The following is a 72,089-nucleotide window of genomic DNA, read 5'->3' as shown; positions in this document are numbered from 1 at the left end:
TGCTGGTTGGCTAGGATTGAATGTACGATGGAACACATCCTATTTCAAATGATGGGATCCGTGTTCATCTTTGCAGGCAACGGGGAGCTTAAATGTGAAACCAAAAAGTCGGAAGGAGCTCCTTACAGATGAACCATTCACAAGAGACGACCTGATAACAATCCAAGTACGACAGAATGTGATTTTCATGTATTATATACTATGCTTTATAACTTCACTGCTTACCATATTTTCCTTATAGAATCCAAATACTCTTGATGCCAAGGTTCTTTAGGGTTTTGATCATGTTAAAATAGTCTTACAAAGGTGAGTTTATCTGATATTGTGTTTTTTACCATGACACTGTTGGCTCACTGTCTGTGGCAGAGTTCTAGGTGGATTAACCGTACATTTGTTCTGTGATATATATATTCTAGTTCATGATAATTAGTTTTCTTGGTGCTTCATGTTGTGTTCATGCTTGTACTGCATGGCACTGGAGTCCTTGGATCATGCTTAGTAGTCAAAAGTGCGATCTAGTACTTGGGTGCCTAGGTATGTGTAGTGGTAGATTTTTCTTTTCAGTTATGATTTTAATATTTTTATTTTAAATTAATGTTTTATTGGTTTCTAGGTGACACCTAAGTGCTTGCCTAGGGGGTTCAATGCCTTAGAGGTAGCTAGGGGACATTTGATTGCATAGACAACAGCATCCGTGGCCATTTCTGTCCATGCTTCATGGGTTCAATGCAAACGGCAGACTGGCGGGATGCCTAGAACACAGAGACCTGCGTTCCACCCTTCCCCCTAAAACAATGGTGTCTGGAATATCTGGAACAAAAAAAAAGAGTGAAGCACCTGGGACAAAAACTCCTTGTCCAGGACACCTCTAAGCACATCCAGAAGTGTCCAGACAGGACTTTTCTACACAATCTTGTCCGTACCATCAAACGGGCTCTAAGGCACCATGTCAATAAAGAATGGACTCCAAGATGCCAACAATGTGAAGTATTGATGATAAGTTATTATTTTACAATGGTGAAACATGCTACTATTGGGTACATCTATTAGTTAACAGGGGATCTTTGAGGGACTGTGGACAATGCAAGTTTTGTTGTAAATAGTTGTATAGTTTATCATCCTGATGGAATGCAATTCTGATGTGCACCACCACTATTTCATTTGTATTTTGACTTTTATTTGTTGATTTTATGAACTGTATCCTGAATAGTTGGACACACGTATATGTGCCATCTCTCTCTCTCACACACACACACATACATACAGACCAACTTTTATGTTTTATATCTTCATGTCTCTGCTTATGTATTGAGTTTGTAAGATTTCTCTTGGTGTGAGGTTTCTTTTGGTTTGCTTAAAGAGTTCTTTAGTCTTGTACCTGCCAAGTTCCTAATGTTATCATATCATATTCTTTAGAAATGTTTTTGTTTACTGATAATATTGACCTGGCATGTTTCATGTGTTTCTAGGGTAAGGTCGGTTCATGGTATAGCAATCCTGATCTGGAATGGTAGAACCTGCTGTTTCAGGTGATGGAGTAGGAAAGTATTTGAAGCTCCCACTATGGGGGAAATGTGATGCTTATTTTCATATGAAATATGTAAATATAGTCATTTCTGTGGGAGAAATAAAATACTAACGAAGTTATTTGCAACTCCTATTTTGGGTTAAATGTGATGCTAATTTTCATGTGAAATATATGTAAGTCATTATTGTGGGAGATATGAAATGCAAATAAATTTATTTATCTCCAGTTTACTCAATATATTTTTTGTCTTGTGCAAGGTGTTAAACCAGGTTGCCAGAAAGGGAAACGGAAACGGAAATGTCTTGGGAAATAGAAACCGAAAACAAAGTTCTTCAAGTGCATGAAAAATGGGAAATGGAAAACATGAAACTATTTGGGAAACGAACCGGGAAACGACTGGGAAACACATGCGAATCGTTTAAATTAATAAAACAGAAAATAATAAAATATATATCCCATGAAAGGAACACATGGGAAACGTGAAGGGAAATGTGTTTCCATGATTTTTTTTGGCATGTTTCGGAAATGCAGTGTTTCCTGTTTATGAAACGGTTTCCCAGGAAACGCGTTTTCTACTTTCTTATGGTGTTTCCTGTAACCCTAGTGTTAACAATTTTTTCATCCATGGAGTTTAAAATTTGAGGTCTCAGTTATGGATTCTAAGGAACTAGGAGTTGGGATGATATACTGATAGGGTGAGAGAATTTGTTCCAACATAGTAGCCGGTTTGGCCAAATCAGAGAAATCTATTTCTATGTGAATAGTCTCCAGTCCCAGTGGAGCATTCCTATGATCATCTCATGACGAAATCTGTGAAACCTTCTAGTGTTGAAAGAGTGATTTTAGGGTCTTGCAGATCCCAGTTGCTGTCTTTAGTAGCATCATTTTCAGCCAGGCCAAAAGGAACTTTCAGTTTCCCTCTTCACGAACTTTTGTCCTACAGTTCCTCTCCTACAATCGGAATGGACTATATTAAATTATCGGCTTTAATTAATCAGGTGTGCCAATGTAGGTTGGATAATAGATGCTTAGTGCTCAGACATGTTCGGAAGTGATTGTATCAAAGTATTTTGGCCTTGAATTCAGACGTGCCAAAAGCATCTGAAGTATAAGAGGACTCCTATTACGGGTTATTTATTTGGCTCTAGTTCTTTCATGTTCCATCAGTAGCTATGTCACAGAGAAACATTTTCACTTCCATTCTGTATCCCCTTCTATATTAATCGTACTGTGAAACTTCGTAAAAAGAGCCGCATCCTCATATCCACTGCCATATCCATGTGAGACGGATCGATAGAGCTGCCTCATTCATGTGTCCACGCTCCCCATGATCTGTATCCAGTCAAAATTATTTCCATGAAACTACTTATGCAAAATTTGCATGACAATTAAATGAATTTCAAAGCTAACGATAAAATGAAGCACGATATGATAGAATGAGAAGAGAGAGAAACAAATACATCAGATGTACGTGGTTCGGCAATTGTGCTTACGTCCACGGCTGACAATGATTCTTTTACCACTTTTTCTCAACGATTTTTACAGTGTTTTATATCTGTTACATTTTGATCCTGATAAGGCTCTTAATATGATAATAAGGTATGCTTACTTTTTCTTTTTTTTCCTTGGCAAATGTTGTTATCGTGTTTATCTTTATCCTTTAGAGATCGATCAGGTTGTCGTTGCATTTGGTTCACATGGCAAATGTTGTTAACGTGTTTATCTTTGTCTTTGGTAAATCGACCAGGTTGTTGCCGCATTTGGTGCAGATGCTTGATAACGGACGGACCTGGATCCCATAATAACAATAACGTATGAATGGTTCTTGGTGAATATGAACATATTCATTTACTTAAAAAGATGAAATACGTAGTTCCTGAAGATGGCACCGCTTGAAGCTGGCAAGCATTGTTTACCCAGATATTGCATCTCTGTGCCAAGTGATGGTATGTTATTTGCATCGTATACATGTCACTTGTGTCATGTTTTTCTACTGAGTATGTTGGTATATGGTCATGATCCATATACTTCTTGTATCTCATAATCGTGGGTGGGCCCGCTCACGGTTATAAGTTTTGCGGATCTTTTCAAAAAGATAATTCAAAAACAAATTTCTGTTTTATAAAACTGTTTTAATAAAGATCATGTGTTGCTTTTCTCTCAATGGCTTAACTACCAAGACTGGGCAGGAGGGAATTCAAGAGTGTATACATATATGCCCAGCACGTATACAAAAATATACGAGATAATACACAACACTCTTGAAGCAAACCTATAGAAGGCATATACCTTCATATTCCTCTTCTACTCTCCATTTTCTATCATTGTAGTTGCTAAGGTGAATCCCGGTTACTGCTCCTGCTGCACCATCAGTGGTATTAGGGCAAGGTTGGTGCAGGGGACTTTTTCAATCGGTGGTACTCTTCCCGACGGGTGGTGATCGGGCTCCGAACGCTTGTCTCGATTGTGAATCATGGTTATCCATTTCAACAAGTCATCAGCAACCGGATTAAGCATATACAAAAAATGACAAGAAGGGTGTGTGCGTCAGAGCTTGCTAAGATCGATAAGCTAAATGGGACCAACTTTTTCATTTGGAAGCGTAGGATTCTCTTGGCCTTGACTCTAGAATGTCTGGAGTATGTTCTCCAAAAAACTATGATTCAACTTGGGGAGACTGCCACTAAAGAAGAGAAAGACAAATATGACAAATTTAAAAAACATGACCTTATGACTAGTACCATTATGTTAACATATATGGATGATGATTTAATTGGAGTCTTTGAGGATTACAAAACTGCAAAAGAAATGATGGATGCCATAGCTGCCAAATATGATACAACATCTGAAGTCCATATCCAATTGCTCCTTGAATAATACAACTCATATAGAATGAATGAGTCCGATAATATAGTTGATCATGTCAACCGGATGTTGGTAATGGCTAAAGACCTAGCCATAGTAGGTAATGTTATACCAGATAGGATGCAAGTATTCACTATTTTGAATAGTTTGCCAGCTTCCTGAAAGATGGTAACCACTGCTCTTAGGCTAAACTCCAAAAGCCTTAACCTGACCGAACTGCCCCTTCAGTTGGCCATTAAACAAGAACATATGACTAAAGATAAGAAATATGAGCTAATGATAGCTCAGGACAAGCCCTCCAATAACCGAGTACCCTTTAAAACCAACCAATTTAAAACAAAGGGTAATAAAAATAGTAAGTTCAACAGAGGTCAAAATGCACGTTTTTGAAGGCCTCAAGGGAACAACGGATCTCAAGTGAAGTGTCACAAATACAGAAAGCTGAGACATATCCAGAAAAATTATAGGACAAAGTTCTTCCACAATGAGAACCATGAAAACTATGGGTAAAATGAAAGAAACAACAACAACAACAAGAGAAGAAATGACAATAAAGAAGTCATTTGTGTAGTGTCTGAATGCTTATTTGCAAATGAAGAACTGTCTGGATGGTGGGTAGATTTTGGAGCTACCCGACATATATCCAAGACCACAGAAGGGACAGTGGATATGAATGAGCTTGGTCCTGGTGAACATAAAGTGTATATGAGAAATCATTCCTAGTGTGATGTAATGGGTATTGGGTGTTATAGACTCAATGTAGGAGGCACTAGCGTTTTATTAAATGAGGTTTTGTATGTACCCTCCATGAGGAGGAACCTAGTGTCTGTATCAACTTTGGCTGGTAAAGGTTTTGAAGTCAGGTTTGTTCCTGCTAAGGTCACAGTAGAAAAGTATGGCAGGGTCCTTTTCGAAGAGAACTTTATAAAATAACATAGTATGTTCAAGTTATGTGACAATAAAGGATTTGTTTATGCTTATATTGACTGTGCATTTAATGTTGAGGTTTGGCATAAAAGGCTAGGACATATAAGTATAAAGAAAATGAAGAAATTAGCACAGTAAGGAATAATACCTGCCTTTAATGAACCTCACTTTGAAAAATATGAGTTCTGTATTTATGGTAAGATGACAAGAAAACATTTTCCATCCAATGTGATACGTGCTACTGATTTATTAGAAATTATCCATACGGATATTTATGGACCGTTCAAGGTCCAAACCCATAGTGGCATGTTATATTTTATAACATTTATTGATGATTTTTCAATATATTGATATTTGTATCTAATCAGACAAAAGTCTGAGGCCGCTGCCGAGAGGGAGCCCCTTCTCCAGCGAGACTGAGATGTCGAGTCTGCCGACGGACCGAACACCGATGGCCCAGAGGGTTGCGATCACCGCGATCCCCGCGCAGTTGTGGAGTGGATCGAGGGTGAGCTTGGGGGCATCGTGGATGGTGACAATCGCGACGCGACCGGGATAGATGGAGGGATCGACGGCCATAGTGACGTGGTCACTGATCCCCGAGACGACGCAGCTGAGAAAGTCGAAACCCGAACTGAGGTTAGAGATGGTGGCAGGAGCGAAGGATCGAACAGTGGAGAAGAGGGGGGTTGGCTCGGCCTTGAGGGTCTTTGACTCGAGCCGCCACGACCTGCATAGGACGACAGTGGAGGGTCTACGATGGTTGGGGTTAGGGTTAGGGGTGCAACTGAGGAAGGGCAAGGGGGAGAGAGGGCATCTGGCGGAGGTGATCATTCTGTGAGAAAGAGTGAGAGAGAGCCGCAAAAGGGGGCAGTTAAATGCCTAGGGTTTAGGGTAGGATGACATTGAGGTGTTTTGTTTGGGTTTTGGATCAATGATATGACCCGCCCGCCTAATCCCTTTATTAAACGGGTTAGCATACCCCTAACACGAACCCGACCCGTTTACGACACGAACCCGTTTAAGCCAAACCCGAACCTGCCTAAGAAGTGGGTTGGCGGGTCGTATGAGAAATTGCCACCCCTAACCAATAATAGCAGTAGCAGTAGCAGTAGTAATAGTAACACTTAAATAAATCAATAAATGCATACGCTATTGGATAAAACAAATTATTTTTTTTTATCTTCTGTCCTCATCTACAGAAGGTAAAAAGAAAAGCTTAGAAACACAGAGTATCAGGCTGTCTTGGTCTTTTTTTTTTGGTTGATGATGAGGAATCCTTGCCAATGAGAGGAAAACCCAGGCCCCACAACCACCCTGCCTTGGGTGACCTAACCCGTGCACCAGCGGGGATTGATCCGACACCTTCATCTCAACACCCTCACAACCACTCTGCTGGCCACACAGGTGATTAGGTATAGTAAACAAGCAGAACTAAACGAACAGGGCATTCAAAAAAGGGGCAGGACCATCACTGAAAAAAACATGTAAATCACATCTGTTTGTTTAGTTTCTTGGAAGAAAGATATTTGTACCTAAACAAAAAAAAAGTAGCCGATATGGTTCCCATATATATATATATATATATATATTAATTACGTTGGTGGTTTAAGAAAGGAAAATTTTCAAATACCCCCTAAACTTTTCGCACACCAAAAGCTTGAAAGTTTGCAATTCTCAGGTTAACATTAACTCATTACCTTTATATGAGAGATAGAATTACTAGTTTATCTTTATTTTAGAAGTTTGACGGTAGGACATACCATTTAAAATGATTTTAAAAAAATTTGCTAACCACTGCACCAAATACACAAATGTTGACAATTCAAAAAAAAAAGTATATAACTATATGTAAATTTTATCAAACCAATCAACCCACTAACAACTGGGTCCGTGTTAGTATGCATAAAGTTTCAAGCAAACATAGAATTGGTTGTTGCTATTAGTGGGTTCAGTCATTGTTATGTTGATAGGTTTTTTAGGACTGTCAACGGGTCTGATTCTTACCTATCAAAATCTACCCAAACCTGATAAAATAATAAATTATTGAATTCTGGTTTTGCCAAGTCATGATCATGCATGGCAATTATTATTGTTTGATTGGCTTAGTAGAATTTATTCATGGTTATATAATTTTTTTCTAAAAATTATTAAGTATTTAGTGCAGTAGATAACATCATGTTTTATGTTAGAGAGGTCATGAGTTCAAGCATCATCTGAGACTTTAAAAAAAAAAAGTTTACATTAAAGCTACTACTAAAATAAGGGGTAAAATGATAACTTCAAAACATGAGTTAATGTTAACCCAATAATAAATTATCGATTCGGGCAATTTGATTAACCCAAGTAAAAAATTTGGTGTGAATTTGACATTTTGATGTGAATAAGACTGAAAAGTTTGGACGTATTTAAAAATTTTCCTTTAAGAAATAAAGAAATCCAGCTGTGGGTCATATTGACTGTTTTGGAGATGACTGATCCAGGTCATCCTGTTTGTCCTAGAAGTTGTCATTTATCAAAGGGTCACCATCCTCGGAAAGCTTTTAGGAAGTAGTGGTTGGCAAAGGACTTGATTGATGTCAATCTATTGGCTACCCAGAAAGTTAACTTTGAGAAAATAAAAAGGAGAAAAAAAGAGCCATCTGTTAACTGACAGTACATTCTACGGATGAATGAGATGTTTCAAAAGAGCGAACTAAGCAAATCTGATTCAAAAGAGCAAAAGAAGTCTGCATTAGACCATAGACTCATGAACATGGGAGGTATTAAAAAACGTGAACCTTCATCAGGATACGTTCATTTTTGCTGAACACAGAAGTCTGCACCATGAAAGCTTTTGTAGTGAAAATGATAAATTGAGTATTTCAGGGCTTTGGTGCATGATATAAAAACAATATATAAAGAATATTTGACTAGTATGGTGTTCCAACTGAATCCAATTCAACTGGGTTTGCCTATTCACATCTGGACCCTGCTACACAAGAATGGATGGTCCCAGTTTCGATGGATTCTCAGTCGGATTCAATCACATCCACCTCATTTTGGCCCCGGTCTGGCTCTGATTTGTGCATTCTTGATCAGGTCTGAACTGGTGGAGCCAGGTCGGATTCTGTTTATCAGGTCTGGATCAGTATCGTTCTCTGTGGTGTGTACTGTGCACAAAACTTGATAGCTTAGAAAATGCTTAGAGAGAGAGAGAGAGGGGGGGGGGGAGAGTTCCCTTAAAAAAAAAAGAGAGACCCGAGTCAGATCAGATGATATGTCAAAATACAAAGCTTTTGTGTTTTGAAATCGCCACCGTCTATAGTCTTGATCTTTGTACAAGCATGACATCATCACTTTTGGTGGGTCCCACTATTTGTCCAATGAAGGCCATGGACGGTGCTGATTTGTGTTTTGACATCACCTGATCTGGTCCAATGAAGGTCAGGTTTTTTCAGTGATCCAAAATCAATGGCTATGAATGTACCATTTTTTTCTGGCTAATAAAAATATGTTTTTTCGTCAGAAAACATGATTCAAGAGTCCCACTAAATCGAGCATGCTAAACACATCCAATGGTTCAGATCTATCATAAAACACTTCAAACCCATGAGGCAGAACGAGAAATGGGGATTAATATGTTCAGTTCTAAACGAGCTAAGCCAAAACAAACAGCTATTGTTCATACTCGGCTCACTTATTCCACGCGAGCAGCTCGTCTAACCAAGTTCATTAAACAATCACAAACGAGTTGTTACAATAGAAGCCTCACTATGGCTAACAGGTTTGCTTGCATAGTGCTTTTCCTCTTCTGGGACGATTCCCTCGTAAACATAATCGTACTAAATTTAACTTACTGCTTAATCAAACTGTAATCTGGTGAGGGAAATCAGCCTACCTCTTTTCATCATCAAGTCGTGAAATGATCCTCTTGTGACATCTTATATAGTGTTACTATAATGTTCCTTGGCATTAGAGAAAGGTCGTATGATTGCAAAAAAATAAGCAACAGTGGAAAGAGTGATGCTGCTTCACCTTATTTTGGAAAGAGCAACATGGGTTGCAAAGAATAGGAAAAGTGGAACCTTCAGCTTGTTTACATGGGCTTTCTAGGCCCACCCATCTAAGACAATTCTTTTCTGATTGCATATTTTTCTCAAAATCGCCATGTTGCTGCTGCTGCTGCTGCGATGCAATTCATAACCACATCGGCATATCTAACGCTCTTTTATTCCATTATTCAAAGAATTCATTATAGAAAAACCACATTGACATAGACAAAAAAATATACTTGAAGCAAGTTGATCTAACTGTTCACTCCACCACCCTCAAAAAAATACTTTAAAGTTTTTTTTTTACCCAACTCCAGTAAAAAAAATTAATAAATCATGCCAATACTATAAGAAGAACTTCCAGTAACATAATTTTCCTTGTCAATATAGTTCCATAACAATAAAAAATTAGAAAGAATGAAATAAAGCACATTCAATAAAGTCATGACCCAACAATGGAGCAAAGCTTCTTATGCTACCATGTAAATAATTCAAACATGTCCTAATCAAGATTGAATTTGGCAATCCTGTTGGAAAAGTTTCAAAACATAGTATATTTATAAAGTTTTTAGTGATTTATTGTTTCCCACCAAAAGTGCTTTGAAAATGTTTAGTCCCATAAAAAATAGCTTAAATAGAGTGTTTGTTCTCTATTCTTTACTTTGGTAAACCGTGTATGTAAGGGTGACTTATGGACGTTGCTGCATTTTGCACAGAAACAGATGCACCGTTCATGCACACGCGCGTGTGTGTGCACTTGAGGTGCAATATGGTGTTTTGATGATGCACTTTGCACACACGTGCATGTGTATGCACGGACGCTTGAGACGCAATGTGGCATTTTGATGACACACTTTGCACTTCACACTCTCGCAGCAGCGTGAGGTGCATGTGAGGTGTTGAGGTCCGCTTTGACTAAGCCGTCTTTTGACTTTTCTTTTTTTAAATGGTTTGGCCGTTTGAAATACTTTAAAAATTCATTTATATAGTATTTATGGGGCATTGTGACTGTTGGACTGTTTTGGAGGTCCTTGATCGTTAGTCAAAGGTAGGTGACCGTTTATGGTCATTTTTGTCTAATTTTTAAACTGTTAAACTTATGGTGTATATCTTGGCCTTCCTAAAGTCTATAAATTACTTTATTTTCTATCTTTTGAATCATCAGATTTTCTAATTCTTAAGTTTTTTTTTCTATTCTTTTGTTCTCGATTTGACTTGCCAAGTTCAAGAGTGGGAGAGGTTACCTGATCTTGAGAAGCAATGACTCTTAAGTTTCAAGCCTAGTTATATCTTGAACTTAGTCGTGAACAAACCCTTTTTGCATCTTCAAAATTCTCGAAGTTGGGCAATTGAAGTTCTAAAGATAGCGATCTTAAGAACGTGCATGTAGGCTTGTGATCTCGATTTTCCTAAATCTTATTTTTGGTCACCACTTGTTCCAACAAATCCTTGGTATATATAAAGTGAATGTTATTATATGCATTAATCCATGCATGTCTAATGACAAGCTAGCATTAGTGTGTCTGACTGCTCTAATCACGATGAACACCAGCCCCACCAACCCCATGATAGGCATTCTTTTCATCTCTCTCTCTCTCTCTCAACATGTTGTCGGAATCATATTGTCTTACCCACCCTTCAAAGGATTAAATGTGCCATTGAAACATACTAATTTAGGTGGATGTTAATTCTAATGTAAATATCATGTGGATGGTGTCTAATTTGTCTCTTTTTGTATAGCACAATAAGAATTTGTTAGTGGATCATTCAAGTAAAGGATGGAAGTGATATGATGTGGCAGTGGCTGAGTGGGTTGGTGGTGGTCCTAGTGAGAAAGAAGATATTGGTGCTTGCCAAACAGATTAGAGAAAACCCTCCATATATCTGTTTGGCAGACTGCATGGGAACTAGGATTTCTCATGAAAATGAAACTGAATCCTGAAGGTTACTCAAGACACTTTTCTGTTGTTTGGCAATGCATATCCCTTGGAATTCTTCTTTGCGTTGGGCTGGCTTTCACCAGTGTGACAAATATATACCAATGATATTTTGAAAATATCACAAAAGAATTGATGTTTTAGTTGCCATTTTGAGCAAGCAAATGACCATGATTTTTATCATGGTATTTTTGTTTCTTAATTTTGGCACATATCTTTAAAATACTAGTTATTTTATCTTTCACATAGTATTTAATGTTTTTGTTTTTTTCTTATATTTTATATTTTTATTTTTTTTTCTGATAAAATTTCATGAAAAACAAATAATTTTAGAATATCATTATAGATATTTACGGCAAATAAGTGGCCGCATGTGTAAGGCGTTTGTCACTATGGCTTTGCACTTAAATAAAAGAAAATTCATCTCTATACAGAAGAGTTTTCAGGTTAGTGTTAAACAACGATTGATTTTTTAGGATGGAAAATAAATGAAATTTCAGTGAGAGTAATAATCACATATCTTACATCAACTATTACATTGCGTTTATATAAGAAGAAAGAAGAGAAAAAAAATATGAGCTTGAAAATCCCACGATTTTAGGATAGCTCTTATCCATCAGTTATTTACAATAAACAAATCTCGATCACTTCCAAATTTTGATTAGATAAGAATTTTAATCAAAACTGCAACCATGTTGTTAAGCATTTGGCTTATCCATAATTTTGTGCATAACCAATCGACGAGATAACAATAAGGTCGTCTAGCCGATTGGTTTATCTCTGACATGCTCCCCCATAAGTTGGAGCGTGGGGATTAATGACGCCCAACTCGCACTTAAGCTAAAGAAACATATCTCATCCTAAAGGCATGGTAAACATATTTGCACACTATAGATTTATGGGAACAAACTGAGTTTTGATTGAGCCATTCTGAATTTTTTCCCCTTATGATATGACAGTCAATCTCTATATACTTAGTACACTCGTGGAACACCGGATTTGCCGCAATATATAATGCTGCCTGATTATCACAGAACATTAACATGGGTTGAGGATGCTTGATTCCTAAGTCAGTCAATAAATATTTCAACCACGTTAACTCACAATTAGCAAGAGTCATCGATCTGTATTCTGCTTCGGCTGACGATCTTGATAAGGTTGTTTGCTTCTTTGTTTTTCAAGATATTGGACTCTTTTCCAACATAGTGCAATAACCTGAGGTAGATCTTCGAATTTTGAGCATAATGCCCAATCTGAATCACAATAAACGGATAATTGGAGTTTGTTGTTGGATGACAATAGTATGTCATCAAGCATGGATTTGAGATATCGCAAAAGCCTCTATGCTACGTCAAGATGTGGCCTCCTTGGTGTATGCATAAATTGGCTTAAGATATTGACACAATAGGCTATATCAGGTTGTTTTATAGTAAGATATATCAATCGACCCACTAGTCGACGATAATGGCTCTAGTCATTCAATGGTTCTCCTTCCTCTAAATTAAGTTTCATATATTGCTCCATGGAAAAATCTGATGGTTTGGTTCCCAAGTAGCCATGATCTCCAATTATGGCCAACGCGTATTTATGGTGTGATAAGAAAACACTCTTGCTGGATCTCGCCACTTAGATTCCCAAAAAATATTTAAGTGATTCTAGGTCCTTGATGCAAAATGCATTGTTTAAAAGAACCTTTAGTTGATCGATTTTTGCAGTGTCATCTCTAGCAATGATAATATCATCAACATATATGAGAGCAAATATATATTCATGCTTTATGAAGCAAGAAAACAATGAATAGTCAACTTTAGATTGGGTAAAACTAATCCTTTTAAGAAAACTCAAAAATTTTGCAAACTAATTTCGAGATGACTGTTTGATGCCATAGAGAGATTTGTTGAGCTGACAAACTCACTGCTCCCCCTGTCAGCTAAAACCAGGGGACAATCTCATGCAAATTTCTTCATCAAGGTCTTTGTTTAAAAATGCATTATTGATATCAATTTGATGAAAAACCCATTTTTTATGGCTGCTACTGCCAATAGGCACCGAACAATGACGAGATTAGACACGAGAGCAAATGTTGGTAGTCAAGGTTCTCTATCTGTGTATAGTCTTTTGCAACAAGACGTGCTTAATAATGCTCGATGGTCCTGTGAGATTTATACTTCACCTTGTAAACCCATTTACAATCGATGGGACATTTACCTGGTGGAAGATATGTAACCGTCCAAGTTTGGTTGTCATTGACGGCTCAAATTTCGACTATCATCGTTTCCCTCTAATGATTACACCCTATAGCTTGGGCAATGGTTTGGGGTTCGGGGTTTTTGTTATTGGCTACAAGAAAAGCATGGTGAGATGGAGAAAATTTTCCATATGTGAGGTAATGAACAAAAGGATACCTTGTACCTTTCTGGTTGACACTCTGAGTGTCCAATGTGGGCAAGAAAAATGCAGCATAGCATTTATAATTCATCAGATGAGTAGGTTGAGTTCTCTCCCTAGAGGATCGTCTGATTGGAATAGAGACAGATGGTTTTGACTGGGTCAAACTAGAAGGGTTTAGATTGACTGGAAAGGGAGGAATAGATGCAGATGGTTTGAGACAATCTTGTGAACTCGGTATGCTGTGATTTAGAGAATCTGGTTTAATGTCATCCTGAGTATCAGTTTCTTGGATTGAAAATGGACCATCTAGTGTAGAATCTAAAAAAAAAATATGTAGGACAACATCTCCATCATTAGATGGTGCACATGTATCAGATTGGAATGGAAAAATGTGTTAATAGAAGATCACATCTCTGCTGGTGAAGGTAACATGAGACTCAAGGTCATACAAACGATATGCAGCTTGGCCATATGGATATCTAATGAAAATGCATTTTCTCGCTCTACTACCAAATTTGTGTGAGTGATTTATATTATAGCATAGCGTAAACACCCAAAAATCTTGAGGTGTTTATAATTAGGACTTTTATGGAATAAGATATCATGAGAGATTCATCTATTAAGGGTTTTGCTAAGGACACAGTTTATGAGATATGTGATAGTCATGATACATTCCCCTCAAAATTTGATAGGAAGATTTGCTTTAAAACGCAAGGCCCGAGCCATATTGAGAAGGTCTCAATGCTTGCGTTCGACCACTCTATTTTTTTGAGGGGTATATACACAGTTTCGTTGATAAAAAATACCTTGGCTACGAAAAAATGTCTGCATTTTATTAAGAAAAAATTCACTCCTATTATCACTCCTAACCTTTTGGATTTGGATTTTAAATTGGGTTTTGATATCGCAAAAAAAATCTTGGATAAGGAAAAAGGTTTTGAATTTATAACGCATTAGGTAAATCCAAGTTGAGCAAAAGTAATAATCTATAATTGTTAGAAAGTAATGTGAAACAGATAATGATGGAGTTTGATATCGTCCCCACATATCAATGTGAATGTGTTCAAAAACTGATGTAGAGTTAATGGCACTATTTGAAAACGGAAGACATGATTGTTTAGCTAAATGATAAATTAAACATATTTCATCAAATTTGCAAGAATTTATTTTATTAGAATCAATAAGATACTAAAAATGAGAATGTGAAATATGCCCAAGACGATAATGTCAAAGATGAGCAGGGCTGAAATTAGAAAGTGTGATTCCACTCTTGATTTCAAACATATAAAGGCCATTTTGCATTTTACCTACTCTAATCGTCTGCTTCAAGCGACGGTCCTGAAAAATACAAGATCCATTGGTGAAAACAATATCACATTGTAAATCTTTTGTCAATTTGCTAATGGATATCAAATTGTATTTGAAGCTAGGGACACATAAGGCATCAGTTAGGCATATTTGTGAATTGATGCTTGCACTGCCAATGTGGGTGACTGGAGCAAACAATATGGTGGGTAATCCTATTGGTGGACAAACAATGGGTCATGGTTAATGTAACAAATCTAAACTAAAAACTATATGATCGGTGGCCCCAGTGTCTATTATCCAACAAAAAGAGCATGAAAGAAAGGCTAAAGTTTTACCAGTGGTTCTGGTTTACCTTGTGACATAAGGGTTATGAGATATTTATATTGTTTGAGTGTGATCTGAGATATGACAGTTCCTTCACTTGATGTAGCCGAATTCACCCTTGCACTTGTGTTGCCATTGTTGGTTAAATTTGGACAACCATGAAGTTGATAACATCGTGCTTTGATATGACCTAATTTACCGTAATTGTCACATTTGGGTCTTGGACGATTTGAACGTGGTTTTGGTTGGAAAAATATTAGATTAATGCATTTATCGTCCTTATGCTCAATTGTGTCAGCCAACATGCTGTGTTCATTAGATGACTGTTTGATGCCATAGAGAGATTTGTTGAGCTGACAAACTCACTGCTCCCCCTGTCAGCTAAAACCAGGAGGCAATTTCATGTAAATTTCTTCATCAAGGTCTTTGTTTAAAAATGCATTGTCGATATCACTTTGATGAAAAACCCATTTTTTTATGGCGGCTACTGCCAATAGGCACCGAACAGTGACAAGATTAGACACGAGAGCAAATGTTTCATGGTAGTCAAGGCTCTCTATCTGTGTATAGTCTTTTGCAACAAGACGTGCTTAATAACGCTCGATGGTCCCGTGAGATTTATACTTCACCTTGTAAACTCATTTATAATCGATGGGACATTTACCTTGTAACACCCCATTTATTTTTAATGAAAATTCTAACAAAAAAAAATTTTTTTTTTAAACATTTAACTAGATAAATGAGGAGCTACTAAGAACTTCAATCTTATTCCATCATAACAAAGTTTATTACATCAAGTTCAAATATCCAAAAACATTAAACAGAAAAGTAGTAGTGCCATGATCGCCTGACGATGCCGTCGCACTCACTCTGATTGTGCATTTATGTCTTCACCTGAAAGCAGTAAACCACAAAGGAATCAGACTACCACTGTCTGAGTAAGTGATACAGTCCAAAATACATATGTGCAGTGTCATGTGAACAAGTATGTATGAGTTATGATTTAACCGAAATTTAGTATTTATGTAACCATGCTTTTCTTTTTAAGTCCATCATGTCTAATGTGGTTGCTGAGTGAGAACTTCTATGATTTCAACTTCCCATGTATTGTTCTACTAGACCCCTATCGGTCTCATTTGTTATCACCACTTTGATTGGTTTGAATCTTCAGTTCATTCTTACCCTGTGGGTACACACAAGCATTCGACATCGTAGCGGACCGAGATTATACGGGGGTTCATATGACCCGTATAACTAGCCGTACGGATACCCAAAAGGGGCACGGTGCTCGACCGAGAGAGATCCCCAATTGGCAAGAACTAGCATTGGATGCACCCATAATCTCTTCTGCAGAAGACTTGGACCCACCACCTAGGACTCACTGGTGGTCCTGGTCCCCTAACTCCGAGGACTGGGGACCGGGGGAGACGCCTTGCTCTCACAACACAAAAAAAATGTCCCACGGAGTGTGTACCACCCACTCTCTTCAAAGTGGACCATGGATCCGGTAACATACACTGTGATCCAGTGTACCCAGAATCCGGGAATCCAGTAACATACACCGCCTTGGTGTACCCAGAAACCCAATAAGAACTAGTAACATATACCCATTTCGGTATACCCAGTTCTCATAAAACTTTTATTCTTTATTTTATCTTATTTATATGTATGGCTAACCTGACGAAGTTTTCTTATGCCAGTTAGCTTATCGGATTCACATGTCTCTCTATTGACATATAATTCTATCTCGAGTTATACTGTGTTCAAGTCATGCTCTACGTCCCCTTACCGGTGAACGAGCTTTCAAACTCTTCTGGTTCTTACAATCCTGTGCACTCCACCATGGTTTACCCACATGAATGGTTCTCATTAAGGAAGTGGATATTACTAGCTCCTTTCACGTAATACGGTAATGATTAATTCCTTATGCGACATACGGTGGAAAGGAAAAGACAATATATATATATATATATCAGCAGCTACGATTTGTGTAGCACCCCACCCATCCACTTCATCTAAGCCACCGTAACCGGTATGACGAGTCAAACCGATTGTTGGGGTAGTACCTACAACAATGAATTTAATCCGCTGACTCACCTCTGTGGGTTTGCCAACACAAGACGTTGATCACTGTTGGACTCGGTTCTACCAACCACCAACACCCGGGCAGCCACCGAACGTGTACAGTCACACACCGAGGTACAACAGCATCGCATCCATCACGCGACCCAAGTGGAACCTGTTCCAGGTTCGATTTCCAGTCTGCTGGACCGACTGACAACCATTTATTTATTTATTGCTTTGCCCTTTTTTTTTTCAAGTGACAAGGGTCACAACAATGGGACTGGTCTACTGAACCTGGCCCCAACATTAACACCATTCATCATTCAAGTGACAAGGGTCAAAAACTAAATGTAGGTTGGTTCACGTATTATACACCATTCATCAAACCGAATGTTAAGGTATTTGTAAGCTACACTAGAATTTCAACTTCATTAAACGTGAAAACTCTTCACACACATATGCACTACAATAAAATGATGTTATCCATAACCTACTAGATCCTAAGGCGCTGCACATAGGTAGAAAGAACTATGCCCCTTCCATGTATATGTTCAGGAATAAAATGAACTTATCTTAACGATTTGTCTAACAAAATGATTCACCTACGATATCAAATGACAAAACACACATATATGAAAGGACGGTAACACCTACTTCGTGAAGCTAAACGCCCCTGTTTGTTTAAATTCCAAAAAAAAAATACGTTAATCGAATTATTTTGCAAAATACACTTTATCATAGGTGCCTCGGGGATTTGAACTGAGGTCCTCATCCCAAGGGGTAACGAGCCCCTCCAGTGCACCAGCTTGCTTTTCGTTGCAATACCTTGCAATGCCAACGTATTTATCTTCGTAATGCCGAAATGACCCCATTAAATAATTTTCCTAAAATAAAACGTTATGTCACTCAGGGTGTTTGAACCTTTGACCCCAACTCTGTGAGTCGTCATCCTGCCCAATGCACCAACTTCTCTTTCTTGGCACCTTCTTGCAACTAAACTACTTCAATGATGAGTGACGTTTTAAATCGCGTAAGTATGACGTATAAAGTGGCGAGCATACTGTTCATGAAGAACCAAGTCTCGAGAATTATAAATCAAATTCAAAATACACTACAAGAAAAATGTTAATTAGCGACGGAAATTTGCGACGGATTTTTTTCGTCGCAAATTAGCGACGGATTAGCTAGAGAAAACTTTCTTCATGAATCCGTCGCTAAGTAGCGACGGATTAGCGATGAAAGTTTTCTCTAGCTAATCCGTCGCTAATTAGCGACGGATTAACGACAACAATTGTTTCGTCGCTAATTCTCAATACCAGAAAAACATTTTAGCGACGGAATTTTTCCGTCGCTAATCTGTCGCTAATTAGCGACGGAAAAATTCCGTCGCTAAATCCCTCACCAATTTTCGATTTAAACCGAGCGCGAAATTTTCCCTCTCTCCCTTTCGAAATTTAAATCAATCGCACTCGATTTAAACCGACTTCTTCGGAGGACGTCGACGTCGGAGAGTGCGTTGGAGAGCATGTACATGAGAGTGGAGGACGGCGACGCCGGAGGACGGTCGGCGATAGCTGGAGGACGTCGGCGTCGGTTCACGGAGGACGAAGACGTCGGTTCAAGGAGGACGGCGACGCTGGTTAATCACGGAGGATGATGGCAACGCCGGTTCACGGAAGATGACGGCGCCGGTTCACGGAAGATGACGGCGCCGGTTCATGGAGGACGGTGACGCCGGAGAGCACCGATTCACGGAGGACGGCGACGTCGGAGGACGGTCGGCGATCGCTGGAGGATGTCGGCACCGGTTCACGGAGGACGACAACGCCGGTTCACGGAGGGCGGCGACGCTGGTTCACGGAGGATGACGGTGACGCCGGTTCACAGAAGATGATGGCGCCGGTTCATGGAGGACGGCGACGCCGGAGAGCATCGGCTCACGGAGGACGACGGTGACGTCGGTTCACGGAGGACGACGACGCCGGTTCACGGAGGACGACGATGCATGTCGGGTGCGGTATAAGTCCGGTTTATTGCTGCCGGAATACCGCCCGACAGGGATCATTTTTTTTTATTTTTTTTTAAATTTAGCGATGGATTAGCGACGGATAATGTCCGTCGCTAAACTGTTTAGCGACGGATTAACGATGGATATAAGCCGTCGCTAATCCATGATTTTCTTGTAGTGATACCCATGACTAGTAAATCCCCAAATTTGGGACCCAAATGAGAAAAAAAGAAACCTCGTTATTTCATGTGAATTACTGGAAAGCGTGTATAAATCGGGTATGGTTCTGACGATGGCGATATTCGCAAGAGATGATATTTTCGAGATGCGCTTTGTGAATGTAGTTGAAATTGACAATTTGAAACTGGATTTTATTATTATCATTTTTTTTTTAAGTGGGTTACGACTCCATCCAAGATCTAAATCCCTATATAATGTTCGAATCCGATTGTTGGATTCGTTTGATCCATTTGGATCGACTTTTCATCCTTTTATCGTATCCATTCCAACAATTTTAACCTTTATTAAATTTGAAAATTGTCAGAAATTTTGCAGGTTTTATATCCTTTTATTAAGCCCTGTTTTGTTTTAACGGTAGCCAATATATATATATATATTTGAATCATTATTTTCATGGATTTTTTGTTCTTTTCACTTGAAACTAATGTGATTTTTTTAAGGTTTTAAAATCAATGGCTCATAATCTTTATAAATATTAAGCATTCAAAAATCACATTTTTTTCATCGAAATTACATGATCCAATGGTTGATTCCTCAAAAAAAGCGTTGAAAATGATTATATTTCTAGTTGGCATATTCTACTTGCTCTCTCTCTCTCTCTCTCTCTATATATATATATATATATATATATATATATATATTATATAGTAGGTGATAGTTGCGCAATCATTAGAAGTACAAAAAAAAAGGAGGACGTCATTTTTTTGCCAAAACACCTTTAGCGGCAAAAAAAGTCACCGTAAAGGTCTGGGCAACTCGCTGCTAAAAGTCTCGTTGAGACCTTTAGCGGCGACTTTTGTTGCTTCTAAAAAACCCGTTGAGACCTTTATCGTCGACTTATGTTTGGCAAAAAAACAATGTTGAGCGTCTATCACGCCGCATGATGGATGCTCAGCGTCGTCCACTTGGTAGTTGCGCATCCGAGCTGAACTGTATTGAGCTGAGTATTGAGTTCTGTTTTGTTCTAACAGTAGCCAATATTTTATATATATATATATATGTGCGTGTGTGTGTTTGTGTGTGAAGTATGGGTGCCAAAGAGTCTTCACTTCATTGCTTTCATTTGAAACTCAGATCCACCTTCACCTACCCCCATGCCCAACATCATTAATTTCCCCAGCCCCGCCACCATCATCACTATTATTACTACCGCTATTTTTTGTCAAAAACATCATTGCATTTCTTCTGTCATCAAATCTTATAATCTCTACTACCATGGCTTCCAGCACTTTCCACTGGCACGACTGAGTGCCATATTTGATGACTGTGCCTCTTCAGCATAGATCATGTCATATCGTATGTAACTGATTCATCAATTATATTCAATTCTCGCTGCACATCTCACTCGAGAACTATGAGAGTGGGGCTCAGATGTGCTGTAGGGATTGACTATAACTGATGAATCGGTTATATACAAGTTTCATTGTACCCTCTGCTACTACCATGCTAGACACCTTATTATGAGCATGACAAATATAAACAAAATTTAATCAGACAGATTCAACAGAAGATGTTTCTATAGAAATTAATTTATGTGGAAAACTTGTTCTTAGGAAAGGTGTTTTCCCCCTGAGATTCCTACGATACACCACCGAAGCAACAAATCCCAAGTCACAAGTGAAGAAAGATTTAGATTGGATTTGGTAGGTGCAACTTGTGAATGTCACCAAGTTGACGGGCTATCACAAGTTCGAAACCCAGCCATTTAATAAAGTAGGCCTCCCCCACCACTTATTTCCTGCCTGAGTTTTCATTTCACCCCTGGTGAAAAAAAAAACCTCTTTCATGGGGTGAAATTAAACAGCACCCCCCCCCCCCCCGAAAAAAAAAAAGAGAGACAAAATGTCAAATTCTTGCCTTGCCGAGATGTTTGCTAAGATCCATACTGGCTACTGTGATTGCCAATAACCCCAAAATAAATTTACCAACCACCACAGCATGAAGTTTTTTTCCGTTTTTTCTTATAACGTGAACTTCATTCTCCTTCAAAGCAACTGTGTGGACCCCATTTGAGGTGAAAGAATGGTCGTCATTACTTTTCATCCTTTACTTCATTTGCTCTCACTAGGGGTGGCAATCTGGTCGGGTTGGCGGGTCAGCATACCTCAACACGAACTCGACCCATTTATTAAACGGGTCGGCTGTGGCAAACACGAACCCCACCCATTTATTAAACAGGTAACCCGACACGACACAGTTAACCTGTTTAATAAATGGGTCGGGTAAGGTAAACGGGTGTGTTGGTGGGTCAGGTTCGTGTTAGCAGGCGGGTCGGGTAAATGGGTTGGTGGGCGGGTTGGCAGGTCAGGGTCGGGGTAAACGGGTTGACTCGCCCGCCTAACCCGTTTATTAAACGGGTCAACCGGGTTGGCGGGTTGGCATACCCCTAACACGAACCCGACCCGTTTAATAAATGGGTTAGGCGGATCGACCTATTTACGACACGAACCCATTTAAGCCAAACCCGAACCCGCCTAAGAAGCGGGTTGTGTCAGATTTTGCCACCCCTAGCTCTCACATTCTCTTTCCAAATAAGTCTTGGTTTCTACTCATCCAAACCAAATGTTGGTCCTCAACATAATGACCATCTCTCTCTCTCCTTTTATAATCCAAGCTATACTTTTCAGCTTTATGCGTTGCTTTTTATCATGCCGGTGACCTTTTTTTCACTCTCCTTGAATCTTGATCCACCACGCTGAAGCTTGTCTCGTAAAAGCACCCTTCTCTTCTGACTCACTTTCCTTCTTCCCTCATTCTCAGCATTATTTACTTTTAAGCTTGCATAATACTAGCTGGCATGGTCAATTATGAACAGTGCTTTTGATTTCTCCAACATGGCCAACGCCAGCTTGTGGTGAAAACTAAGCAGAACTGCAGTAAAAGTGAGGTAAACGAAGCAACAAAAGAATGTTACTGCGGAAGTTGGTGAAACCGAAAAAAGGAGAAGAAATGATGCAGAGGTGCAGATGATGTTTTAGTGTTGGTGCAGAGGTCCAGTGAGAGAAAAAGATGTTGATTTGGATGGAGAGAAGGAGATGGTCCAGACTTGACCAGCTTAGTTTACGGACAGATCTTCAACATAGCATGACATCCGTAGCCACAATCTTTCAAAGAATATGATGGTGGTGCGTGACATTTATGTTCAGACTAGTATTTCATGAGGTCATGCTCTTAATCCCACTTTTAATATGGCAAATTCATAACCGAGATTTCGTCATTTTGTAAACCCGGCCGTTGTATTCTTATATCAATTGACGAAGTGTAGAGAACAAGAATATTGAACGCAATCACATCAATGTTTGCACGTATGTTTCATGATTACAGAGGATTGCGTACTTCATTCTATTATATGTGTAGGACGTTCCTTCATATCTAAATAACCTCTTTTATTTGCTAGCTGAAATAACTCTCTTTATATATATATATATATATAGAGAGAGAGAGAGAGAGAACCTCCCCAATGGAAACCCTTCCAAACCTCCCTAATGAAAAATTTTTGGTATTTTTTTTTTAATTCTAACATTACAAATGTGTTTAGCATGATTGATTTACTATAAATCTGCATTCGGTTCATAAATTTTGGATAAAAAAATGGTATTTGGAGCCTAAAAATTTTATGAAAATTGCAGGCCATTGATTTTGAAACTTATAAAACCCTATTCATGCATCTGAATGAAATGAAATGTTCCAAAGAACTGATTCCTATAAAAAAAATATATAGATCACAACTGTACAGTCAAAATTTTGAAAAAAAAAATTAAAATCCAATAAAACGTTGATTGAGGAGGTTTGGGAGGCTTTTCCATTGATGAAGTATATATATATATATATACACACGATACAGCTTATCATCAGACTCCCCAAGGGTCGGACAATCTCGAACACGCGGCCATGCGCCGTGCATCCATTTTTTTTTCAAAAAATTTGCCTTTCCGGCAGTTTTGGGCCAACCCTAAAGACCTGTTATCCACCCAGGTCTTTAGTAGCAGTCATGAACGCTAAATAATGTTAAAGTGCAAAAAAAATTGTGACGCTGCAGCACAAATTAATATACTCTCTCTCTCTCTCTCTCTCTATATATATATATATATATATATATATATATATATATGTGTGTGTGTGTGGATATATTTGCTACCATGGACTGTAAATACGGTCAATTTGACAAAGTGGTGGAACCCTTTTTTGTTTTTTTTCTCACAGCTAACACCATAGATGTGTTTTACAGGTTTTATTTAGTGGAAGCCCACTTTTGGATCACCAGAATCCGACATGTACATAGGTTTTTTGGTGATCGAAAAATCAACAGCTATAAATGTATAAATATTTTTTTACTTATAAAAATATTTTTTTTATAAAAACAATGATCTAAGAGTAATTCCCACTCAATCAAGCATGGTGACTATATTTTTGTGGTCAAATTGGGTCAAAGCAACTTGCATCATGATATTCAATTGTGGCAAATGTGTGTGTGTGTATATAGAGAAGGGCGTATTGTTGAACACGGCGCAAAAAAAAATACAAAAAAGGGACTTTAGTGGCATTCTTTATCACCACTAAACCCCTTCAATTATAATGTGTTATAACTTAAAGGGTTTTATGAAAACCTCCAACTAGATTTTAATCCACCAAAACCATATTCAATTAAGGCATAAGAATTTTCAGCATGCTAAATACAAGATTAAATTTTGGGATAATTCGAAATCCCAAACTACATATTGTAACAGTGTTGTTTTGCATAGTTTCATGAAACCAATACAAAACTCACTCAAAAACTTAATTTATTGTTTTAAAACATAAGCTTGCATCAAGATATAGATTCACATGAATCAATCTTAGATCTAAACTTATTTGTATAAATTTCTCATATCTTTTTCGCAAAAATCCAAATTCTACAGTTTCATAAATATGAAACAAGTACAAAATTTAGGTTTTTAGTAGAAAACTTGTTTTGAATCGTGTGATTATGACAAGTAATTAGGTTTTTAAAGGGGTAAAAAAAAACAATGGCCTACAATGTATTAAAATTTTATAACTCAAACTATCACATTTTTACATTAGAAAAGCATGATCCAAGGCTTGATCCTTAGCAAACAACTCATGTTTAACACATTTATGTGGTTAGATTGAGTCTATACAACATGCACTTATGATTTTTAGCTCATTAATTTTGTACCTTTGTTAGTAGCAAATATATATAATTATATATAGAAAGAGTAGAGAGTAGATGTTTAATGATAGGTGCTTAATAATACGCACTTAATGGGTTTTTCTGTTCTTTCAGTGTTTTTCGCAGTTTCGACCCCATAAATGTATTGGGCATGGTCGATTTATGAGGAATCCACACCTGGATCTTGTGTTTTCAATAAAAAAATTAATATTTGAAGCCTAAAAAATTTACAAAGATTTTGGACCATTGATTTTTCAAACCTTATAAAAACCCACCCATGTGTTGGAATCGAACACTTGTTGATTCCTATAAAATCAAGTATCATATCACATCTATACGGTCAGACTTTAAAAATAAAATGAAAAAACTTGAAAACCCCATTAAGATGTAATCATTAAGCACCTAGGCTCTCTCTCTCTCTCTCTCTCTCTCTCTCTCTCTCTCTCTCTCTCTCTCTCTATATATATATATATATATATATATATATATATATATATATATATATATATATATATATATATATATATATATCATTTTTTCTTAGACTTCAATTGTGGAATGGCCGCTATCTGAATCTGCGTGTTGACCCTAGAGCCTAACACACGATATTAACTATTATTTTTAACAATCTACATACCATAACCATCTTTCACATTGGACTTGAAAACGTGCAATATGACCCCAAGTAACTAACGAACGGGGGGCTCCGCTTGTCTGCACGTCACCTTGTGTTGGGACGTTGCAGGTTCAAAACCCAATGGTATAGTTGTATAACTGGTAGGGGTCGGCCTAAACCCATCTTGCTTTTTAAAGAAACAATTGACCCTGACTGATTAAGAATTTTTTTTAAGGCCAAGGGAAAATCCCATCATTGACCGCACATTTGACAGATTTCTGACTTGTAAAGTTCCTAAGGTTCCCCTTCCCATGAAGCAGTATACTCAGCTTTAACCCTGCCCGGCTTGTCTACCATTTAACCCAGCTCGAGCTTGGCTCATGCTTATAAGCAGATGAGCTAAGCTTCAGCTACCTGAGCTGAGTCACGAGCTGGCTCGTGTAAAAATTAAAACATAACGTCATTGGTGAGATTTGAACATCTTAAACCTCTCTTTCACGTGCCCTATGGACTAACCAGCAATAGAAAGTTGCTTTCATGTTAACTTTTGCACTTAAATTATATATCTTATTTTCATATGAGCTTACACGAGTTGTGTGCCTTCTGTTCATGCTTGACTTTTTTTTTTTGCTAACAAGATGCTCGTGGCTCCGCTTGGCATCTTCATGAACTGAACTTGAACGAGTTCATGGTGAGCTGAGCTGAGCAGAACCATGAGCTGCTCAGCTTGTTTCCCAACCCTACTTGCGGCAAGGGATGCCCTCCGTAGATTTCGAACTCATAACATCCAGTCAACTTTGTCACATTCACAAGTCTCTCATACCAGATGAGTAGAGCCCTTAATGGGCCTATCTGGTTAAGAAGCATGACCCACAAAAACATGATAAATCAAGGTCGGTGAGCACTAATCATAATTCTGTTAGAATCCAGTAAAATTATATTGTCCACATGGCTTCAATGAATATGAGCGTTCTATGGTTTTATGAGCTTTAATGATGCATACATAAAATTTCTTATGATTGGAATTGCATTTGTCATATCATATCATTTGTGTGTAACTGTATTACAATGTTAATACTTGTGATGATGTGCTTTTGAAATGACACGTGATGGTGCATACATGTAATGAATGTTTAAACTCAAATATTGGAGTTATGGGTTACAAAGCCTTGCTAGCTATGCTTGCATGTTGAAATGTTAAATGACTGTATTACAATGCATGCGATGATGTACTTTTGAAATGTCATGTAATGATGCATGCATGCAATGAATATTTAAACTCAAATATTAGAGCTATAGGTCACAGAGCCTTACTAGCTATGCTTGCATATTGAAATATTAAATAATTGTATTACATATGCATGACTCATGTTGGAGTGAGGGGGTTTAAAGAACCATATAGTCTCATTAGGTATAGTGTGTATGTCATGTAATATTGATGTATTGTAAGCATGCATGTACTTATGATGACTCATATATGATCTTGAGGTTGATACAAACCCATGAGGTGTGAAATGGGCATTGATTCAGGAATGATACATGCATACACACACTTATGATGATTTTGCCTTCACAGGTGAAGTGCTCATTGGGGTTATAGGTGCCCAAGCAACACTGAATGATTTGAGTACCTACGAATGAATCATGATTACCCTGAAAGGGTAATAGGGTTATTAAACTTTGAATTACCTAATGATATGAGATAAATGTAATAACAATACCTCATAATAAGAACCCTGTAACTCATTCGTATTTCTGATCTGTTGGGAGAGGTAGGTGGTACATGCCTCAAGTGACAATATTATGTTTATGGGAATAAGGTGTATCGATGATCTTCAGTCACTCAGAGGTTAGAAAACTGAGGCTATGAATGTATCCTAGGTAATAGATCTCTAGCTACTGCAGGTAATCCATTATACATCATATACTGAACATTACTCTAAAGCATGTTTTTAGTCGTGTCACATACTGCTCGCTTTGGGTTCTGCTTGATCAAGCACCCAGGTAAATTATAACTCATGAATAATATACCCCCGAAATGTCATGACTATTTTTTTGTTATCATTCTTTTGTCTACCCAAGAAGACTGTAATTAAGAGAAACGAAGAACTTCTCAATTACAGTCTTGAAATTAAAACATGCCCTGATAATATACAGTCACATTCTGGATAAAGTTGAAAGACTCTTTATAATTGTTATTCATGATACATGTCGTATTGTTTTCATGTTAAAATGTATCATGCTTTAATGAATTGTGACATCTTATATTAAAATGTATCATGCAGTGATGAACTGTGATATCTTATATTAAAATGTATCATGCCTTGATAAACTGTGATATCTTATATTAAAATATATAATGCCTTGATAAATTGTGACATCTTATATTGAAATGTACCATACTTTGATAAATTGTAACATCGGATATTAAATTGTATGTATGTATAGGATTTCATGTGTTATTTATGCAACTTCTGAATTATGAAATATAATTAACTCAATGTATCAAATGAGGCTGCTTAGGCTTTTGTATGCATGTTTTTATTTTAAATACACATGCTTTGAAGTTTAATTTATGATCTGATGTGATGAATGTATGAAATGATTGAATTATATTGTGATAGAAATGAATTATGCAATAGTTTTTTTTAATATGAAGATCAACTAAATAATCAAGCCCAAATATGTGGCTCATGACCTTATGAATTGATATGTGTTGATGCCTAAAGTGGTGGTTCATAATCTTGTGTTTGGTTAATTATATTTATACAAGCTTGTGCCCAAATCGGTGGCCATCGACCCTATGAAGGGTCAATTGTGTTTATGCATGTATAACAATAGAATCCACTTGATAAAATTACTCATTGAAGAATTGTTCTTAAGAGGATGATCATGTGCGGTTTTATATATCCAAGACCGGATAGTCCGGTCAGGATGAGCCTATGAAGATGTAAAGGTCCAACGTTAGTAGTCCAGCAGAGACAAGCCTGTGAGGGCGTACATGTCCAATATCAATAGTCTAGCTAGGACAATTATGTAATGGTGTATTGGTCTCATATTAGGTAGTCTAGCAAAAATGAGTTTGTGAGGAGGTACGTTTTACATATCCAAGATCGGATAGTTCGGCTAGGATGAGCCTGTGAAGATGTAATGGTCCAACGTTATTAGTCCGACAGAGACAAGCCTGTGAGGACATACATGTCCAATATCAGTAATCTAGCTAGGACGATTCTGTGAGAGTGTATTGGTCTCATACTAGGTAGTACAGCAAAAATAAGCCTGTGAGGAGGTACGTTTTACATATCCAAGATCGGATAGTTCGGCTAGGATGAGCCTGTGAAGATGTACTGGTCCAACGTTAGTAGTCCGACAGAGACAAGCCTGTGAGGACATACATGTCCAATATCAGTAATCTAGCTAGGACGATTCTGTGAGAGTGTATTGGTCTCATACTAGGTAGTACAGCAAAAATAAGCCTGTGAGGAGGTACTTTTACAAGATCAGGTAATCTGACGAAAAACTTGTTTCAATATGCGATAAATCTCAATGAGTATGAATAGGTTAAATATATTGATTGTGATGGATTATGATGATCGAATAAGCTGATTGGGATAGCTGGTTGTGAATCTATGAATTTGGTTTTACTTCAAATGTTGTAAGCATGATTACATGTTGAATTCAGATCAAATATATATCATAATATAATTGAAATGAATATGTTGATATATTAGGTAAATGACACATCATGCTTACAAATGAATATATTGACTTATTAGATAAATGACACATCACGCCTATTTAGTCATGATGTTAATAAATGCATTTTGTTTTCTTGATTGACATATATCACATATATATGTGTACCATGACGGATGTATATCATGAATGTCTGATTAAATGTATTATATTATCATTAATGTGCTATCGGTATTACCTTTATATACTCGTAATGTGTTTTTGTGTTGACCTATCAGGCTTTCATAAGTTTGACATATTTTATGAGCATACAGGCTTAGTTGTGGATGTAGAATGATACGACGGCTTCGACAAGCCAATCATTTTTTTTTTCACTGAATTTAGATACATGTTATTATTGTGCTAGTTTTGTAATACTATATTCTTTTAAAATTGAAGTATTTTAAATGAGTCATGTTATCTGTATTTAAATTCAGTATAATCATTTTTTTATGGAATGTAACCCACCTGAGGTTTTTAACTAAAATTACAAATATTTTTACTAATGATTATTCAATAAAAAAATAAATTTTATGTATTTTACAAGTAGTTAAAAATCTTAAAGCATTACACCTACCAATTATACAATGATACCATTGGGAATCCACTTGGAACGTCCTCAACACAAGGTTGACATGCACTAGCTGCTCCTACCAGACAAGCTAAGCCCCATTGGTAAAAAAAATCAAAAGGCAAGCTGGGGTTAGGCAAACCCCCACCTGTTATTATTCAGCGTACCACTGAGGTTTGAACCTAAAACGTCCCACTGCAAAGAGACGTGCAATGACAGCTCCTACCAACCACATGGAGCCCCCTTTGGTCCCCCATCCACACCACCCTCCCCAAGTCCAATTTGGCACTAATAAAAAGGAGACACCTTATTTCCAAAACAGAAATAACATTCCCCGTTAGAAAATGCACAGAACTTGAGCTATCTAAACGGTTTAGACTTGGTTCACATAGGCATTACTGAATCCTACCTAATCAGATCTAGCTTAATGAGGTTCAGATTCTCATATTGGGACTCAGATAAAAAAAAGGAATTGATACTGAATTTAGATCTGATTAGCTAATCAGATATATTTTGTATATAATCATGTCAGATTATCCGTTCTACTCAGGATTCAGATGCAGAACAGCATAGCAAACACCAATCAAGATTATTAATCGGATTCTACTTGCTGTATTAATCCAACTTTGAGGCATTTTAATGGATTTGTTTGACAATGGCTTTGACTTTTTAAAAGGCCTTCACCAGTTTTTGCCCCTATAAAAGCCTAATAAAAATAAGTAGATTTTTTCCCTTTTCCGTAACTTGTGAGAAGATGACCCAGGACAAATGTGACGTTCTTTAGAAGTACTTGGCCTGCGTTGTTCTTAGCCGGTTGGCTTTTAGCCATTTCTTTTTTTAATTTTATTTTGTATATTTACTTTCAGCCGTGGAGTTGATAGCTTATGGTTGACTTAGCTTTAGATTGACACTGACAAACTCTTACAACAATTAATGTTTGGATTGTTCTAAATACAACATAGTGTTTGGGTTGTTCTATTTACAGAGTACAAGGGGTTGGTGTATCATTGATTCAATAAGTTTTTGGAATATTTTACTCCGATAAATCGCCCCAGTCGCGTTAGCTCAGCCTGCTATACTTACAGTTGCTGTCCTGTCCTGTCCTGTCAGGACAAAACTCAGAGGGTTTTCCCTCGACCCCAAGGAGTCGCCAAGCTTCAGCTTAGGCGGGGTGTCGCCCATGGGATTTGAACCTAGACTGCCAGTCAAAAGACCTAGGCCCCATCCCACTACGCCAAACCCCTTGGGTCTCATTGATTCAATAAGTTATAAACATGCCTCCTGTGCGAAGGAAGCAAATTCATGAAACTCAAAATTTGAGGTTGTATGTTTTGGAAGCATCATCAACCAAACTCAAATAATATTAACAATCATGTTTGTTGAATACGAAGAACTAGGTTTTCTCATACTCGGAACCTTGATTCCTTAACGCTTTCAGCTCATTTTTTTTATGGGAAGAGGAGGGCATCCTGCTCATGGTTTGGGCTTCTCACTCTAAGTGCTTTGATAACTATACTTTAGGCAGCCTTAAAGAGCTCCGCTCATCTGGTAGGGGCGACTTGTTAATGTCACCAAGTTGTCGGGATGTCACAAATTCGAAAGCCATGGGCCATGGTGTCCCTCGTTCTAAGGTCAAATCTGGGTGTACTCCCTTGTGGGTAGAGGAGACCTCAAGGGTTTTATCAATTGGAGGACAATCAATGAGCGATCTGGCATGGAGGGGTTTTTCCTTTGGATTGTCATATATATATATATATATATATATATATATATATATATAGAGAGAGAGAGAGAGAGAGAGAGAGAGAGCAAGCCGTAGGTGGTAAATAAAATATGCTAAATGATAAGTGCTAAATGAGTTTTCAAGTTTTTTTTTTGTTTTTTGTTTTTTAAATTCTGACTGTACAGATGTGATCTATATACTTGATTTTATAGGGATAAGCTCCTGAAGTATTGGATTCCTACAAATGGGTGGGTTTTTATAAGGTTCAGAAAAATCAACGGTCAAAAGGCTCCAATTATCATTTTTTTTTATCGAAAACACATGATCCAGGTGTGGATTCCTCGTAAATCAACCATGCCCAACACATTTATAGGGTCGGAACTAAAAAAAGAACATCAAAAGAGCAGAAAACTGGTTTAGCACGTATCATTTTAGCATATTTCATTTATCACCTACCCATATCTCTCTTTTGATTGTAACTTTGATAATTATGCAGCTAAGATGCAAATCAGATCCATTTGTGATTTATAGCTTGCTTAATAGAGACTTTAGAAATCATGAATTGGGTCAGGCTATACGTTGCTTACGAAGATGGGATCCACTCATCCCTATCATCATATCTTAACATGATACCTCTTGTGAGATTTCATTCTTGCGGATTGTTTTCATCAAATCTGACCCAAGTAGATGTGATCTACAAGACTCATTTATTGTTTTAATCACCAGAATCCATCCTATGTGCAGGACTTTCTGGCAATTAAAAATCAATGGATGTAAAAATACTAAAATTTTATGATTTAGAAATCATACTTTTTTGTTGAAAAACCATGATTCGAATGTCTATTCCTATCAAATTAACCATGTTGAATTCATCTGTGGCGTTAGATTTGGCATAAACAACTTGCAACAAAGAGATCTACAAGGGGTATGACCAAGTTATGAAGATAGGGGATGATTCGATTCTGTTCCCTTGCTCTAATGATAAACTTGTTCACCCAAGATTGTATCAACACCTAAACAGTTAATTTGCTTCAATCATTTTCGTTGTGATTGACTGTGTTTCACATCTTAATTAATAAACTTTCTGACTAGTTAATTTATTAAACAAATTGGTGATTTGACCCTATTGTGTCTTGGCTCTTAATTAATAAACTATAAGACTGCTTTATGACCCAAATTGGTGATTTTATACCCTAATAGTAATGACATGTCCATGACAAGGATATTATCCTAATCCTCTTGTAATCCCCTTTAGCCCTAACTAACTTTTTGGATCATGGAGAATATTCCACCAAGAAAACATAGCCCAAACCAAGTCCCCAATCAACCTAACTTCAAATCATTCTAGCTCCTCTACAAGACCCAAGTTGGCTTTAACTTTTTGACCACTTCTTTGATACCAAAATCTCCTTATCAGCTTTTGCAAATCACTAATCCCCCCTTACTTTTTGTGGTTCATGTGATAGCTTTGTATTAAAAAGAACCAGGAGAGAGAGAGAGAGAGAGCAGAAAAAGGGACAATGATCCTTGTGCATAAAGGAAAAAGGAAAAGGCACCAAAGGGTTGTGGGTGCGTCTCAAGAGGGGTGCATATCTCATCAATGACTAAGAGTGAAGCCTAAAAAGCGACTCCCACTAAAACTGAGTGGGCCAAACTCACCACATGGGTCTGTGGTAGTAAAGGTCATGCATGGTGAGTGCGCCACCCTAGTCACTGGACAAAAAGCCAAAGTTATCAACATGGCCTGCAGGCCACTAACCCATCTCTTGGATCCCAACCCATTTGGGCCATACCTAGATCCGACCCGTCGCCCTGTTCCAACTTGCCAAACTATCTGAATATATACTTACAACGTTGTCAAATATGGACAGAATTAAAGCGCAACTCCTACTCCTACATATAATTATGATTTAGATGGTAATCCATCCATAGATTATCCTAAGCTAGGGATGTACATCTTGAAGAATATATAGAATGATCAAATTATCCATAACTTTTATGACTAAATTTATACAGGGGTGTACCAGAAAATTGCATAGAATGAGCAGGTATGCATGAAGCATATACATAGAATAATCAAAGCTATTGTGGTGTACTTAAAGGGCATATTGAGGGGTCCCATCAAAATCTTTGTCTTACAATTATGCATTGCCTGAAAAAAATAGATAAAAATTTAAAAACAAAGATACTACGACCCATATAAAGAGAAAAGACAATGTAGACTTGTGAGTTCTACCATGAAAACTATTTCTCACTTTTCTGTTTTTGAGAAAACTATTTCTCACAATTTCACGTAGGGAACCCCTCAAAACTTATCTAGAACGATAGTGGTAGATATTATATATGGTCTATGTAGACCGTATCTAGGGTCCCATCATATCTCTCACGTCGCCATGAGTATCATGAAACCAAAAAATCAAAGGCTGCGATTTGCTTAGCTGATCACTAGATGATTCCTCTTTTTTTTTTAATAAAAATGGAAAAAAATAAAAACAAAAGGTGTCAATTCATCAAAAACCATGATGTTGGTCATACACAAAATACATTAAAACACCAAAGATGGTCTCATTCTTTGTACCTAAAACACCATCCATCTTTTGAACAAAGAAAAAAAAAGAACTAAACAAAATAAAATGAAAGTAAAAATAAAGCCCTTCCTTTTCTTTTCTCTTTTTCTTTCTCTCTTTTTCTTGAAAATTATGATTTTTTCTTTTTCTTTCTTCAAATCATGAACCCATCTCTCAAATCACAAAATATAGAAAAACGTAAACGGGTCGTCGTCGAGATCCAGATTCACGACCCGACCCGGACCAATGTCCAACCCCATCCGCCGTGCGTCCAACCAACCATCACGGCTTCCACGCCGACGCCCACACCACCGGCTGCTCCTTCCACGAGAGGAATATTCCGGGGGAATCTCCGGCGGGCGCCATAGACCAACCTTCCTTGTACCGCCTGAGCAGAGCCCGAACGTCGTCGGAGACGTCGTCGCTGAATGCCGCGGGAGAGAACCCGGCGGAGCCGAGCCGCCTTGCCCAGCCCGCGGCTCTCTCCCTCCGCTCGGCCGACTCCCCCGCCGGGCACGCCACGACGTCGACGATCGCCCTCCCGGCGGCGCGCTCGAGCGCCAGCCGCTCGTTGCTCGTCTTCGGGAAGCTGCCGTCCAGCGACTCCAGGTAGGCGGAGAAGAACCGGAGGCACTCCCGGAATGCCTCCACGAACCGCCCCCCACCCTCCTCCTCCGCCGGCTCCCCTCCGCCGAACTCCGCCTCCTCCTCGACCACCGTCACGATCTTCGGCCGGAGCCGCCTGAACCCGTCGACGATCGCGTCGCGCCCCAGCCCGGGCGGGACCCGCCGGAGCGCCCCCACGCAGTTGACGGCGACGGCCTCGCCGGGCTCCATCTCGATCCGATCGAGAACGTCCGCACCGAGCCCGCCCTCATCACAATACACCACAGAAAACTTAAACGGCACGCCCATCAGCCTTGCGAACTTCTCGATGCGCTGGCCGATCTCCTTCATGACCTTATGGATGGAGCTCCCTCCGGTGAGCACGACGCTAGTGAGCCTGAGGTGCGGGGTGTCGTCCGACCGGGTGGCGAGCGCCTCCAGCAAGGTGGGCCACTGGGTGCAATGGGTGGTGCTTATATCCACTATATGCAGCCTGGGCTCGCCATCGAAGGCCTCCAGAATGGCGCCGTTGGCCGAGACGTGGCCGAACGTGGCCCAGGGGCTCGCCTCCTGGAACTTGAGCATGGTCTTGCGCGTCGACTCGAAGGAGACGCCCTTCTCCGCAGCCGAGCACAGCGTCCGGTAGGTCTGGTGGCCGGAGCCGGTGATCCTCGCGAACAGCGCCTGGAGGAAGTAGGCGGTGAGCTTCTGGTCGGTGTCACCGTAGGGGGAGGAGAGCTCGTTGAGCATCCAGAGGAGCTGCTGGATCCGGGCCGAGTCCCTGGCGGCGACGGCCTGGGCGCAGTCGGAGAGGAGGGTAGCGGCCCAGTTGGGGGGAGGGTGGGTAGAGGAGGTGAACTCGTGGGGGACCGGGGGGTGGTAGTCGGTGGGGATGGGGTCGAACACTTGGTGGGAGGCCGGGGGAGGGTAGGGGAGGAAGTGCTTGGAGGAGGAGGAGGAGAAGTCGTCGTCATCCATACTGAAAGGGTTGCAGCATTCTTGGTGGAAGGAGGAGATGGTGGTAGTGGCGTCGCTGAGGCTGAGGGAGGAGGTTCTTGAGGTCCTGGTGGTGGTGGAGTTGTTGAAGGATGGGTCCGGTTGGAGGGTGACTAGCCGAAAGAGGGTATCCATGCAGGCAGGGGGGCGGTGATACGCTTCTTGTTGACGTGCATGCCTCTCTCTCTCTCTCTCTCTCTCTCTCTCTCTCTCTCTCTCTCTCTCTCTCTCTCTCTTTGGTGCGGGCTTTTTGGATGGGGTGAGGTTTTATGAGAAGGGGTGGGGTGGGGGAATGATGGTATGATGGTGGGGAAGAATCTATGATGAGCTCTATGTTGGTGTCTTTGATACAATCGATACGAGAAAGAATGGGAATTCTTCTTTCTTTTTTCCTTATTGATGCTAGAGAGAGAGAGAGTGAATGATGGTGGGAGAGAATTTATGATGGGTTTTTCTTGGGGTGTGATGATTCAATCGATAATAAGGGAGAGTGGGATCTCTTCTTTTTAGTTTTTCTCCTTATAGAATGATACAGGTGGTGTAGAGAGAGAGAAGGACGTATGGGCCCTATGGGGTGCTTAGGGAATTTAGAAATGGGATTGGTGGTCTGACAAGAGTATGAAAAGATGAGAAGAGAAGGGGTGTGGGGAGAATTTTGTGGGAACAGGCGTGCAAAAGGGAGTGGCTTAGTGGGTTTTGCAAAAGTGGCATGAGAGGGAATTATTCAGAATAGAAAAGCAAACCCCGCGTGCATCAGGGTCATCACACCCTCCCCACACTCCTTGCTCCCTTATTCCTCTCCAATCTCTTCAATCAAGGAAAAAAAATAATAATAACAATAATTCTCTCTCTCTCTCTTTCTCTCTCCATTATTATGAGAAACACTTCTTTTCAAAATCGTGAGTCACGCTTCCCTTTCAAGTCTTACCACATTTCAGACGTCCGCCTCCCATGTGAATCCAATCTACAGAAAAGAAAACCTTAATACCACTGTTTCATCTGTTAACGATTATGGGCGTTGGGATTCCACTGAAGTTTTGGTTGAAGAGAAGGGGATTGATTGAAACAATTGTACAAAAAGACAAGACCTAGGGATGGTTCTTTGGGAGTTGGTACCGCATGTGTTTACCCCTTCAATCATTAGAGAAATTCCATTGTTCGCTTCTTTGTCTCCTGTTAGAGTTTTAGATACCAAAATTCATGACCTCTGATCTTTTGTGTTTCTTTGTCCACTCAGATTTCAGCAATATATTTTAGCTTCTCTTTTTCTCACAGTTTTCTTATCTTATTTTCCAAGGAAGATGCAAGTGCGCCTAGATTCTTGGGGTACACGATCGCCCCACAAATTTATAGGCCATAGCTTCCATTCTACTTCATGTCTTCATTCACCTACCTTTGGTTTTTTATAGGTAAGTTATGATGCAACAAAGTCATTTCATTTGGAAAACTCCCATGGCTTGGCTTCTTCTTCTACCTAACGAACAAGGAATATGTCCGTACGTTTTCCACCGTCTCCACTATCATATTAGTTTAATGGTACGAGGCCTACAACATTTGACAGTTTAACGTTATTGATCACTCAAATAAAGAAAAAGATGCACACGAAGCAGCGGTGTTTTCTTTACTAGCTGTTTGAATAGGGGCCCTACTGATCTCCCAAGCAATGAGAATTTTTCTCAAGAGTTGGTTGAGGCCATCAAGTGGTTTCAATTACCAAAATCCACCGGCAAATCTCTACATTGATATATGGCATGCTATTTATTAAATAATATATACATCTGCAAGGCCTGATTTTCAAAACATGCCTTAGAACATCGAGAATTAGCACTGTCAACGTTATATATATATATATATATATATATATATATATATATATATATATATATATATATATATATATATATATATATATATATATATATATATATATGTATATATAGATAGATAGATAGAGAGAGAGAGAGAGAGACTCTTAAACATCTCCATGAGGAAGATTGTAAACTTAGGTTGTTAATTTGCAGTATTTGAAGGGTGTTAGGAGGCATTCATATGGATCGTGAAGAATCAATATCTATAGAAAGCAACGGGGAATCATCGGCACCGTTACCAATTATAATATTTCAGCAAGTAAGATGTTTTCATCAACATCTAGAAGAATAATGATGATCAAATATTATATAAGGTAGTACATTAATTATGTGAGGGGGGGGGGGCTGAGAAACAAGAATCTCCCACTTTTTTTGTTAAAAACATTGTGATGATTACTCTCGCTCTCTCTCCATTGTTGTTAATATCCACATTGGCACACGTTTATTTGTTTAAAACCTAAAAAGGCATGCGTCTAAACAATCTTTGCAGATGGGCCATGTTTCTGCATGAAATTAATTTGGATGACACATGGGGTTGGCCACGGTAATGCATTACAGTCCACCTCTTCCTGAATAGAAAATGGTTGGGATATAAAGAACCTGTTGACAGCAAATATGCTGCCCTGGTCACCAACTTTCTCAGGCATACAACTCCAAAGGGATTGGGATATAACTGACCTAGATACAACACTTATTATCAGGTTTCTTATGCCAAGCTGGGTGTAGACATGGTTCCAAATCCATGTCTATGTAGGGATGACCTGTCAACCTAACAGAACCAGATCCACAATCACAAAGGTCCATCTCAGATCTAACCAGTAACCAGTTGCAGCTTGGTATGACAATTAAATATGAACTCTCTCTCTCTCTCTCTCTCTCTCTCTCTCTCTCTCTCTCTCTCTCTCTCTCTCTCTCTCTCTCTACATTAATCTTATCTGTTGATGAATTTAAAGTAGATATTCACTTACCTGCTCAAGAAGAAACAAGCTTTGGAAAGAAGAGAAAAAGGCTGTGAATGGCTCAAAGCTGGGCCGACCTAAAAGGCAGTAGTGATCAGGTCTGGATCCAGATATGTACTGAAAAGATCTAAAAGAAGTCACAATGTGGATGGAATTCAAATCGTACAGCTGCCAGACCTAGGCGGGTCTCCATGATCAAATCGAACTTAGATTGGACCCTGCTTTGTATAATTTGTGGGCAGCTTTTATCTGTTTTTTTCTCCCCTGCTTGACTGGAAAGAACATGCAAGAATTTTACAGCTCATGCTTGAAAGGGGTAAGAAAACCTAATCTGAAGGTATCATGGATCTTCATAGTATGCTTTAACGGGATCTTAAAATTTCTGGATTGAACCAGAAGTTTCAAAATCTCATATGGAGCAGAAATTGTTTTTTTTTTCGATAAGCAAGCTGGCCCCTACCAGTTCATTTCTTAACAAAGGAATTACGTAAAATCAGTATTGTCCCCAGTCAGGGGGAGTGGTCCTTCCAAGACTTTTCCAACCCCGACCTAGCTAACTTAGTTGGGAATCTAGCAAAAAAAATTGGTATATTTGTCTCTGTTTTGGATTCTAGCTCCTCTGAAGTTGTACATTTACAAAAAAAACACTAGGCCAAAAATTACTTATAGTGACGGCTCCAAGTAGTCATTATAAGTGGCAAAAATCGTCACTATAAGTAATAGTGACGGCATAGTGTCTGACTACAAGTTCCGTCACTATTATAACGACTACTTAGAGCCTCCATGAGTATTGGTGACAGTTTACAGGTTACTACTATTCACATCTCTAATCCGTTATAAGACACTTATAGTGATGGGCAGAACCATCACTATATGTCATATGTGAGCATGTTCATATAAGGAATGGTGACGACTAGAGTTGTCACTAATACCTTGTTAAAAAAAAACTGGATGACCTATTTTGAGTTGTATTGAGAGAGTGCATCCAACATTTTGATAGCAGAATTTTTTAATAAATAACTTTGAAAAGATCATAATGATAACAATAATATCATTTTGACAATATTGAATCATGACATAATCATACACTTATTTTTTGTAAATTGCATATAAAGCACTACAAAAAAGCAACACCATCATTGGTATGTCCATCATTATCATCATATCCGCCATTCATTACTTGAAAACAATACCACAATGAGCATACCAATGTAAATTTCATCAATAATATAATTATCATCACCACATGTGGTTTTACGATCATCATACATAAAGAGCATATTGATGATGCATGAAATGCACATCATGTTATTAATATATTCATGCATTTTTAGGTGATTTTAAGGTTTAAAACCCATGATTGGATGTGTTTTGGCATAATGGAGTCATGGTTCGAATTTCAGAAAAATCAGAGTTAAATTGAGTGAGATATGACAATTTTAGTGTTTGGGCATGGATTTCAAGGTGATTCAGATCAAGATCCAACCCAAATAGAACATCTTGGGCCGTGGATCAGTGTTTAAAACATCATAATCCATCTCCAACGTGATCCAAAACCCATTTATGAAAGGTTTTCAGAAAACCCCCTCCAAAAGAGGCGCATAGAAATATTTTTTATTTTAAGCCTCTTTCTGAAATGAGCCCAAAGTATAAAAATGAGTTTTCTGAAAACCCTAGACGTCTTTGCCTAGGGATTTGCGCCTCCTCAACTGAATCTTACTCCAACCATCTCCTTCCCCAACCATTCCACGCCAACATCCTTGTGTCGTTTGGTTTTGCTTGAGATTCAAGCATTTTCTCTTGTTTTCTCTCATCGATTTCATATCTATTTTTCATTGCTTTTCCTCCTTGTTGTGTGTTGATCATATTTGCTTTATTTTGCAGGTGTAGTAGAGGTTAAAGACAACATTCTTGTGTGGAGTGTCGTCTACTCCAACAAGAAAGATCGACTCTACCTCCATCTGATCCTCTACTCCACCCGATCATGAATCAGACCTCCTTCCGCCTTCGGTGTACTTCAAACGTGTTGCAGCTGCAAGAACGAGCTCTGTTGTGACGTTCCAGCATCATTGAAGAAGATGAGACACATCTACATAGGATGATTCCGCTCTTTCCACCCCCAAAGTCGTCGAATCGCCCTTGAGGTAGGTCTTCCTTTCCTCCATTCTTTTAGATAGAATCGTGTCCACCTACAGTTTTGGGCCTAGATTAGGAGTAATCTTTGATTTACAACTCGTTTTAGTCAAAAAGTGGAAATCAGCTAGATCTAGTCTAGCCGATTTCAGCATTTTCTCATCTTCTATTTTCTGAGGTTTGTTTCAGTAGTAAACTGTGTTAAAAAGTATTTGGTCGAGTTTAATTTCATGTTGGGTCTTTGTTCATGTCTTATGTTTGTCAAGCTGAATCGATCGGCTATTGTGTATCGTGTTCATGTCTAGCGAATTTTAGATTTCAGTTTAGAGTCGTTATTTATTTATTTATTTTTAGTCATAGTTCTATAAGTTGTGCAATGTTTAATTTGAGTTTAGTTGTAATTAGGTTGAAGTTTGTGTTTGCATTTCGTCTAGAGTTTGTTCAAAAAGAAAAGAAAAAAAATTATTATCGTTTTTCATAGTTGAGGTTAAGTCGAATTTTTTTAGGGGTAAGCGTGGCTTTCTTCTCCAAAGAGACATCTGCCATTAAAGTCCAGCTTGGTTTTAGGTTTCATTTGGTAAGTTTATTATGATTAAGTAGGTTCATTATAATGTCTAGATTCAATGTGTGCTATTGCAAAAGACGTTTTAGTATTCTTGCTTAGGTAGTTTTGATTTTTGTGTGTTGTTTAATTTAGCTCTTCTGAAAATCGTGATTTACATGTCATTCATACCCCTGGAATTAGTTGTGTAGGTTAGATTAGTTAGGTTAAGTTAATCAATTAAGTAATGTTGAATTTTAGAAGAAGGGTAATTGAGGTTGAGAAACGATTTTGGTAAATTTGGACTCCTCCAAATTTGTGGGATTCAATTAAGGAAAGCTTTGAAATTTTTATCCAGCCAAGTTAGAAGGGATTTAGCTTTTAAATTTTGGAAACAAATTTTGAGTTTCAAATCACCTTCTAAAAGTGTTTGTCACGATTTTGGGAAAGGACTTAATTATTATACTTTCTTTTAAAGAAAACCTAAAAACGTGTGGGACCCTCCAGCTGGACGGTTTTTACCTTCTCAAGCTTCCAATTAGGATAAAAATGCAATTATGGAGAAGGATCTTCCTTCCAATTTTGTTACTCTCATTTATTAACCCTTTTTCTAACTTTCTATATTGACCTGGATTAGATTTAGTATTAATCATTTTAGTAAGTGTGTATTAGTCTTATGTTTGAGTAAGTGATTCATTATTTAGGTAGGTCTTAATTAGTGTTAATTGCATTTCATTTAGGCGTGTAACTTGGATAGAGTCATTTAATTATTTCTTTTCATTTTCGGTTTTAACAAATAGTCTTTATTTATTAATTTTGACTGAGGTGTTCTAGAATCCCTTGGGTGACTATGATCTTTGTTATCATCTTATATACAAAATCCTATCTAAGCAACCCGCTCTAAACTGTCCTCAATGTTGATTGTTGGTCCAAGTGTATTCCGCTCTCGCATGGTTGAGTTGGGTCATGCCACATCCTAGGATCGTTGTCATTAAAAACCTCATTGTCTAGATGGCCTCCCACTTTTAGAAAAGAGAAAGTCCAAAAAAATTGATGGACAAAAAAAACAAAATTTGATAATCATATTGACCTTTCAATGAGGGATTTTATAGTTTACAAACAATAGAAAGGAATGCATATGATATGTGTTATCGTCCGGATATGGATATGCATGGTTACATGGATAAGCGTTATGAGAAACGATAACGATTTATCATCTGTTACATGGATATGTGTTATCAGAAAGGATAACGATAACAAAATGAATGTGTTATTACTCTCCCTCAAGTTGGAGCATGGAGATCTGTAATGCCCAACTTGGATGTCAAGAACTAAAACTGGTCATGGCCCAATGCCTTAGTTAAGAGATCAGCAGGTTGATAACGAGAAGGAATATGAGCAGTGGTAATGACACCAGTTTGAAGTTTTTCACGAATAAGGTGGCAGTCAAGTTCAATGTGCTTAGTACACTCATGGAAAACAAGGTTGGCAGCAATGTGAAGGGTGGTTTGATTGTCATAATATAACTGCATGGATTGTAGATGAGTGACAACAAGATTCAGAATAAAAGGGCTTTAAGCAAGATTAGTTCACAAGTGGTTGTAGCCATAGAGCGATATTCGACTTCAACAGAAGAGCGGGAAACTGTATGTTGTTTTTTGGTCTTCCAGGATAGAGAACTGCTGCCAAGAAAGGTGTGATATCATGTAGTTGTTCGATGGGATGTGGGACAACTTGCCCAATCAGAGTCACAATATGCGGTGAGCTAAAGTTGGCTAGAAGAAGGCAGAAGAATGTCTTTGCTTGGGGAGGATTTTAAGTATCGAAAGATCTGATAGGCAGCATCAAGATGGGGCTTCTGCAGAGTTTGCATGAACTGGCTCATGACATTAACGAAATAGTTGATATTCAGTCGAGTGATCGTCAGATAAATGAGGCGACCCACCAGGCGCCTGTAACAAGTAGGATCATTGAGTGGAGTGCCTTGATCGACTGAAAGAGAAAGATGTTGCTCCATAGAAAAGTCCACTGAGTGGGTGCCCAATAAGCCACTATCAGAAAGAATGTCAAGTGTGTACTTTTGTTGGGTCATGAAAATACCTTGGGTCGAGCGGGCCACCTTGATGCCAAGAAAGTACTTCAGCTTACCAATATCCTTTAGGTGAAAACGTGAGTGCAAAAAAGTTTGAGTTGAGTAATAGATTGAGAATCATTACTGGTAATAATGATATCATCAACATAAACGAGTAAAGCAGTGAACCGAGGTCTAGATCGGCGGACAAACAAAGTATAATCTATGGTAGGCTGATAATATCCGACATCTTTAAGATATAAAGATTTATTGAGTTTGCACACATCATGCCCCCCCTTACTAGGATTTTCAGGGGGAAGATCCATGTAAACCTCTTCTTGGAGATCCTCATGTAAGAATGCATTATGAACATCCAGTTGAAAAAAGTGACCATCCATTAATTGCAGCAAGAGAGAGTAAGCAACGCATAGTAACAAGTTTGGCGACTGGAGCAAAGGTCTTATGATAATCAAATCATTCAACTTGAGTGTACCCTTTGGCAACTAAACATACTTTATAGCATTCTACATATCCATAAGTGTGATATTTGATTTTGAAAACCCAACGACATCCAATTGGTCTCTTGCCAAGAAGTAGAGAAAATATCCCAAGTGTTATTCTTTTATAATGCATCAATTTCAGCAGCCATGGCCTTTTCTCAATGCTCATGTTTAACAGTCTCGCTAAAACTGTGAGGTTCAACCTAAGAGGTAATGGAAGCTAGAAAAGCAAGATGAGTATGAGAGAATTTATGATATGGTAGAAAGTGAGAAATTTGGTAAGAATTGCCTGAAGATAGCTGAGGATTGGATGAAGTCGTGATGAGCAGACGAACACACATAGTCGTCTAAGTGAGAAGGATGATGGTGAGGTCGAGCAGATCGGCATAATGGATTGAGGATAGGTTGGACATGATCAAATGTGGTATGAGTGTGATCAGTGGGTGGGGTGGGAGGCAAAGGAAAAGTTGGTGGTAAAGGTTCTGAATCAGGCACGGGATGGGGTAAAACATATGGATCTGGGTGAAAAAAACATTGATTTTAAAAGGGAAAAATCATCTCATAAAGTATGACATCACGACAAGTAAAGAAAACATGTTTATCCAAGTCATATAGATGATAGCCTTTTTGACTGAAAGGGTATCCAACAAAGACACAACGTCTGGAACGAAAGAAAAATTTATTGTGAGATTCCAAATTTTTAGAATAACATAAGCAACAAAAGACACATAAGTGAATATAGGAGGGTTTGACATTGAGTAACATCTCATATGGAGTTTTGCCTTAAAAAATTGGTGTGAGAATTTGGTTGATGAGGTATGTGGCAATTAAAATATATTCTCCGCAAAAGGTTAATGGCATATTAGCTTGAAAATGAAGGGCGCGGGCTATTTTGAGAAAATGACAATGTTTTCACTCCACTTACCCATTTTGTTGGGGTGAATGAACACAAGAACATTGATGGTCTATTCCATTTTGGGTAAAAAAATCCTGAATCATGTGGGACATAAATTCAGTACCATTGTTTGTGCAATCATATTGCACGTGAAAATTGTATTGAGTTTTAACCATGGTGCAAATTTTTATAAGGAAATGAAAGGTTTCATTTTTGTATCTCATAAGATAAACCCAAGTACATATAGAAAAACCATCAACAATGATGAGAAAGTAATGAGCCCGGCTGTGTGTAGACTTATGATATGGACCCTAAATATCACAATATATAAGATAAAAAAAAACATAAGCTTTATTTGTACTAAGAGGAAATGAAGACCTTGTTTGCTTAAAACAATGACAAACATCACATAAAAATTTTAAAGAAGAAAAAATGTCAGAATGCACTTTGGATAACTCAGAAATTCAATCCTTAGAAGGATGGCCTGGTCATGAATGCTATATTTCTAAGATAGTAATTTTTGTGAAAGCCATGACATGATGGTGTGGGTCGGCGGGTGGATAGTGGTAGAGCCCATTTTGAACTTTACCCACTCTAATCGGCTTCTTCATCAAACGGTACTGAAATATACAAAATGAAAAGAAGAAGGTGGCCGCAATATTAGAAGATTAAGATAATTTTCTAACCGATAATAGATTAAATTGAAAAGATGGAATGAAAAGAACATCCTTGAGGCAAATATTCAGAGATATTCTAATGGTACTTACATGGGTAACATTCATGCTTTGGCTATTGGGTAATTTAACAGGTTTTAATACGAGTGACAGGAAAACAATCGATTAACAAAGACATGTGTGGAGTCATATGATCCAAAGTACTTGTCTCTTTGATCTAGGAAGAAACATTTGAAAATGTATAACCTGCAAGATTAGCCGAGGAGACTTAAGCATCGGTATTGAACCAAGATATAAGCTAATTCTTTTGGTCATTAATGAGTTGCATCAAAGAAAAAAACTCATCATTTTGCATGGCAAGTGGTGTTGGCTGCTCAACTGTTGCATTGGCGACATTCAGAGAGTGAGGTTTGGATGCAGACACATTGTCGACCTTATGTTTAGGATGGCCAATCGGATAACCATGTAAAGCATAACATTGTGGCTTGATGTCACCAACCCTCCCACAATATTCACACATTAGGTGTTCTCGACCTTGTTCCGAGAAATAGGAAAAGTTGTTACCTCGATTATGCGGATTTGTATTGGCAACGAAAGCAGTTGATTCACCTATGACTGTGAGATTGGCTTGCAACATCTTATGGTTTTTTTCTTCCATTATAAAGGCATACACTTGACTAATGCTCGATAAGGGTTTCATGGTTAAGATCGGACTCCTCACAGTAGTGAACGAGTCACTTAAACCCATGAAAAATTGATACACTTTTTCTTGCTATTGATATTCATTCAATTCTTTGAAAGCCTCACATATGCAATCTGAAATAAGTAAATATGAATTCAATTCATCCCACAGAGACTTAAGAGTGGTATAGTAAGAAGCAAGAAACGACTGATTTTGTCTATGATCTGAAATTAATTTTTTTAACTGATAAATTCTGGCAACATTACTTTGAGCAAATTGTTCTTCTAGATCATCACATACCTCTCTGACGGTGTCAGCATAAATGACACTTTTTGCCAATTCCTTAGTTATAGTGTTTAAAAGTCATGACAATATCATATGATTACATTGGTCCCATGCTTGGGAATCCAATGAAGGAAAATCCGGTCATGGTAAGGATTCATCAACAAATCAAAATTTATTTTTTACGCTAAGAGACATTTTCATGGCTTTCTTTCAAGTTGAATAATTATCGTCATTCAAGGGAGAGGAGACTAGAATTACACTTAGATTATCAGAGTAGTACAAATAAAATTATCTCTGGAATATATGAGGCTCTGGATCTATCATCATTATGATGCACTTTGGTAGAAGCCATCGATTTTATGTGGGTAAGTCTGAATAAATCGACTATGGAAGTTGATGGAACCTATGACAACCAAGTAGCTGCCAAAACCGCACTACAATAATAACAACACAAGATGATTTGCAGGTACCAGTAATCACTTTAACCTAAAACACTGCTCGAACAGGACTAGCAAAGGCAAAAAAACAGCAATGAAGGACTCAATAGATGGTGGCACCCTGGTATCGCTCTGATACCATGAGAAAAGAGAAAGTTTGAGAAACTTGATGGACAAAAAAACAAAATTTGATAATCATATTGACCCTTCAATGAGGGATTTTATAGTTTACAAACAACAGAAAGGAGCGCATCTGATATGTGTTATTGTCAAGATATGAATATGTGCGGTTACATGGATAAGCGTAATTGTCAGAAAGGATAAAGATTTATCATCGGTTACATGGATATGCATTATCGGAAAGGATAACGATAACTAATGAATGTATTACTACATCGTTCCAAAGCGTTCTAGCCTCTATCTTGTCGTGTTTTAGTCTCCAACTAAGAGCCACAGGCTATCGTTTGGGTGCTGGGACAGGGTATCCCTCTGGGCGCTACATCTGTAGGGTTCATTGAAAGCATATACCCCTATCACCATCAAGATAGCATCTCCCTTTATCAACCAAAATCGTCGTTAATTACTCCTAGATTAGCAACACCTCCACCACTAATGTGGATCTTCTCCACAAACACAAGATTCAAGTTTGGCTTATTGACTCAAAGTTTCCAGCAATGTCAAAATCTGGGAATTCTTTCCGCAAAGTAAGCCATGCCCCTTTTGTGACTTTAGGGCATGTTAGATGGCTCAGCGGGACAAAAATGACACTGAGAATGAGGGTTTTAACAAACATTGGACGCAGTGAACACGCGGAACGCCGTTCGCCACATCTATATATGTGTTTTATTAGTGTTCCACCCTCCTCTGTTACGAAAAAAATAGGGATGGGAAACAAATTAAAAAAAATGCATCGACGAACACGCCCATCTCTCTCGTACAACGGTCAGAGGGGAAGGGGGCAGCGGAGGTGAGGGCAAGAGCGAGAGAGAACAGCTGAATTCCGACGGCTGAGCGAGGTCAGAGAAGCCAGTGGAGATGGGCCACGGGAACCTCCTGGCGAGGAAGCACGAGTGCCACCGGCAGCTCCAAGACCTCGTGGCGATGGCTGTGTTCTTTCTCCTGGTGTTCACGCTGCTCGGCGACTCTCTCGTGGTTTCTGGCCGGCAGGAGCTCGCGCTCACCCCCACTGCATCCCCTACGAGGGCCTCCGCCACTTTGCCTCGTCAACCACCTCGTGGCTACCAGATTCCAGTCCCCTGGACGGACAGCTTGTCCAAGGTGATGCCTCCTCGTGTTTTGTTTCTCCTACTTGATCCATCGTTATCGTTGCTAGGGTTTTACTTCTTCTACAGTGGATGGCGGATTCTGTGAGAGAATGAGGTCGAAATTGGAGAGATTCAAGTGCTTTTCGTTAGAATTTCAGAACTTTTACTTCTTTTTTCCTTTTTTCACTTTTAGTCGTAATTTTGGATTAGATCATGCTGAAAGTGAAGGAATTGGTGGAATTTAGTGTCTTTTGTTTAGTTGAAGTAGGAATTAGACTGACAAAGACTTGCTTGAATTAGATCTTGTTTTTTTCTTTTTTCTTTTGTTTGAGTAATTCATGACTGTTTAAGTTGTTGGCACATCGTCATCAAACAACGAACATTTGAAACACAACATCCAAATACGGTTTAAACAAAGGTTGAACTTGGTACAGTTATTACGAAATATGTTTAGTCTTTTCTTGTTCATTTCATTGAACAAACCATCAAACATGCTCTTAGAATGTAACAGAAAAACTATATCAACCTTATGAGTCTCCGAAGGCTTCTACCACTACCTTACCCACAACCACCTCAAGCTCCGCTTGTCTGGTAGGAACAGCTAGTCACGTTATCTTGTGTTGGGACGTCCCAGGTTCAAAACCCAATGGTATAGTGCAGTAACTGGTAGGGGTCCGCTTAACCCAGCTTGCCTTTCAAAAAAAAAGAACTTGTTTCGTCAGACTCTGCCCTTGTTCCATTGTTCCTGATGATTGTGTGATGGGTGTCTCGTTGAGCTCTATAGCCTCAATCCTACGTTGTTTCTCCATTTGTACAGAGCTAGGAGTTGTACCAGGCACGTTGGAGATGTCCTTTACGATTGGTCCCTTTTTGCTTCAGGCACGAGTATTTTGGATTCCTAGTTTGTGTTCCTTATTAGCTAGCTTTTTCTTGGCTTGCACCCAATGAATAAGACTTACAACTGGGTTCGGTGCTAGGGTCAGGGTCCGTGTCTGTGCCCCATATAAATTATGTTTGGTTAGTAAGTATCAGGAGATGGTGAAATTCTTGGGGTATAGTAGGACTAAGGTTTTGTTCAGTTGGTTTTAATCTAGGAGAGAGAGGGTGTGAGAGGCAGGTGAAGATAGAGTTGGAAAGCCTGTTGGTTGATGTCAAGGGGTGGGCTGTTTGGTTGAGATCCCATGGGGATGAGTTCGGCCAGGTTTGTTTTGGACATGCGCTTCCATGGCTGGATTGGTATTCTTCTTCTGAAGGTTCTTTCTCTGCTTCCCACCATTATCCTTGTTGGTCTTATGAGTCTCGATAGCCTCATTATCATGGTCTATCTTCATTGATTCTAGCTCCTGATTGATTCACTTGTGGGGAGATTAATTATCTTCTTCCTCTTTGTCCATGGTTTGCAGCAGTTTAAAACGATTCCCTTGCCTTGAGCCTTGAAGATTTATGTTAAGTCATTCTGACCTGGGTCCAACCCTCAGGTTCTTGGGGATTTGCTGGCTCTTGTGTTGGTGTTTTCTTTGGGCATCGGTTTGTCGAGTGTGATCGAGCCACAGAACTTGCAATATCGTATTGAGCTTTCATAGATGATCTCCTGCACCACCTCTCTTCCATTCTCGATGGCTATTTCCATCATTGGAATCGGATTGAAGTTAACGGGAACCTCAATACTAATTCGCACAAATTGCAGTCGCGCTTTCGTTTTTGTTATGGTGTCTGCCCTGATGAAGTTCCCCCCAGTGATTCAGCAATCCCTTCCAAGACTTCATTCGACCATAGCTCCGCCAATAAGTCTGGAAGGCGGATCCAGATGGGTGGTGGTACGAATTTCGATGCGTAATGGCATTTCCGAACACCATCGGTTGCTGACCAGGGTTCTGCTGGCAACCTGTCCTTTTATTTGGTTTGGTTTTTTTATTAGGGTTCTAAATCAAAGGACTTTGAATCGAATTTCTTTAATTAGTGTTTCTTTAATTTGATAAGGGCTGTTTTTCTTTTATTTTCTTTGATTAGTGTTTGCTCGATCAATATTCTTTGATTAGTGTTTGAATCAGGGTTTTTTGTATTTAATTTTATAATTTAGTTATGGTTTCGTTGTTTTTATGCCTTATTTTTCTTGTAGTTTAAGGTTTTTTTGTTAATTTATGATTTTTTTTCTTGTATTTTTAGGGTTTTATGATTTATTTATGGTTTTTGCATTTGTATATAAAAAATTATGAATTCTTATTTTTTCTTGAATTATTCAAAATTTAAACATTTTTTGTTACTTTGGTTCCATATTTAAATATATATTTGGGGCTAAAGTCTATAATTTTTTTATAAACTTTCATAATTAGATTTAATATGAAACTGATTAAAGTATTTATATATCAAAAAAGTACCAATTCTTATGTTTTTAAAATTACCTAAATTTTAAATATTTTTTTGATATTTAGATTCATATTCAAGGCTAAAATTCATAATAAACACGATAAAACATTCATATGGTTGGGCGAATCATAATAAACAGGTTAAAACACTCATATGGTGGGGTGGATCAAGTCGTATCCAAAATAAAGATATTCGACCCATTATTCATATGTGTCTTAGTTGTCCGCACTACATAAAAATCAAACGACACAAGAAACATAGTTTCTTGTTCAGTCAAAACAAACACTGAATCCCTAGTAAAGTTGTTACAAAACTATTCAGTTTTTCATCCCCAATCTGTTAAACCTACTTTTAGTTTTTCATGAGAGAGAGAGAGAGAGAGAGAGAGATCAAGTGATCCAAAATTTAGGGAAGAGAAGTGAGCGCACCAATGTTATCAGTATCGGCAGAAATTCGATATGCTTCATGCCTGAATATGCTATTTTTTAATAAATATAAAATAATACCCAAAATACTTTTTAATATCATTTTAAATTTATTTTAATGTTTTTAACACTTATTACATTATGATTGACACGTAATAATTTGTTATTATTTTTTAGAACGATTCAGTTGAGTATCGGTATCCCCGATACAGCTAAATCGGTGTCAAGGCCGATACCTGTACTGACAACATTGGATAGCATCAATCACTTCCCGACCTGATGGAGTTGCCCCACCATGGGCCCCATATTGTGCTGGGGGCCGTGGCCAACACCGTTTTGGGATTGGTGGGGAAGGTGATTGAGGTGATCACCTGACCCCATTTCGAAATTACCTGGTTGTGCATGCGTATATAAATGGACTCGTGCCCCTCCAACCCACTATCTTCCTAACCTTGAGATCTTTTACATCCTATTGTTAGGAAAGCAGGACAATAAGTTATTCCAAGAGAGAGAAAGGGTGCGTGCGAGTGCATGGATATGTATAAAAGATGTTGCCTATAAGAGCTCCACTCATCTGGTAAGGCTGACCTGACCCGTGAACGTCGCCAAGTTAGCTAAAAAAGATCAGGTGCAATGTGATTACACTTTTAGTGTGCCGCTGTACCTGATCACCCTCCATCTTGAGGATAGGGCCTGTCAGTTTGGGGCCAAAAAATTGATGGAGGACGACCAGGTGCAGCTGCACACTGAAAGTGTGCAATCACATTGCACCCAATCCTCCCTTAAGTTAGAGGGGCGTCATGGGAGTGTCCCTTGCCGCAAGGTCAAAGATACGTCTACTCCCTGTTGGGTACGGGGACCTAAAAGGGTTTCACTAACTGAAGCCAGAAGGTATGTCAAGGTGCAGTTGAGGCGGAGGGGGGGAGGGGGGGGTGAAGCAATCCAGACCATTCATTTTGCAACCGCTGATGCAGTTTATTTAATAGATGAACAGGATTAGAAAGAGTTTTGTGACCCATCTAGGTGGAGACCTTCCATTTGGTGGGATTATGTGATTATTTTCTGCCCAGTGTCCCTTGGACTTTATACTCTTGAAAAACATGACCATAACAATGGCCATCTCTAATATATACAGCTGACGCATAGACCTTGCCTCCTGAGGAAAACAACATGAATCGCTCTTTGTGCTTTTTTTTATTTTACTCTGTGCTTATAAAGAGAGCATTTTCAACACACGCACACACACCAAGGTTGCCATTGGTTGACCAATATTGCCTTCATTTATAATGGAATTACAGATGGATTTTAGGTCATACAAGTTGTAGATAAGTTTTCTTTTTTTGAAGAGAAACAAGTTGTAGATATGTTACAAACATACTCTTGAATGCAAGATTACTTCTGCAATAGTGAAAACCATGAACAGCTTTTGAGTTTTAAGCTCCACTGCCTAGCAATTGGAAGTGCTTCGATGAAAATCAGCAACTTGCTACTCACGCTTCAAGCTCCAAGTTTGAGATCACTGCAAGGATATGAGGCATCAGACGCAACGTCATATGCTTTGATAGGAGATGTTGCATCAGCTTCATGGAAACAGTTAATAAATTGTGCTTATCAGAATACAAGATATCTGGATATATCCTGTCTGGTATCATCTAACGACTTTTAGCTCCCAAAGAGATCAGCTATAATGTTTCAACTTTTACACCAAGAGATCGGCAGAATCTGAGTATTCTATCTGAACCTAGTCAAGGAGTTGTCTGACCTGGCAAATGAGTGACTTAGCTCATGGTAACGATGTATTGTCACAGGATGGTGAATAAAGCTGCAAGAGATAATGATAAATGCCTAGCAAATAGGCCTGATTGGTTTGTTTTCAGTTCTGTCATAAAGGTCGCCATATAAAAAAATCAAACAATTCATCTATAAAAAATCAAACAATTCATCCATCTGCAGCAGACAAGGATAAGGCGATAGTCTCCTTTTTCAACAGTATTGCATTTCTTGCATCAAGCCCACACTCCTGGCATAGCCTTCCTGCAAATAATCCTCAAAGTGGCAGAATGGAACCACCACCCTGTAATTAATTGTAGTGTACATCTGACAATGTTGTTGTCCACAACTAAATCGACACCACTTAGACATTATGGAGGTGAACACTGTTGAGATGACACTGTTCATGGCTTCAACAATGATAGTTCTTTGTGACTTGACGTTTAACAATAAGCTTCTAAATGCAGTACAGGAACACTGGAAAAGAAGAGAAAGACGTGCAGATCAAGACGACATGACAAACCACTTATCCAGTAGCACACAATATTGAATGTCATTGTATGGCTAGAGTGTGGATTCATCACTTGAGACATGTGCACCCACAAGAGGATGGAGGAGCAGGCAATCATATGCTGAACATGATGCCGATGGAAGATGAGAGAATTTGGAAGGAGCATTGGAGCATCAGGCTATACTAAAACATGAAGGTCATTATTATCATGAGAAACCAAGAAGCTAGATGCTGAAGAAGCGTGTGTGTGTGTGTGTGAGAGAGAGAGAGAGAGAGAGAGATTGTTCCTCATCAGCTTAGCAAAAAAATGATGCAACCCAGAGAGTGGGAGTGGAACCAGTGAGAAGTGATCAACTTCAAGCTAGTGCTTTGTTAGCAGGTTTTTTGCCTTTTCCAATGGCAGCAGCAGAAGCAACAAGAAGGCTGGCCAGAGATCTGACCTCATTCTTTTCAACATTTTATCGCATCAAGAAAATATGGGAGACTCATGTCATTATTATACCATTCACAAGCAGGATAGAATGGGCCTCGTGACACCAAAGAGGAAACCACCTTTAGGGCTTCTTTATTCTAGTTCTGTAACACCAGCAGAAGAAAAAAAAAAAGGGGGGGGGGGGGGGGGGGGGAACTTAACCTCCCTCTTGTTTTAAAGTGCCCAAATTTCTTCTTCAACAATGGCAGAGATGCTCATAGGTGTCCACGTAAGATCCAACATACTAGAAATGACTAAACAAATTCTCAGAATTAGCTAAAAGAACCTGACACAAAGTAAGGAATAAAGACAGCAAAAACAAGGAGAGATCACCCAAATTTTCCCTCTTTTTTTATCGGCAAGCTGGGGTATAGCACACACGGCTCAAAACCCCTCTGTTATGATAGCAACCTTACCGTCTAACTATCTCATTCAATCACACCCAAACTTTCCTTAATCATAAACAAAACTCAGTAATAAAATGTACTCAAAAAAACTTATCAAACTCACTCCAAGATAAAGCAAGTACTATCGTATGAACTTAGAAAACATCCATAAAGATGGAAAGAATCAACATTTTTATGGGCAACTTTAAACAGGGTGCCAATGGTTAATTATCTTCATGGTACGGCATGCTTGCCTAGGGTTACATTATTCCCTACAAAGCCAAATGATGAGTTATGAAGATTCCCAAGGGAAAGCTGTTTTACAAGTAAAATCCATGTTAGGGGTGCAAATTTGTCTCAAATTTTGTGCAGTTGGCTTCATTTTCATTTGAGTAGTTAATGCCACTCAAATGCAGATGAAGGTAATAAGCTCCATGTCACTGCAGTTTTAGTTTCTTATCTTTGGGTAAATTATTCTCCTTATTTTACACTGTGGCCATATTTTAAACATAAGCAAACTCATATGGAAAATTGCCAGTTATTCATTGTTTTAAAGTTATTGCAAAAAAAAATGATTGTTTTTCATGAAGCAGTAAATGCAAAGATGTATAAACACTTTCATTTTATGGCACGTTCTGCAAGAAAAAATAGTGGTTTCCTAGTAAAATAATAATAGCGTGGATCTTCTAATGAGCAGACCCAGTTTTTTCACCAGCAATCAGGAGGCATGAAATGAACGATGTGTAAGCCATTTCACATCTCATGGGAAGTCTCCATTATTGATGCATCTCCGCACCAATGGTTCCTTACTAGAGAGCCTTGTTGGCCTTTCTTTCAGAACCTTAGGCAGTTCCCTTTCTATCAGTGCCTTCAAACAAGATTGTCACCATGCAAGTAGCAGTTCATATGAGGAGTTGCATTTAATGTATGTGCTGTCCCATTTTTTTCATTCATTTCTATTGGAGGTAGAGTTGGCGATGAAATAAGATTGATTTTTTAACATCGTCATGGATCATTCTTTTGATAAGCAGTACCTTGTACCCACACCCATACCTATATGCCTATGCCTAAGTCCACAATGACCACTTAAAACCAAATACCAAGATGATCCACTGACAACTGCACAAGTCAAATCATTTTACCCGACTCAAAAATATCCATGTGATAAACACAAGAAAAGGTCATGATTAGCTGGAAGCTAATAGGTATGAAAAATACAATCATGTGGCTTCTGTTTAGGATTAGCAGAAGTTTATTCATATGCAGTTACAATAACAACAATAATGGATTACAATAAAAAAATTAAAATTACAACAGTCGGACCAAGAGGCAAAATGGTGAAGTGAAACATCATACAGCCAACACTAATACATGAGCATAAGTAGAAAGGAGGATGCATCATATAAAACCCTCTATAGTCAACCAAATTGGTCTGTATGAGTTACCTTCCATCCACCAGGAAGCTTCCATCTTCTATGCCAATAGATAGACACTCTGGACCACAGAGGGAAACCAAAACTATACTCCAATGGTTGATCGGCAGCTCCACCAACAGTTAAAGGCAACCAGACATACCTTGAATCCCTAAGGTCAGCAGGGTTCCATCGATCACCAATAAAAATAAAAGAACCAGGTAATCCTGGAAGCGGCACCACAAAAGTGCTCTGAGAGAAGAATGTTGTTGCATAAAATATCTGATTACCACCTATACAAGGATTTCCCAATGTTTCCCATGGACCCATGATTGACTCAGCTGCATGGGCTAGTGCTTTATTAGGTGCCCACCCAGTGCATCCTGAAGTTATCATATAATATGTACCCTGGTGCTTAAACAAAGCTGGTGCTTCTCTACGCTGCCCAACTAAAATCCTTCTCATCACTCTGGTAACATCAAGGTAATCATCCGTGAGCGGGCCAACATGAAGTTCACTGTTATGCTCAGAAGAGTAGATGATGTAGGCCATGTCATCATCATCTTTGAAAACAGTGATGTCCCGACTATCAAAGCCATGTGGTCGTTTGCTGTACAGATACTTGAAAGGTCCAGTAGGTGAATCACTTACAGCTACTCCAACAGCAGCTTTGGTGTAGTTGGCATTATCAATATGCATCCACATCACAAACTTATTTAATTTCTTGTTATAAATCACCTTTGGCCTCTCAAGGACATTGCTCTTGTACAGGTCATGAGTGATGTTATTTTCTTCACCATGCAGTACTATTCCTTCATTTTTCCATGTCCACAAATCTTTGGAAGAGTAGCAGCTCACTCCAATGATGTCAACCTGGCGTTATACAGCATAATCACCCAATAAGAGATCATAAAAACTAATTCAGCATCAATAACATGACATGGCAAATAGTTCCACTACAAAAAACATTCTAGACCATGTGAAATTCAGAAATATTCATTATACATGAACCAGCTGAAAACATGAACATGATGCATGAACTTCTGCAATAAAAAACATTTGACTATTTCAAAGCTATAGTAGCTGAAAACACATGCAGAGTTATCACCAGGAGCCAGCCAGGATGTTCTATTCAAAAGAGCAGTGATCCAAGTATATAATTCCTTCAAGTGGGCAATAATATATAACATAAGCATATGGAAGTCAAAAAGTTATGTCCCACATATGAACAAAAGAGACGCACATGCATACATACAGACATATATTTTCAAATCAGTTAATGTTCTACTACATCCCATGTAAGGCGCTTACTGAGGCTCAAATCACTTCATTCATGTTTTCAACTTAGCTAAAATGTGTTCTTGCTGCATGACAATTTTGAGCCTCTCTATGCTTTTGCAATTGAGTCAAAAACATGTCAAAGAAGTGAGCCTTTCCTTGGCTAGTAATTTGCAAAATAAGTCCCTGCAAACAAGCTAGGATTACATGTTGCATGTTAATTGAATCTTACATGAGCAAGCAGTCACAAGCCTCCCATCTAAATTATATGAAAAATGGTTAAAGAGGAAGAGAACATTAAAAGTAAATTAAAGTTAGTTCAGAGACTCTTGATGGATTGCACAACCTGGCATCCACATTTAGACTTCTTTTTATGAAACAGGAAAAGTGTATTTTATTGATAGAACATAACAGACTAAGACAGAGTATATAAGCACAGTAACGAGATTTCTCCACCAACCAATTTCTCTGATCCAGCTAACAAGGATATGCAAAGCCATAAATAACACATTGGACGAGGTGCATGCCAAGAATAGATGAGCAGCTTCAAATCTCAAACGTTCTTGCAGTGTGTTCCAACCATATGTAACAGCATGCAGATTTTCAACATTTGTGTTACCAGATAAATATTATAAATTTCAACAGGCCCAACTCCACAAAATAATGCTGAAACCGCATCACAATCATGGAAGAACATTCAAACAGTTTTCATACTTGTCTGTAAGGCAGATTTTTAACCAAAAGCTTACATAAAAATATCCACAAGATCAATTTCAAATAGCAGCAGTTTATTTAAGTTCTGTCCATCAGTCCAACAAATATGGAATAATTAGGCATGCAGATTCATAAAAACATCCACTCTCTTTGTCCACATAATAAGTATCAGCTATGAACAGCCAAGTAGAAATGAAGTAAAATGTGTCAATAGCATATATGATATCTTTACTGTCAGCCTTAATACAACACGATAAGATATGGTGAAATTTTGGGTTCAGTAATAAAGGTCGATATTCATCTAATAAAGATACTTGTCCAGTTAACAAAAGTATGAATAAAATGAAGCCTCCCAAATAACTCAAAAACATAATTGCAACATAAACATAGGCATGATAAGCACGAACACAAGGCAAACGCAATGCTTCGAGCACCTCAGAGTTACTTGCAGAATAGGCCGAATAAGAAAATAAAAACTTGCAAGAAGGAAAAAAGAACCTTTAATGCATCTATATGTTTTTCTTGATACAATGGCACAATAAAGTATAAAATAGTGAACTCAGAATTAAAAACTTCTTAACTAAAAACTAACCCGTGCAGTTCCTCTTTTGTGGGCATGGTAGGTATCACCATTTTTATTTTCTCCGTACCAGTAAAACGTTCCAGAGCTTTCGACATATAGAATCCCTCCTCCATGAGATTGAATCGGATATCCATCAGTGTCCAACCATATTCTACCCGGGTAAAAGTACAAGACATCCTTAGGCGATACCTTCAATGGGTTTATAGCAGTGGCTCGACCTGGAAATAACAACGGTCTAATTTTCGAAGTCTTATCCATTAACTCATCTAAAATCGACGTCTGCCTCCCTCTCTGCTTCCCCGAATGCCCTTGACGCCTTCTTAGGGCCGGAAACTGGAAGGTCTCCTCCTCAATATGCTCAAGCTCCCTATTCGCTAACATGAGATTCGATTGGGCCTGAAGCTCTCCCCATCGATCCTTTTGGTGAAATGCCCAGCAAAAGTAGATCAAAAGAATGCACCCGACTAAGCTCCACAACACAACAAACAATGAGCATCTGCTTCCTGCATTGCAATGTAAAGAATTTGATTTCTTGTGTTTGTTCCTCATCATTTGCCCAACTTTTTTATTTATCTCCAGCGCAAAGCTGCATCGAAAAAGAAATGACAGCCTATATAGGTCCAATCCAAAGGCCTTAAGTCAAGTACCATTCATGCCTCACTTTGCCAAGTTGTATAAAAACCCAGAAATAACGACACATTGCAAATCAAAAACAGAATTACCAATAAAGATTACGTATCAACAAGATGAGGAACAAAACTATAAAAGTTCAATACAAGATAATTATAAACAGAAAAAAGTAGGCAAATATTCAATGGATGAAGGGCTTCAACTCCAGTTCCCTATTCGAGTTATATACAAAAAAAAAACTAGAAGATGAAAAACGAGAGAAAAGGAATGATGGTAGGGAAGGTTGATTGGAGAAAAGAAAAGAGAGGTCTTGCCTGGGAGGAGCCTAGCGATGAAAGAACCATTGATGGGGATGAGTGTGGCTGCTCTCTCCACCATTGGAGGGTGGAAGAGAAAGATGGTGGAAGGGCTTAGAGTGAGATCTCGCACAGCAGCATCCAATTCAAAAGGAGTGATCCAGAATCACAAGTGGGTACAAAGAAAAGCAGGTCTCTCCCTTATGAGGAGATTGTTACCGTAGGGGGGACTCTCAATTTCTCACCAAATCCAGAGCTCAACCCCTACTTGGGCTGACATAAGAGGAACTCATGGTGCTTCACCGAATCTATTGCTCTCTCTCTCTCTCTCTCTCTCTCTCTCTCTCCAAAGCCTTCCCATCCGCTTCATTGAAATTAAGGACTCTCATTGACCAAAATCAAAATCTCTCTCTCTCTCTCTCTCTCTCTCTCTCTCTCCACCCACAGAAAATTGAGCTATAAAATAATGCCGTTTACTCTAAAGAATCCCAAGACAGACCAGGTTCACCCACCAAACAGGTACCCGCTCTGGAGCCTGGATACCCTAGCATGAAAATGAAAGGATCTATGAACAGAAAGCAGGTTCTTGTTCACTTAAAACTAAAATTTTGATCATTTTAGTTGGTAAACATGTCATTTCAAATTGCCTCCTTCCCAATTTTCAGCGATCTTTCTCTTTTTTTAGTATGAAAATGAAAGGGCTTATGAACAGAAAAAAAAAAAGGTCATCCTCTCACCACTAAATAGATCGCTCGTTAAAACCCTCGTGGGTAGTTTGGGTAAACTAAGCAACGGATAATAAGAAAACATTAATGATTGATCTGACTCGTTGGGTTTAGAAGGAGCAAAGAAGCTGTACGTGTGCCTGACTAGGATCGCTTTTGGAACCCATTTTGATGTTGACCAATTGAACTGAAGTTCATGTGGATGTGGTTGGGCAGCCCCCCACGGCAGCTTAGAAGCGGTAGCCGGTAGCGTGTGTTGGTGCCCAACGCCAATTTCCAGTGAAGAAACAGCTGTATGCTTCACTTTTATCTCTTCCGTATAAGAATGCTTGTATGCAAGATTGTGCCACCTACCATAACCCAAAGGGTACTCCTGACAGGTGTATTAGAAGACTTTCACAGCTTCTTTCCCCGACACTAACAATAAAAAACTTTATATATATATATATATATATATATATATATATATATATATATTAACCTAACCTCTTAGAAGTAATCAGCATCCATGATTTATTTTGAAATCAACCTCTACATGGTGTTTGTTTTGAGACGGAAAATCACCATTTTTATAGCCATTGATTTTTCAGAAAAAAACTGTACACATTTCATATTTTAGCTATTCAAAAGTCAGTTTTTATTAAAAAGAGGTTGTAAATCACATCCATTGAATCAGTTCTAAAATAAATAAATAAATAAAGTTTGCTAAGTCATTTGTACATGCATGCAGATGATTGCACATAGATGTAAACTCCATATAATAATATGAGAACTACCATGTGAACTGTGATTTTCATAAAATTTTCAATTTTTTTCTTGAATATAACCACATGGGTGTAATGTATATGCTTGGTTTTATAATAATTAGCTCTTGAATCATCTAATTATGATGCATAAATAATAGCTTTTAAGGCTTTAAAATCAACAATTCATAATCTTCATAAATATTCAAGCATCCAAAAATCATATTTGATGTTAAGTGCATTTTTTTTAAATATTGTTATTTCAGAAACATGAGACCCATATTTGAAATTTGAGGGCAAAAGGTTGGCAATTTTCCCCAAAAACCGCTTAGTTTGTTTTTTTTAAAGGCAAGCTGGGGTTAAGGGGCAGAACCAATCAGTTATCAATCAACCGTACCATTGGGTTTTGAAATTGCAACGTCTCAAAGACAAGGTGACGTGCACCAACTGCTCCTACCAGACAAGTGGAGCCCCCGTTGATTAAAATTGTTACATTTCGCGAGATTTTGTCTCGTTGAATGCTTTCCTCATTACGAGATTTGCGGCACATTTTCTGCCATATCTGCATTCGGATTTGGGTCAAATCCGATCCTTTCATACTTTAGTTACACGTAAAAACCCTGCTTTCAACGTTTCTTCTTGCCGGATTCAGTGTTGCCATCCAATTTTCGAATCCGGATCAACTCCCCTACATCACCTAGTTACTGATATTCAAAATCCGGTCATGGATCTATGTTGATCCAGACTATATCTGACTCGTTTTCACCCCTGGCAAATTTATCAGGGAATCGGTTTCTGAACCAAATTGTTTTTCAAGAAGATTCACAAAATCAGCATGAATCAAATTGGATCAAACCGTTTTGAATCCGTTTATTTAAAAGTTTAATATTTAATTTTTTTCAAAATCATAAAAATTTAAAATCGTAAGAAATTGTATCTGAAAAGAAGATTACAAAAAATGAAGTAAATAATGATTCAGAGGTTCAATCAAATCTTAAAATGCACATTTAAATACTTAAACATACAATAAGGACCAATTACCATAAACATCACAAAATATTAACAAAGAAAAAAAAAACGATTCAGACTGATTTTCAAGAAATCGGTGAAGTGCCGATTCGATTCGAATTGGCCGATTCAGATTGTCAGGGTATTGGTCCTTGGTCGGATGTACTTAGGGTCTGGATTCGGACTTACCATTTTGAATTATGGACTGGGTTTGGACTAACATGATCCGACTCGTATCTGATCCATCTGTGGATGTGGGGCCCATTGCTCCCCGGTCAGCACAAGGGGCAATCTCTCTCTCTCTCTCTCATCTAATAATTGATTGGGCGACTCGGTTGTCCTCTCTCTCTCTCTAAAATCTAATCATTGATTGGAGTCTGGACGACTCGGTTGTCCGAGACGTATTTTATTGCCTTCTTTATTTTCTTCAATTTAGTAAATACGGTTTTTTCCCGTTAAGAGATTGGAAAAAAAGGAAGGAGAAGCTGCTCGAGAAGGCGAATCGTTTTTTTTTTAACCTTTATTTATGTTAAATTCTTTTTATAAAGGTGTAAAAATAAAAAAAAATAAAAGTGAGATCACCGTTCGTTCAGATCTACACTACAAGCCCTAATCGCTGCCTACCTCCTCTCCCGGTTTCCCGGCGCCCGGTTTCTGGTTTTCCGGCGAACCGGCGATGGGCCTCTGGGAAGCTTTCCTCAATTGGCTCCGAAGGTACTCCCTTTCCGGCTTTCCCTTCTCTCTTTTTCGAGAGAAATTTATCTTCTTTTTTTTCCTCTTTATGCTCGTTGTGAAAATGATTTTTCTTTTGGTGTTTTTAGACGGTTGATGGTTAATCAATCGATCTTAAATTTTGTAAAATCTTGTATTGAGGTGATTTTTGTCTGCTGTTCTTCAGAATTTAATAAATTTTTTCCTTTTTTCTTGAAATATTTACATGATGCTTTGGCTAGGTTTCTTTGGAGCTAATTTCGAGTTTATTAGTCTTTTCAGTGCTTGAATGCCTCTGTTGATTCGGAATTTGAGGAAAAATCGTATATTTTTCCTGTGTTTTTCCGTCGAAATTGCTATATGGGTTTCAGTTTTTGGCATTGGACCGATTCTACGCTATTATCTGTTCGGAAAAAATTAGTTTATTATTGCACCAGTTATGGGTTTTGGGCAATTTCTTAGTTTTAAGGGCGATATTTCTACTTTGCCTTTCGAAATTGTGAATCATATTCTATTTTTTCGTGACGGGAGGATGCGGGCGGGCGTGTGATGATTTTTTATTGCGTGAATTTGCATTCGCGTTTTAATCTTCTTATTCTTGTTTTACAATTTTTTGTTGGGTGGATGCAGCCTATTCTTTAATCAAGAGATGGAGCTGTCCCTTATAGGACTGCAGAATGCAGGGAAGACGTCGCTCGTGAACGTCATTGCAGTATGAGTTCGTGCCTGTTGATTTTTCTTTTGTCTGCTTAAAGTGGTCATAATGCTGCATTGTCCTCTTCTTTGTAGTTTTCTGTGATTTTTTGTTTTGCTTTCTGTTTCTGGTAACTGAATTTTTGTGAAGTTGATTGAGTTGGTTCTTCCTTTTACTGATTTCTATTTTTGGTAACTGAATTTGGTGACTGATTGACTCCGTTCTTCTTTTCGCTAGACGGGTGGATACAGCGAAGACATGATTCCAACCGTAAGTGATCTCCATATTCATGAAAATCCATTGTTTGTTTTCAGTATTCTATTTATGCCCTAAAACTTATTGTAAAGGCCTCCAAATGATTTGTATGCATGGATACCATTCTCCTCTGTAAGAGGTTATCTACTTAGTTCGAGTTGTTAGCCTCTGTATTGAACATGAAAGTTGTGACATTAACCTGCAGGTGGGATTCAACATGCGAAAGGTAACTAAGGGAAATGTTACAATTAAGTTGTGGGACCTTGGAGGTCAGCCCAGGTTTCGCAGCATGTGGGAGCGGTACTGTCGTGCTGTGTCTGCAATTGTGTATGTATCTCACTTTGTGTCATTTTATTTCTTTTCATACGGTTCAGAGTTATCTTTATCATGAATGGATTTTCGCCATTATCCATATGACTTGATTTTAAATGCCCCAATATGTTTGATATTAATTGTTAAAATGAACGCTTCTATCATCTAGACTGATTAAATTTATTTCTGTATCTATCAGGTTAGCATCTCCACTCTTCAAAGGACCCAATATAGCCGTTCATGCTTATGGTAGTGCAAGAAATAGTCAATTTTCATAGTCTACAGATGAATGAGTGAAGGTTTGTTTAGATGCACCCCTAGGATGTAGCTCCGAAGACATTTATGTGGGTTAACATATATTCTGCACCTTTGGCTCGTTTTGTATGCTCTTGCTATCTTACAGTCACATGAGATAGCAAAAGTTAGGCATCTAAGGCCTAGGTGTATGTGGGTTGAAGCTAGGAATACTAAACAATACTCTTGACAAGCTAAGATGGCGATTGCCAGTCCTTTAGGTTGATTAACGATCATCAGTTGCTAAACACAACTCCAGAGCAATCACGACGGGAATCTGATATATATATATATATATATGAATTTGAAAGCTTGTTTACGTAGTTTTCTGTTTTCCAAAAAATGATAGTGAAGCTTCATAGCTCGTGTGTGTGTGTGTGTGTGTGTGTGTCTGTCTCAAAAGCGCCATCTTGGGCTTGGCTCATGCTTGTGGTGGTTTTGCTCCAATTTGGCATAGACTCATGAAAGGGCAAACCCTGAGCTTGAACTTGTCGATTAGAACAAGGCAGGTTTGCTTGTTGGGTTTGTTTACCAGCCCTACCTCCTAGTTCAAATGTTTTGCAAACTTATTTGTGATTAGGGTTGCTTTTGTACCCACTCCCCACAAAATTTTAGATCTTAAAATAGATTGTTTCTTTTTAGTCCCTATTTTCCATAAAATATGGAAACTAAAAAGTTGCTATCTTTAAAATATGGAAATTCAAAAATTGGCTGGATTATATAACTATGATTTTACAAATTTACTAGTTTTTATTGTCCTTGACTGATATGATAAGTATCTAAAATACATAATTTCACTAGAGGATAAAAACATTACCCTTTTAACCTGTATGTTGTATAGATTAGAAGCTGTATGTTGTATAGATTAGTAGCTGCCATGAAAATGGCAAATTGGTTTAGATTAGTTTAAGTTCTGAGACTCCAAGGGTTGGTTGATTTTTGGCTATGCATAGACTATATCCGAAAAAGCCTGGTCAGTTCCTTTATAATCATTTGCGATTTTTTTACCAACTCATGTGGTTTCTGTTGGTACAAAATGAAAGAAAAATCAGGTATACTGTAAAGGGAACAAATGATAAAACTTCAATCGTGGTGCCACTGAAACAAGCTATTATTTAAGTTTTATTTATCTAGTAAATTTAATCTTTGCTTTTTTCTTTCTATTTGGTCACAAAATGGATACTCTTACGATGTCTTTCAAAGATACTGTCATTTGTTTGTTTACTATAATATGATTTGATGAGCTTACCTGTGCTCCATTTGTTTGAAAGAGTATCTCTTCTCCACCTACTCCTAGGCAGAAAGACTGGTTACTGGTATATTAAGTTGATGTTTTCCCCCAAACATAATTGCCCCCTCCTAGAAAACAAAAAGAAGCAATGGCTTTGTTCTTGTGTGTTCTTCTCTGGATTGTGTAAAGTATAACTGCTTAGTTTAGGCATTCCATGTGTTATTAGGTTGACATAAGAGCATGGGAGATAATGTTGGATTATGACACTAGATTTAACTGATGGAGTGGAACTTTGGCCTCTGATTTTCTCCATTATGCAGATATGTGGTTGATGCGGCTGACCATGATAACTTGACCACTTCAAGAAATGAGCTTCATGATCTATTAAGCAAGCCTTCATTAAGTGGGATTCCATTGCTTGTGCTTGGTAACAAAATTGACAAGCCAGAAACGCTTTCAAAGCAGGGATTGACAGATTCAATGTAAGTGACTGTTCATCTTTGTTGCTTTTATGAAAACTCAGGATGGCACTATCTAAGAAAATCAGTATGGAGGCACATATTCATACCAACAGACATGCAGACAATCATGCTCACTCAGTTATGTGAATATTGAGGTTTCACCATAATGCATTTTTCGCATAAAAATGAGTGAACAGGGTAAAAAAAGGGAAAAATATATTTCTTGCTTGAATTTACCCTTAGCAATCTTTCAAGGACTCTCTTTGTCCATCTTTCCTTAGATGTTATGCATGCAGAGGGGTTACAGATTATTGATTTTCAAATTATTGACACTCTGGCTCTGGAAACCGTGCATTTTATTCCACGCATTTCTCATTGACAATTGAAGGTGAGAGGCCCATGGGATTTCTTGAAAGATTACTTTGTCATGCCACTTTTTTGACTTGTTTGCTTAACATGACAATAAAGCCTATGCTAAAGATAACCACATACAGATATCTTGAATCAAGTTAGGGATCAGTTGGTGGAATTTAACAAGAAACATGCATCAACATCCTGTGGGTGAGTCAATATAACACCCATCGGTGTATTATGAATATATGCAAAGGTATAAATCTGTTAATTATGATCATGCTTGTTTTCTCATTTTTACTGGTTATGCCCCTTATTATCTGCCAAATAAGTTCTACCTTCAATGTGATTGCCCTGGGCCTCCTGGCACTAGTGACAATGTATTATCGTGGTATTACCATGGTGATGGTGGTAATATTCTAGCATATCAATTTATAAACCAACCAAAGGGCCGCTGAGATGATGTATACTAGTTGAAGACAGCACTAGACATGTCCGCAATATCTACTGAAAGGTTGCACCGCTTTGCTATTTTACCACTACTAGTTGCACTCACTTTGTTATTTATGCAATGACTAGAGTCTGTAGGTTTCTTCCATTTGTTTCTGTTACCAAGAATGCAGCTTGTGATACAGGGGGCTCAAGTCTATTACGGTCAGAGAAGTTTGCTGCTTCATGATCTCATGCAAGAATTCGACCAACATTGACTCTGTTATCGATTGGCTTGAGAGGCCCATGGGATTTCTTGAAAGATTACTTTGTCATGCCACTTTTTTGACTTGTTTGCTTAACATGACAATAAAGCCTATGCTAAAGATAACCACATACAGATATCTTGAATCAAGTTAGGGATCAGTTGGTGGAATTTAACAAGAAACATGCATCAACATCCTGTGGGTGAGTCAATATAACACCCATCGGTGTATTATGAATATATGCAAAGGTATAAATCTGTTAATTATGATCATGCTTGTTTTCTCATTTTTACTGGTTATGCCCCTTATTATCTGCCAAATAAGTTCTACCTTCAATGTGATTGCCCTGGGCCTCCTGGCACTAGTGACAATGTATTATCGTGGTATTACCATGGTGATGGTGGTAATATTCTAGCATATCAATTTATAAACCAACCAAAGGGCCGCTGAGATGATGTATACTAGTTGAAGACAGCACTAGACATGTCCGCAATATCTACTGAAAGGTTGCACCGCTTTGCTATTTTACCACTACTAGTTGCACTCACTTTGTTATTTATGCAATGACTAGAGTCTGTAGGTTTCTTCCATTTGTTTCTGTTACCAAGAATGCAGCTTGTGATACAGGGGGCTCAAGTCTATTACGGTCAGAGAAGTTTGCTGCTTCATGATCTCATGCAAGAATTCGACCAACATTGACTCTGTTATCGATTGGCTTGTGAAACATTCAAGGACGAAGAACTGAAAGGGGAGTTTCCTGTGTTTATAGGTTCGACTGTGCATGTGCCTTAGGTGGTTTGCTTTCTTCATGGGTGGTGTGGATTCTTGGCTAACCAGGCTTACGAATGTCTGACCTGTCTCCTGTTTGCATGAAACAAGTTTTTCATTTTCTTTCCCATTGGAGGATCTTTATTATGGCTGTTCACTACTGTGATTATGGCTAATGTATCTTAACGTTGAGCTCTCCAATAAGGCTGTGGACCTGATTTGGTTTGTGATATTGTTAATGTTGAAATTGTGAATAACAAATGGGGTCAATGATTTCTGATTTGTGAAGAAGCTCCGTTTTATCACCAACCAGTGCCTTTACTCTGTTTGTTTCCATATTTCCTTTTAGTTTTTTGTGGGTTACTGATGCAGGGCACAACCAGTCATGACCGGTGTCCACAATATCCAATCGGATCCAATTTGATACTTTGAATCTTTTTTTTGTTCATAGTATGTATTTAGGTATCGGATCCATATCTATTTAGGAAGTTTATCATATTAGAAATTATCTTAATTAGAGCTTATTAAAAAAGCTCTCTCATGGAAATGAAACCAGTAAGTTTTCCCAATATTTAGTGGGAGAGGGTCAGCTTGAACTCGGGTCAGATCTTTCAGGACCCAGCTTAATGCTTCTACTATCAGTTTCCAGTCCAAGCACGGCTTGGCTAAATATCTCGCCTCACCACAAGACCAAGCTAAACACAAATGGTTTCTGTTTTTTCTAACTTAACCCAGTTCAGCAATTACAAACTTATGCTTTGGCCCAAGCAAATTAAGTTGGCTAAAACCATATTGAGTTGGAAGTCAATCCCATCAAATAGACGCAGCTTGACTTGGACTGGTAGTATCATGCCAGCTAAAATCAGACCCGGACCTTACAGGGTCTCCTCATCGCGTCCAGTCAGCTGACCTTTGGATCGATAAGAAAGCCCCATGAAATCACAACAATTAGGAATACCGCAAACCTGCTCTTAGTGTTTTTTTTCAGATTAATGGCAACAAGTAAGAGACCCTTCTGAAGACTAGTGGCAATGAAAACGGGTTGGATCTTGTTGGGTGTAAGACAATCTGATTCGAGTGTTATCCAAACTCGGATTTGTACAGCCTATACTGAACCCACATCCGATTAAGGCATGCATCCTAAGGGAGTGTTTGATTGCGTGGACAGAAGTGTCCATGGGTCACTACCGTCCATGCCCCACAAACAGTGAACATCTGGGACGCTTGAAACATGGTGTCTCATGTGTCCAACGGGATACCTTTTAGGCATCCCACGGTGTTCCGCTCCTTCCCTTGGAGGAGTGGGGTTCGGATACTTGGGACAAAAACCAAAAATAAAAAGGGGCGGAATAGAATACCTGTGACAAGAACTCTACTTGTTCAGGACACCTCCGTGCCTGTCCAGCAACGTTCAGATAGGCAAATTTCTACACACTTCTGTCTGTGCAATCAAACGCCTCCTAAATATCCAGCATATGCATATTATTGGGTCAGATCTTGTCAGATATGGGTTTAAATTTGGGCTTGGATGCGAGAACGGGGCAACCAAATCCTACTTGAATCTGAATTTGCTTGCACAATCCGATCAAACGAACTCTGATTCAATCGAACATCTGGCCTAACCCGAACAGTTTACATTCCTACTGCTTCTTGATTTCAAAGCTGTCATTTCCTTTTCATTTGCACATGACATCATTTCCGGGATCAACATGAAAGTGATGCGGCCATGTGCCAATGAAAAGGAAATGATGTCAAAGCTGTCATTTCTTGTTGATCCCGGAAGATGCCCCTTATCTGCGACATCCCCATTTGTGGCTTGATTGAGATGGGCCGCTACCATCACAGCTTGAAGCCATGTGAAATCATCAAGCCTAATGAATTCCAATACTTGGGGTTCTGTTTGGGATCCTTGCAATAGGATGGAAACACCATTTTCATGTATTGCCAAAATATGATCTTACCAAAACGTGGCATTGAAGATGGAGTTGTAAAAAACAACTTTTGGTAGATGGCATTAAGATGTGGTGTTCTCAGACAGCAGAGAGCATAAACGAGTACTTGTTTAGGCTTGACTAGTTTAAGCTAAACGAGTAGCTTGTGGCTCAACAGCTATACGCACTGATCAAGAATGAGTTAACAAGCCAAACTGAGCTGAGTCATGATCTGCTCAGTTCTTTTACATTCTTACTGGAGGGTTATCTAAAACTGGGTTGTTTAGGGTAAATTATTACTTATAGTGTACTTGTTGGATATATGGATCGGGTTCAACCCATTGGGTGGCCCGGTTTGACATTAAAAGGATTGTGGAGTAGTGGGCTGCATAATGGAGGATGGTTAATGCTTAGTGGAGGAGGTTATGTGAATGTGGAGTATCCGCATTCACTGAACCACCTCCCTTACCTCCACTATATAAAGAGGTGGTTGGGCAATATATGATGTGTGACATTACATTCAGCCTCAGCCTAACCTACATTCAGTACCGTGGGTTAAGGGTCCTCCTCACCATTGACCTAAGGTCTGAGCTCATCGTGAGCGTTGATCGGTTGAGGAGAACGACGAATACCCTACACGCGCTCTATGGCAAATACAGGTACACTTTTTGTGTTTGTTTTACAGAAATCGCCAACATTGGGTTATGGGCCCACCCCACTTTTGTTGTACGTGGGTGCGTGTAGGGTCTTTCGGCATTGTCTGAATTCTGGCCGCGCATCGGTACCGCTAACCGCATGTCATCGTGGGGTAACATGGGTCACCGGTCATTCCGACAGTCTATCGCAAACAGCGACAGATGATGGCGATACCGTTTTTCCCGTGCGACCGTCGCCATGGGGCGATAGCGTTTCCCAGCATCATATCCACAAAAACCTTTGTCGTTGGGTAATGGGGTTCTTCGTCGATGAAGTCATCATGGGGCGACAATCATCAGCGGCGATGGTCGTCATGGGGCGATAAACATCCCCGGTGGCAGATCAGATCCATAAAAAAAAAGGGAGGATCGTTGTATTACCTGTGGTCGTCGGGCTGCATGGAGGTTTTGCCAGGATCGGGATCACCGCAGGATGCGTCTCCGGTGGGGGGATGTGATCGCTAGATTGCCAATGACAGAAAATTCGGAAAGGGGTTTGAAAACCCCCTTTTTTCCTTTTCTGGTTCCCACGGTCGTCGAGCTGAAGATTCGACCGATGGTTTCTCGCCGAGAAGATGAGAACGTCGTGGATGACGGCAGCCTTATCAACGCCGTTGGCTGCCCGATGGCATCGCCGGTTTACCGACAACTACGACGACAGTTATTAAAAAAACCAAATCCTTACCTGTTTTCGGGTTGTCACCGTAGACGTCGCTGGGGGGGTCTGGTTGTTGGTGATCGTCTGGCGATGCATGGCATCCAGGGTTTGAAAACCCCCTTTCTCTGCTCTGCTTCTCCAGCCGATCGGGGTCGAAGAAGTGGTGTTACCGGAGATGCATCGCCGGAGGTGCGTCACCGGGGGAAGTGATCGTCGCCGATTGGGCACCGACGTTCGTTGTCGTATAATGACGTGGGTCACCGTGGGGCGACGAAAAGGAGAAACCCTTTCGGTTTCTCAGAAAAACAGAAACAGAAACCCGAGGCTTTCTGTTTCTTTTTATGGTGGAACCGGACCGGGTCCGACTTTATGACCCGATAGCAGGCTTGATCCAAACCCTTTTCAGGGTGGATTGGGTCTGATGTTTTTCATTGGATTGGACCTGAACCCATAATGGTTTCGGGTCTGGGTTTGATCCAGGCCAGACTCGGGTCCAGTTTTGACCGGGTCTAACCCGAGTCTATTTTGGATCGGGTCCATTGCCCGTTTCTATGTTGAATAATTATCTCCAGTTAAAACTTGGGATACCAATACTGAACCTGGGTTATCTCAGTGATGCAAAAAATATGGACTAACGGCTGACTCCATCGATGAATCCCCTTCGGTGTTGGTGGATTTTACTGTCTTTGCAGCCATTTTCTTATGGATATGCTTGAAACTGATTTGGAGAAGTGGATATTGATACGACCCACGGCTCCAAACTGTGTGGCAACGGTCTACACACGCATATGCTTGAAACTAATTTATCTCTCACCACATGAACTCAGCCAAAAAATAATTTGGAGAAAGCAGAATGCAGCAGACAATATCGAGCTAGCATAAAATAGCATACCACTGGAAACAACAATGGTCGATCGCCGAAAAAAACAAAGTCGTAAACGTGCAGCACTTCGCATCATACGTTCAGAGGCAACAACACTGAATCTTATGCAGATGCTATCAAAAGATGATAGCACAGACAGAGGAAGCTTTTGCTGGACACGTCCAACAGACCACCAAACAATCAACCCTCAAGGATGTTGATCAAATCCCTTAGCAGTCAAAGATATATATTGGTCATTGATTGACCAAGATGAATCAACTATTATGCTCTAATACCATGTTAAACGACATGGGACTATTAGGGTGAGAAAAATGAGAATTTAGTGAGAATAATGATCATTAACATTTACGTCAAGTATTATAATATTCTTATATAAGAAGAAAGAAGAAGACAATTATGAACTCCACGATTTTAGAATAGCTTTTATCCATCCTTTAGTTACAACAAAAATCTCTCCAAAATTTTGATAAGCATTTGACTTATCTGTGGAGTTTACTTGAGCATTTGGCTTATCCGTAGAGTTTAACACATAACCAATCGATGGGATAACGATAAGAATTATTGTGTGGATTGGTTTATCTCTAACACTGAGGAAATGCATGATCTTGGGGGTCAGGACGATGCCATACCGGAGAAGCCTTTGCTTCAGCTTCTCGGTGTTCGGCCAAAACTGAGGGCCGCCGGAGCTGAGGATGGTTGCCTCCATGAGAGGCTGGGGATTACTCCAAGCATTTCACGGCCTTTTTTATCTTCTACTAACCATTTAAGTTTCTTGGTGGATGTAAACGGTTTGGTTTCGGGTTCGCTACCCGAAGTCCTAGGTAATATTGTTAAATCGGTTTCTCTAAAAAACAAAAGAATCGAATCGAGGCTAAGGGCTGATTCAGACCGATTTTGGCAACATTGTACA

At 38.8% G+C, this 72,089-nt stretch overlaps 4 protein-coding genes and 1 pseudogene across 6 annotated transcripts; 2 read left to right on the top strand and 3 right to left on the bottom strand.

Annotated features, from left to right (window-relative positions):
* Positions 1-5,680: 5,680 nt before the first annotated feature.
* Positions 5,681-6,154, bottom strand: LOC149841956 (homoserine kinase pseudogene; annotated as a pseudogene).
* Positions 6,155-33,986: 27,832 nt separating this feature from the next.
* On the bottom strand, positions 33,987-35,815 carry LOC149841955 (protein SHORT-ROOT-like). The gene has a single exon (XM_089998803.1). It carries the CDS (start codon positions 35,743-35,745, stop codon positions 34,291-34,293), a length of 1,455 nt encoding a protein of 484 aa, XP_089854929.1. The 5' UTR covers positions 35,746-35,815; the 3' UTR covers positions 33,987-34,290.
* An 11,812-nt stretch (positions 35,816-47,627) lies between these two features.
* LOC149841954 (putative pectin methyltransferase QUA3) lies at positions 47,628-53,449 on the top strand. The gene is made up of 2 exons (XM_089998802.1): positions 47,628-47,933; positions 52,950-53,449. The coding sequence occupies exons 1-2, from the start codon at positions 47,691-47,693 to the stop codon at positions 52,998-53,000; spliced, it is 294 nt and encodes a 97-aa protein (XP_089854928.1). The 5' UTR covers positions 47,628-47,690; the 3' UTR covers positions 53,001-53,449.
* Positions 51,968-59,208, bottom strand: LOC149841953 (uncharacterized). 2 transcript variants are annotated; one of them, XM_089998801.1, is made up of 4 exons: positions 58,783-59,194; positions 57,848-58,341; positions 55,297-56,136; positions 51,968-52,231 (listed from the first exon to the last, which is right to left on the bottom strand). In XM_089998801.1, the coding sequence occupies exons 1-4, from the start codon at positions 58,844-58,846 to the stop codon at positions 52,229-52,231; spliced, it is 1,401 nt and encodes a 466-aa protein (XP_089854927.1). In that variant the 5' UTR covers positions 58,847-59,194; the 3' UTR covers positions 51,968-52,228. The 2 variants fall into 2 exon arrangements, with proteins under 2 accessions (XP_089854927.1, XP_089854926.1); XM_089998800.1 differs by lacking the exon at positions 51,968-52,231 and having other exon boundaries at positions 55,061-56,136; positions 58,783-59,208.
* Positions 59,209-61,812: 2,604 nt separating this feature from the next.
* LOC149841952 (ADP-ribosylation factor-like protein 8a) lies at positions 61,813-67,273 on the top strand. Of its 2 annotated transcripts, none has more exons than XM_089998799.1 (6): positions 61,813-61,954; positions 62,582-62,663; positions 62,883-62,915; positions 63,106-63,227; positions 65,058-65,219; positions 66,872-67,273. In XM_089998799.1, the coding sequence occupies exons 1-6, from the start codon at positions 61,917-61,919 to the stop codon at positions 66,987-66,989; spliced, it is 555 nt and encodes a 184-aa protein (XP_089854925.1). In that variant the 5' UTR covers positions 61,813-61,916; the 3' UTR covers positions 66,990-67,273. The 2 variants fall into 2 exon arrangements, with proteins under 2 accessions (XP_089854925.1, XP_089854924.1); XM_089998798.1 differs by lacking the exon at positions 66,872-67,273 and adding an exon at positions 66,185-66,508.
* The last annotated feature ends 4,816 nt before the right edge of the window (positions 67,274-72,089 follow it).

This window comes from Nuphar pumila, chromosome 3, assembly GCF_984573655.1.
Source record: "Nuphar pumila chromosome 3, dmNupPumi1.hap1.1, whole genome shotgun sequence".
NCBI lineage: Eukaryota > Viridiplantae > Streptophyta > Magnoliopsida > Nymphaeales > Nymphaeaceae > Nuphar > Nuphar pumila.
Note: the sequence above shows the minus strand (reverse complement) of the source record. Positions and strands in the feature narration are given on the sequence as shown.

What these genes read in the sequence shown, in the direction of transcription:
- LOC149841954 (XM_089998802.1), top strand. Translation starts at nt 47,691, where the DNA reads ATGGGCCACGGGAACCTCCTGGCGAGGAAGCACGAGTGCCACCGGCAG. An exon ending in GGACGGACAGCTTGTCCAAG is followed by an intron (nt 47,934 to 52,949) that starts GTGATGCCTCCT and finishes TTCTAAATGCAG; the next exon opens with TACAGGAACACTGGAAAAGA.
- LOC149841955 (XM_089998803.1), bottom strand. Translation starts at nt 35,745, where the DNA reads ATGGATACCCTCTTTCGGCTAGTCACCCTCCAACCGGACCCATCCTTC.
- LOC149841952 (XM_089998798.1), top strand. Translation starts at nt 61,917, where the DNA reads ATGGGCCTCTGGGAAGCTTTCCTCAATTGGCTCCGAAG. An exon ending in GCGAAGACATGATTCCAACC is followed by an intron (nt 62,916 to 63,105) that starts GTAAGTGATCTC and finishes ATTAACCTGCAG; the next exon opens with GTGGGATTCAACATGCGAAA. An exon ending in CGTGCTGTGTCTGCAATTGT is followed by an intron (nt 63,228 to 65,057) that starts GTATGTATCTCA and finishes TCCATTATGCAG; the next exon opens with ATATGTGGTTGATGCGGCTG.
- LOC149841953 (XM_089998800.1), bottom strand. Translation starts at nt 58,846, where the DNA reads ATGGTGGAGAGAGCAGCCACACTCATCCCCATCAATGGTTCTTTCATC. An exon ending in CATCGCTAGGCTCCTCCCAG is followed by an intron (nt 58,342 to 58,782) that starts GCAAGACCTCTC and finishes ATTGCAATGCAG; the next exon opens with GAAGCAGATGCTCATTGTTT. An exon ending in ACAAAAGAGGAACTGCACGG is followed by an intron (nt 56,137 to 57,847) that starts GTTAGTTTTTAG and finishes GTATAACGCCAG; the next exon opens with GTTGACATCATTGGAGTGAG.